At 41.3% G+C, this 72,089-nt stretch overlaps 2 protein-coding genes and 4 non-coding genes across 8 annotated transcripts; 3 read left to right on the top strand and 3 right to left on the bottom strand.

The window, feature by feature from the left end:
- Positions 1 to 416: 416 nt before the first annotated feature.
- On the bottom strand, positions 417 to 489 carry trnaf-gaa (transfer RNA phenylalanine (anticodon GAA)). The gene has a single exon. It is a non-coding gene; the product is annotated as a tRNA-Phe (tRNA).
- A 31,665-nt stretch (positions 490 to 32,154) lies between these two features.
- Positions 32,155 to 32,236, top strand: trnas-uga (transfer RNA serine (anticodon UGA)). The gene has a single exon. It is a non-coding gene; the product is annotated as a tRNA-Ser (tRNA).
- A 1,016-nt stretch (positions 32,237 to 33,252) lies between these two features.
- Positions 33,253 to 54,984, bottom strand: LOC132892239 (uncharacterized). Its single transcript, XM_060930613.1, has 8 exons — positions 54,710 to 54,984; positions 54,400 to 54,493; positions 47,533 to 48,107; positions 47,359 to 47,427; positions 46,873 to 47,084; positions 42,605 to 42,764; positions 34,078 to 34,184; positions 33,253 to 33,723 (listed from the first exon to the last, which is right to left on the bottom strand). The coding sequence occupies exons 1-8, from the start codon at positions 54,900 to 54,902 to the stop codon at positions 33,634 to 33,636; spliced, it is 1,500 nt and encodes a 499-aa protein (XP_060786596.1). The 5' UTR covers positions 54,903 to 54,984; the 3' UTR covers positions 33,253 to 33,633.
- On the bottom strand, positions 35,513 to 39,893 carry LOC132892255 (uncharacterized). 3 transcript variants are annotated; one of them, XM_060930616.1, is made up of 3 exons: positions 38,559 to 39,893; positions 38,178 to 38,370; positions 35,513 to 36,988 (listed from the first exon to the last, which is right to left on the bottom strand). In XM_060930616.1, exons 1-3 carry the CDS (start codon positions 39,284 to 39,286, stop codon positions 36,959 to 36,961), a joined length of 951 nt encoding a protein of 316 aa, XP_060786599.1. In that variant the 5' UTR covers positions 39,287 to 39,893; the 3' UTR covers positions 35,513 to 36,958. The 3 variants fall into 3 exon arrangements, with proteins under 3 accessions (XP_060786599.1, XP_060786598.1, XP_060786600.1); XM_060930615.1 differs by having other exon boundaries at positions 38,186 to 38,370; XM_060930617.1 differs by having other exon boundaries at positions 38,197 to 38,370.
- Positions 54,985 to 58,118: 3,134 nt separating the features above from the next.
- Positions 58,119 to 58,314, top strand: LOC132897982 (U2 spliceosomal RNA). The gene has a single exon (XR_009656434.1). It is a non-coding gene; the product is annotated as a U2 spliceosomal RNA (small nuclear RNA).
- Positions 58,315 to 59,194: 880 nt separating this feature from the next.
- trnaq-uug (transfer RNA glutamine (anticodon UUG)) lies at positions 59,195 to 59,266 on the top strand. Its single transcript has one exon. It is a non-coding gene; the product is annotated as a tRNA-Gln (tRNA).
- Positions 59,267 to 72,089: the final 12,823 nt, after the last annotated feature.

The following is a 72,089-nucleotide window of genomic DNA, read 5'->3' as shown; positions in this document are numbered from 1 at the left end:
ACCTATTACATAGCTCAGGTTACAGTGGAGGGCTAGTCCTCTGGTAACCGCAAAAATTTGACTCCCCACTCGCCTCTGTATTGCAACATGCCTAGCCAGATGGCAGTAGGTACCATTTTTATGATGGTCTTTGGTATGACCTGATCATGAGTAGAACTCGTGATCGACCAAAAAGAGCATGCAATTGAAACAATCTGGGCATGTTAGCTCAGATGCTGCAAACAAAGGCTTTAGAAGTTCCACTGAGAGTTGAACTCAGATTACTGGTGTCAAAGGTCAGAGTGCTAACCATGACACCATGGAACCAAGATATAGCTGTCAAATTGTTTTCAGCACCAAATTACTGGCATATACTGACATTGCCCTGGCAAAAAGTTCAAACACAGCCTTTAATATACATAAGCCACACTTCTCAATGCTGAAACCCAGGATTGAACCAGGGACCTTTAGATCTTCAGTCTAACGCTCTCCCTACTGAGCTATTTCAGCAAGCCCATTGTCAGCATCTCATGGTGCCATCCAATCAGTCGGATACAGCATTTGGCCCTTTTCAAATATTTGCAGCAAGCAGAATTTTTGTTTTTGAGATCACATTACATCACATAACAGGCATTTTATACAAGTGCAAAAGTCAGGTACAAGAAGTGCTGAACTTCTAGGAAACAACTTGTAAGCACTTACATTCAAGCTATACTAAATGTGCTATGATTCGGGTAACAGCCAGAGAAACATTGCAGTGCTCACAGGAGACACAAAATTCAACTACACAGACGAGATTGCCTCAAAGACAAGCACTTCTGAATCTCTGAAAAATCAGTGCTCTTCTTTGAATTAAACTAATTGTGCTTCATTTTGAAAGTAACTTTAATCAACTGTAAAATGTATCTTTAGTTGCTTGAATCATTCAAAACCACTCTAAAAATAGCACTTACCAAAGGATTCAGGCAGGTAGTAGCCACTGTTAGGGTATCACTTGTGACAAAAAGACAGGTAGATGGTCATCTTCTTTGTATCTTCTTCTCTCTTATTCACCACTAAATAATATAATCATTAGCTGACTGCTGTTCGAGAAAGTCTGCAGTGAGAATTCACCAGTTGATCACTATTTCATTCTGAGGGGTCTGACTCAAGTGTTTTTCATTTAAAGTGCACAGGAACTGATCAGAACTTGAGCTCATTCACAGCCCAACCCACAAAATCTAACATGATAATGGGAGGTCCATCAGTCCATGTGAAAGGACCAGGTGAGTTAAACATTGATGGGCAGTTATCACTCTAATAACAATAATGAAAATAATAGGTCTTTATTGCATAAGATAAAAACACATATCTTACGTTACAATTTTTAAACTTCAATGAAAATAAAATTGGGGGCAGCACGGTGGTGTAGTGGTTAGCGCTGTCGCCTCACAGCAAGAAGGTCCGGGTTTGAGCCCCGTGTTTGGCGAGGGCCTTTCTGTGACAGAGTTTGCATGTTCTCCCCGTGTCCGCGTGGGTTTCCTCCGGGTGCTCCGGTTTCCCCCACAGTCCAAAGACATGCAGGTTAGGTTAACTGGTGACTCTAAATTGACCGTGAGTGTGAATGGTTGTCTGTGTCTATGTGTCAGCCCTGTGATGACCTGGCGACTTGTCCAGGGTGTACCCTGCCTTTCGCCCGTAGTCAGCTGGGATAGGCTCCAGCTTGCCTGCGACCTTGTAGAAGGATAAAGCGGCTAGAGATAATGAGATGAGATGAGAAAATAAAATTGAGGTCTTAGTCTTTTGGCCCAGTGCTGCTTGTGATACACATGGAGACTTAGGGCCCCTTGAACCATATGTCAAAGACACTGCAAAAAACCTTGGTTTAACTTTAGACTATAATTTTAAATTGGAGAAACAAATAAATACAGTTTTAAAATCTAGTTTTTTCCAGTTAAGGCTTTTATCCATGGTTAAGCCCTTCTTATCCCTCAAAAACTTTGAGATGGCTATTCATGCCTTTGTCTCTTCCCGCCTAGGCTACTGCAATGCCCTATATGTGGACATTAGCTGTTCCTCCTTATTCCATCTTCAACGAGTTCAGAATGCTGCAGCCCGCCTTCTAACCAGAACACGAAGGTGGGAGCATGTTACACCTGTGCTTGCAGCCCTTCACTGGCTCCCTGTCCGTTATAGAATCTCATCTCATCATCATCTCATCATCTCTAGCCGCTTTATCCTTCTACAGGGTCGCAGGCAAGCTGGAGCCTATCCCAGCTGACTACGGGCGAAAGGCGGGGTACACCCTGGACAAGTCGCCAGGTCATCACAGGGCTGACACATAGACACAGACAACCATTCACACTCACACCTACGGTCAATTTAGAGTCACCAGTTAACCTAACCTGCATGTCTTTGGACTGTGGGGGAAACCGGAGCACCCGGAGGAAACCCACGCGGACACGGGGAGAACATGCAAACTCCACACAGAAAGGCCCTCGCCGGCCCCGGGGCTCGAACCCAGGACCTTCTTGCTGTGAGGCGACAGCGCTAACCACTACACCACCGTGCCGCCCCGTTATAGAATAAATTTTAAAATTCTTTTGTTTTTAAATCTTTACATGGTCTGGCTCCACTTTATATATCAGATCTTCTTAAGATTCAGACAACATCTCGGGCATGTAGGTCAGCCAACTAACTCTGTCTTGTTGTTCCTTGTTCTAGGCTAAAAAGCAGAGGTGACCGGGCTTTTGCAGTGATTGCACCTAAGCTCTGGAACGAACTCCCACTGCATATACACCTGGCTCCTTCCTTAGCTGTTTTTAAATCTCATCTAAAAACCCATTTTTATGCCCTGGCATTCAATACAGCATGATTGTCTTATTTATTTATCTGTATGTATGTGTACATTGTTATGCTCACTTTTTGTTGTCTTTTCTGTTGTCTACCAAGTCGTACTACTTTGCCTGTCCAGCACTTTGGTCAGCTGTTGTTGTTGTTGTTTTTAAAGTGCTTTATAAATAAATGTGACTTGACTTGACATGACTTGACAATGAAAATATAAAACTAAAACGGGCAGAAAAATACAGAATAATAAAAAGTACAAAACCTAAGTACAAACTAATTCATAAATACAAAAGTACAAGTAATATAATACTACATGAGATCAATAATAATAATAATAATAATAATAATAATAATAAATACAACTTCTAATGAAAAACTAATTGGAAAGGAGATATTCAAAAACAGGGTTCATGATGACTGATTTTTTTTTTTTTATTAAGACATGGTCAATTCCCAGGATGAGCCAAAGAATGCAAAAAGAATCCAGTATTAAGTTGAAGGAACTTGGAATTTCGTTTGAAATTGTGATTTATGTCCTGGACCTTCCATTGTTCCACTTTTGGATCGTTGCTGAAAGGATTGCTCTTGGAATCTGCATTCCCTGAAAGGGGTCCTCTGTTGATTCAAAGTGTAGAATCAGTGTGCTCTTCATTCTCATCTGGACGCTTGACATCACAAGATGGTGTTGCCCACCTTTCGACTAGCTATGTCCTGCAGCTTGTGTTTAGTGACATCGAGAGTGTGTTGGTTCACATTGCTAAATTTTGTATGCCAAGGCAGGTATACTCAGCCCAAATATCTGGATTCCCCGAAAAGTGACATTTGTGAGAAAAAGATGAGCATTAACACTCTCCCTAAACATAGCTTGCTGTTTGAGATCACAACATGGCATTTGAGTAACCATGATGGGAAGCTTGGTCATGGGGACTGGTGTTTGAGCAAAAGGGCCCTTGTTTCCAGAAGGATGCCATGAAAGAAAAGCAATTATCACACTGAAATTGAGAATCATATCTCTGGACTGATCTGCCCAATTGCCTATTGCTCTGTGTTCAATCAAGGTACACACTCTCAATGTCTTCAGAGAGCCAATTGACGTCTGCGAGCACTGGTGTCATTACAAAGCAGTACTGACATAGAAAGTTCATGTTAAAACTACAACCCCAATTCCAAAAAAGTTGGGACAAAGAACAAATTGTAAATAAAAACAGAATGCAATAATTTACAAATCTCAAAAACTGATATTATATTCACAATAGAACATAGACAACATATCAAATGTCGAAAGTGAGACATTTTGAAATTTCATGCCAAATATTGGCTCATTTGAAATTTCATGACAGCAACACATCTCAAAAAAGTTGGGACAGGGGCAATAATGGCCCTTTTCCACTACCCTTTTTCAGCTCACTTCAGCTCACTTCAGCCCGACACGGCTAGCATTTCGACTACCAAAAACCAGCACGACTCAGCTCGCTTCAGCCCTGCTTAGCCCCTAAAACTCGCACCGTTTTGGAGTGGGGCTGAAGCGAGCCAAGCCGTGCCGAGTGAGGTTGGGGGCGTGAGCAGACACTCCCCTGTGCACTGACTGGTGAGGAGGAGTGTCCTCACATGCCCACACACGCCCCGCGAGCACGCTGGGATCTGTAAACACCGTAAACCCGGAAGGAGAAGAATTACGAATTACGAGAATTTCTGAAGCCTTATGCGCCTCGCCTCATCTATACGCTCTTGCCAGTGTCTGTTGGCGTTGTCGGTGACAACAAGCCACAGCACCAAGACCAGCAACACTAACGACTCCATGTCCTCCATGTTTATTGTTTACTATTCGGGTCGTGAGACTACCGCTTAAAAGATCACTGATGTCACTGTTTGCGCTGCTTAACGACATCACCTGACGTCCACCCACTTTCGCTAACTCCACCCAATGTGTCCACCCACTTCCAGCCAGCACGGTTCAGCGCGGTTGTAGTCGAAATGCAACTCCAACAGCCCCGCTCAGCCCGACTCAGCACGGCACGGCTCAGCCCAACTCAGCCGCGTTTGTAGTGGAAAAGCGGCATAAGAGGCTGGAAAAGTTAAAGGTACAAAAAAGGAACAGCTGGAGGACCAAATTGCAACTCATTAGGTCAATTGTCAATAGGTCATTAACATGACTGAGTATAAAAAGAGCATCTTGGAGTGGCAGTGGCTCTCAGAAGTAAAGATGGGAAGAGGATCACCAATCCCCCTAATTCTGCGCCGACAAATAGTGGAGCAATATCAGAAAGGAGTTCGACAGTGTAAAATTGCAAAGAGTTTGAACATATCATCATCTACAGTGCATAATATCATCAAAAGATTCAGAGAATCTGGAAGAATCTCTGTGCGTAAGGGTCAAGGCCGGAAAACCATACTGGGTGCCCGTGATCTTCGGGCCCTTAGACGGCACTGCATCACATACAGGCATGCTTCTGTATTGGAAATCACAAAATGGGCTCAGGAATATTTCCAGAGAACATTATCTGTGAACACAATTCACTGTGCCATCTGCCGTTGCCAGCTAAAACTCTATAGTTCAAAGAAGAAGCCGTATCTAAACATGATCCAGAAGTGCAGACGTCTTCTCTGGGACAAGGCTCATTTAAAATGGACTGTGGCGAAGTGGAAAACTGTTCTGTGGTCAGACGAATCAAAATTTGAAGTTCTTTATGGAAATCAGGGACGCCGTGTCATTCGGACTAAAGAGAAGGACGACCCAAATTGTTATCAGTGCTCAGTTCAGAAGCCTGCATCTCTGATGGTATGGGGTTGCATTAGTGCGTGTGGCATGGGCAGCTTACACATCTGGAAAGACACCATCAATGCTGAAAGGTATATCCAGGTTCTAGAGCAACATATGCTCCCATCCAGATGACGTCTCTTTCAGGGAAGACCTTGCATTTTCCAACATGACAATGCCAAACCACATACTTCATCAATTACAGCATCATGGCTGCGTAGAAGAAGGGTCCGGGTACTGAACTGGCCAGCCTGCAGTCCAGATCTTTCACCCATAGAAAACATTTGGTGCATCATAAAATGGAAGATGCGACAAAAAAGACCTAAGACAGTTGAGCAACTAGAATCCTACATTAGACAAGAATGGGTTAACATTCCTATCCCTAAACTTGAGCAACTTGTCTCCTCAGTCCCCAGACGTTTACAGACTGTTGTAAAGAGAAAAGGAGATGTCTCACAGTGGTAAACATGGCCTTGTCCCAACTTTTTTGAGATGTGTTGTTGTCATGAAATTTAAAATCACCTAATTTTTCTCTTTAAATGATACATTTTCTCAGTTTAAACATTTGGTATGTCATCTATGTTCTATTCTGAATAAAATATGGAATTTTGAAACTTCCACATCATTCCATTCTGTTTTTATTTACAATTTGTACTTTGTCCCAACTTTTTTGGAATCAGGGTTGTATTAAAATGTTATAATCATGCTATCTTTTATCACCCAAATGAGGATGGGTTCCCTTTTGAGTCTGGTTCCTCTCGAGGTTTCTTCCTCATGTTTGTCTGAGGGAGTTTTTCATTGCCACCATTGCCACAGGATTCCTCATTGAGGATAGACTAGGGATAAAATTAAGTCACTAAAATTCTGTAAAGCTGCTTTGCAACAATGTCTATTGTTAAACACGCTATACAAGTAAACTTGACTTGACTAGAGAGTATGTAGGTTCTCATTGTGGAAATTGGTATGCTAAGATATATCTCTAAGAGGCAGAGTAATCTCGAAATCGCAGAGTCTATGAAAAGGGGGATTATTTGAAAGATGTCCAAGCAAAACCACCCTCTGTTACAGAAGATCAACTTCTTTAGAACTAGGCAGCCAAGTGAAAACCATGTAGCCAGCAGTCCAGGGTTCCTTTATTTTTTTTTCCAACAGGTCAACGATTTAAGATAAAACTTTAAATCATGTGTTCACGTGCTGCTGGAATTTCATTATATCCTTCAAAGGTTTGACTTTTTCATGTCTGCAGGATCCTGCTCCAAGTTTGGGATGGTTGCATGAGATGTGTGGAGGAAAGCAGGTTCATGTTACTTTTGTGTTCTTTCAGCATTGAAGAGTGTAATTTGTGTTTGTCAAAGCCTCTGACCGAGGAAATGTTTATTTTTTTGCCAGGGCGGTGTTGGTATATGGCAGTAATTTGGTGGTGAAAACAATCCTTTAGCTGTGTCATGGTGTAATGGCTAGCACTCTAAACTTTGACTAGTGATCTGAGTTCAAATCTCAGTGGAACTTCTGAAGCCTTTGTTTGAGACTTCTGTATGAGCATGCACAGACTGTCTCAACTGTGTGCTTGTTCTGGTCAAGCAAGCTGTCACATCCCAAACCCTTTGCTTCCATCAATGTGCTAGTCTTCCGAAAATTAGCTTAATGGTTAGAGCACTGGTCTTACCAACCAGGGATTGTGAGTTCAAGCCTCACTGAGGTAAGGGGTGTTTTGAATGTCTAAAGGTGATCCAGACAAAAGAAAGGATATCGAGAACACTGACACCAGAAGATGAGTAAGTGCTACTCATGATTTCTCATCGCCTAAAGACCACTGGAAAATAGCCAGAATGTACAGCCCACTCTATGATTGACACACCACATTATTTAAAATGTGTGTCCATTTTTTGTGAGGCAAATAGTAAACAGAAGCTAACTGCAGCTAGGAACTAAAGTTGTGAGTGACGTTACAGCAGTTGCTTTCTTTCTTCAGTCAGTGCGTTTACATGCACATAGAGAGAATCAAATTTCTGCCATTGCTCGACTGAAATTGAAGTTCAAAATGCCATGTATACACCTTAATTCGGCTGAAATTGAACCGAACTTGATTTCTCGTAATCAAGCTACACGACCTAGATTATGCGATTTCTGCCGAGCTACTTAGTGCATGTACAGTATACCCTATTGAGCTACGTTATCCTGTTCTACAGGGTCGCAGGCAAGCTGGAGCCTATCCCAGCTGACTACAGGCGAAAGGCGGGGTACACCCTGGACAAGTCGCCAGGTCACCACAGGGCTGACACATAAACACAGACAACCATTCACACTCACAGTCAATTTAGAGTCACCAGTTAACCTAACCTGAATGTCTTTGGACTGCGGGGGAAACCGGAGCAAACCCGCACGGAGAACATGCAAACTCCGCACAGAAAGGCCCTCGCCAGCCACGGGGCTCGAACCCAGGACCTTCTTGCTGTGAGGTGACAGCGCTAACCACTACACCACCGTGCCACCCTATTTCTATAGTTATTACTCATTTTCAGAGGGGAATAGGATATATTTAGGTGTGAAAAGTACTCTGCATTATTCAATTTATGGTATCGATTTTTCTTTTTTTTTTTTACTTTTTTGCCTGCAGGTGACAGTGTGGTGCTGACATTACACAGTGCAGCAGAATGCAGCGTGTACACGCTTTGGGGAAAACCCTGCCTAGTCGTAGAGTAGACAATCTGAGCGCACCATTGCTCACATCCAGTGAATGTGGATAGAATATATATATATATATATATATATATATATATATATATATATATATATATATATATATGTGTGTGTGTGTGTGTGTGTGTGTGTGTGTGTGTCAGTCCACCAGATTTTCTACCAGATGCTCAGATTATGGATTTAGAGTTATACCTGCTGCATTACACTACCAAGCCTCTGTATGCAGGAAATACAAACCAAAGTGAAATTGGACCAAGGGAAGTGACTGTAAATCTAACATGACATCATGTGCATGCAATCCAAAATGGTCCATTTTCCAGGCAGAAAGCCTTCAAAATGTCCTTGATGTACATGATGTTTCAGCTGCATCTCAAGTGTATTTTTGGACCAGAATGACACTACTTTTACTATGGATTTGCAAAACAGCTATAGACCCCTTGCACTGATGTCACATTTACATTAGCAACCATTGCTACCCTATACCTGGGGACAAGTGAACTTTGTTAACATACTGTTCACATACTAAAGACAAGCGAAGATGTCCAGGATCCATTGCTGTTGTCAGAAGAAAATTACAGCTAAAAAAAGCTTTACTACTGGATTACTTGAACAATCTTAGTCAGAAAGACATGAAGCATAGATATATACAGAAATTAGAGTTTATTAGTGATTACGAGCCATACAAAATTCCAAAAAACAACTGGAGTGATGGTGCAGATTTGTGGTCATGTGTGAGCATTAGCTACATGTTGGAATATATCTTTTTTCCATGAGGAGTCCCAAAATGGAAGAACATCCATCCATTATCCGTAACCACTTATCCTGTTCAGGGTCGCAGGCAAGCTGGAGCCTATCCCAGTTGACTATGGGCAAGAGGCAGGGTACACCCTGGACAAGTCACCAGATCATCACAGGGCTGACACACAGAGACAAACAACCATTCACACTCAGTCAATTTAGAGCCACCAATTAACCTAACCACATGTCTTAACCAGACATGGGTTAACATGGGAAACCAGAGCACCCAGAGGAAACCCACACAGACAGGAGGATAACATACAAACTCCACACAGAAAGGCCCCTGTCAGCTGCTGGGCTCAAACCCAGAACCTTCTTGCTGTGAGGCGACAATGCTAACCACTACACAACCATACCACCCCATGGAAGAAGAGTTGTTTATAATAATTTAAAAAAAAAACTTTTTTTTTCCCAACATCAGCTTTTGGGAACAGAGTGCTGCGAAAGCTAAAGCATTTACCCTCAAAGGACTCTGACCTGAACTGTGGGCTAGATGGTCTTCCTGGCCCTCCATGTCTCAACAACCCCAAGGGCATCTAGTTACGCAGCTATTTGCACTCTATCATTTATACATCGATACTTATCTCATCTCATTATCTCTAGCTGCTTTATCCTGTTCTACAGGGTCGGAGGCAAGCTGGAGCCTTCGATACTTATTATTGTTAAAACAATATCTGAAGTATTATTTGTAAAATAACAAAATATCTTGCTCTAGACTTTCAAACAATATTGTAAGATTTTATTTTAATTGTATCTATGGTACAATAATTACAAACACTAACATAATCAGCACATTCCAGCTGTAGTTATAGTCATATAGTAACTATAATCACCCTTGTAATAATAATTTCAAAAATGCTTAATGTTCAGTTCCCTCTTCATTTATTCTCTATTAAAAAGGCACAACTGAGTCACACAGGTTGATAAGTGTGTAATGGACAATAACAATTTTATCCAAAATAGTTTTTCCTGCCTTATTCAATTTATTTCCATTTCACATGCATGCAGCTGTTGTAAAGTTCAGTGCATTTGTGTAGAACTCTCATAGGTTCATTACTACACTCTGGCTCCATGGTGACATTTTGCACAGGACTGGGTTCCTCTGATAACAGAAACAAAGCTTCAGCGCTCTGCTCTTAATCTTTTCTGTTCTTTCAGGATATATCGTGCATGTCGCTCCTTGTTGGGATTTTTACTGAGCTATGTCCGAGTTGTTCAAAACTAATCTGGGTTTTCTGTGTTGAATAAGGAAGCTGCTTCACCTGTAAGAAAATCAAACACTTTCATGAAGAAGCTAACTCAAATGTGAGCAGAAAAATGAAAACAAGATTCTTAAGAAAACTCTTCCATGCTCACTTCCGACTTTCTATTTTATTTTAAATACAATTGCAAATTTCTCTGGAGTTTTCAGGCTTAGCTCCTCTCGTCATTCTCTTTAACCACTCATTTATTTGTTGTTCTTGGAGCATTTTATTCTCTTTGTTAACATTTTTCTTGATAGCGGGGAGACGGTAAAACCTTTTATCTATTTCTCTATTTGAACAACCAAAAACAGCGCAAAAATGAACCATATTGAAAACAGATTAAGCCTTGCTTACATGAAAGACAGTGTCTGTTTGACCCCCAGGTGTAATTATCATGTGATACATGACATCATGCAGCAAGGGGTCTATAGGTAATTTAATTTGATACCTCGCTGATTAATTGGCACCATGCCAAATTCATTTTGGCACTGCGCCAATTATGTCAGAATATTAGTTGCTGATACTCTGTTTTTAACATGGGACCAACTTTAACTTGTACAAAATGTTACCAACGAAGCTATAACTGTTGTTGATACAGGATAGTCAGTCATAAAATGTGTTTTTATTCTTTCTAACCTCTGAACATGCAGTGTTGAAAACATGGAGACCAGGACTCAGAATCAGTCAGTACATGTACGGTGAATGGATGCCGTCAAGTGTTGGCTCATTTTCAATTCTGGACAGTAACTACACGGTAGTCATTTAAAACGAGTCCCTGTCTCAAGTCCTCTAGAATCAGCCTCAGTCCAACACAGTCGTAGATAATGTTAAAAGTGGTAAATGTATCCTGTAGGGGCGCTATTGAGGTGATTATTTGTTGATAGTTACTGGATCAGCCAGCGAAAACGGTGCAAAATGTCATGCGCTTTTCAACGCCATTTCTACACATTCTGTAAACACAGCATCTGGTACAAAAATCCCATGGCATGACACACATGCACACACATATACATATGCTGGCCATTATCTGATCTTATTCATTTTGAGTTTTAGTCTTTTAATGGCACTCTGTGGCAGTGGGGTTGTGATCGAGCTTGTGTATCGGACTTTTCTAATAAACTAACACACAAACTAATGTTAAGTTAGAGAAGTTATTATATTTCTTAAACCCTTAGCCAAATGGTTCATTTCTACCCACATTAACATTTCTGAAAACATGAACACTTTTGTTTTCCTTTTCTGTTTGTTTGCTGTTTGTACTTTAACACATTGTGGCAGCGGGGGCGTGGCCAAGCATTAGTTTGTAAATGGAGGACAGGTTCGGGGAAGGTGAGTGACCAAGTCATTACACCTGTTGTCAATTAATGTGTGTGTATGTGTTTGTTGCAGTGATGGTGGAGAATAAAAGGAGGGAAAGAGCAGAGAAGAGGTCTCTCCCGACCAGAACATGTGTGTGTGTGTGGCTGTGTGTGAGCAGCAAGTGAGTGAAGCTGAAAAGCAGCAAAGTAAGGGAAAATAAAGTGTGTGAGAACTTCCGACCCTGCCTGCCGTGCTTCTGTACTCCCCCCACATCAGGGATGTATTACAGTGGTGCCGAAACCCGGGATGTACGGAAGGGAACCACCACATGGAGTCCTCCCCATTTAAGGAGCTCATCCATGCCCTTGCTACCGCCAAGCAGAACCAGCATCAAGCGCTGACTGCTCTCCAGAAGGAGCAAGAGCAAGGCTTTGAAGCCTTGATGCTGGCCCAGCAGGAAGATTGCCAGGTGTTCTGGCATCTGTTCGCATCAGCAGGAGCTTCAGCCACCACCACAGCGGACCTTCCTCACATCACCCTCGGGAAGATGGGCCTGCATTATGATCCAGAAGCCTTCATTGCTCTCTTTGACCAAAAGGCCAAACTCACACCACCTATGCAGCAGCGTACCTCAATGACATCGTTATTTATAGCAATGATTGGCTGTGGCACCTGGAACACCTTAGGGTCATCCTAGAGTCGCTGAGGCATGCGGGTCTCACAGCTAACCCGAAAAAGTGTGCAACTGGGTGGGTGGAAGTTTGATATCTGGGTTTCCACTTGGGTCATGGGTAGGTGTATCCCCAAATTAACAAGGCTGTAGCAATTGCAGCCTGCCCGAGGCTCAAGACCAAAGAGGGGGTGAGACAGTTCCTGGGGATGGCTGGCTACTATCATAGGTTCATACCTAATTATTTGGATACAACCAGCCCGCTAACTGATCCCACTAAAAAGGGAACACCAGATCTGGTCCAGTGGATGGAGCAGTGCCAACAGGCTTTCAGTAAAAGCTGCACTGTGTGGGGGGGGGCACTCTTACATTCCCCTGACTTCTCTCTCCCATTTATTTTACAGACAGATGCATTGGACAGAGGGCTGGGGGCCATTTTGTCCCAGAAGGTGGAGGGCGAGGAGCATCCTGTGCTGTACATCAGCCACAAGCTCTCGATCCGTGAGAGCAAGTACAGCACCATCAAAAAGGAGTGTCTGGCCATCAAGTGGGTGGCCCTCGCCCTCTGATACTACCTGCTGGAGTCCCCTTTCACCCTCTGTTTGAACTGCCTGCCCCTCCAGTGGCTCCACCGCATGAAGGTTACCAATGCACGGCTCACCCATTGCTATCTCACCCTCCAGCCATTTAAGTTCAAGGTGGTCCACAAGCCGAAGGCGCAGATGGTGGTAGCAGACTTCCTGTCCCGTCAGGGGGGGAGTCTGCTGCAGGTCAGATGGCTCCCCAGCCTGAGTCAGGCGGTGGGGGTATGTGGCAGCTGGGGCATGGTCACGCATTAGTTTGTGAATGGAGGGCGGGGTTGGGGAAGGTGAGTGGCCAAGTCATTACACCTGTTGTCAGTTAATGTGTGTGTGTGTGTGTGTGTGTTTGTTGCAGTGAGCATAAAAGGAGGGGAGAACAGAGAAGAGGTCTCTCCCGACCAGAACACGTGTGTGTGCATGTGTGACTGTGTATAAGCAGCGAGTGAGTAAAGGTGAAAAGCAGCAAAGGAAAGGAAAATAAAGTGTGTAAGAACTTCAGGTCCCACCTGCCGTGATTCTGTACTCCACCTACATCAGGGACTTGTTACAAGGAGCTTTAGTCAAGATGGAGGGAATTATGAACAGTTCTAAATACCAGTCAATTTTGGCCCAAAACCTTCAGGTGTCTGCTAGAAAGATGAAGAGGAATTTCATTTTTCAGCATGACAATGACCCCAAAATAGTTTTGGAATGGCCCAACCAGAGTCCAGACCTAAATCCAATTGAAAATTGACAAAAGACAAACACATACCTTGAAAAGTGAAAATATGCACATATAAAATCAATCTATGACCAATACTATATTACAGCTGCAAAGCATGGACCCTTACATCAAAGATCAAGAATAGGGTGCAGGTGGTGGAAATGAAAGTTCTACAAATGATCAAGGATGGACCAAAACTTGACAAAATGAGGAATAAAAAAAAAATGGACAAGAAGTGGGGATGGAGAGTGTCCTGACTTATGTGGAGCATGCCCAACTCAGATGGTTTGGACCAACAGATACCAAAGAAATGGTTCATCTGGAAACCTACAACTAAAAGACCCATCAGACAGCCAAGGAAGTGATGGATCCAAAACATTACTGAGTCCCTCACAGTATGATCGATATCCATGGACTCCGTAATAGAAGCCAAATTATTTTAAGATTAAGATAAATTGAAAAAACTTATCTGCTGACAAGTGTTAGGCCTACCAGGAGTTGGGTGAGAGGTGCATTACTGACTCCATCAGAAGAAGAAAGATTGCCCCACTAAGGAACAGGAAGTGGTTGTAGTATAGGCCTGCAAGAATGCCCCAGAATATAACTGGCCCAAAAAAACAACAAAATGGACCGATACTCAAATGCTTTACAGAACAATCTGTGAGAAGATACAGAGTGATGGAATCTGATCAAAAATGGTGGTCGTATTTCTTTCATCCATTTGTCTACTTCACTGATTGACCTGACCATACTAAAAGCACATTGGGAAAACTCTGTGGAAAGCCACAAAAACATCAACAGATGCATAACTCCCAGTAATACAGAGTGCATATAGTCTGTGCTGGTACCCAAGACCAAATCATAGCTCTTTAGTCTGCTGAGACAGATAGGGCCTTTCACCCCATGCACAATGCTTTTGGAATCAAAGGCCATCTTAGCATTATCTACAAAGTCCTTGTGGGTATGAGGAGGGCCTTTTGGATCTACTGCCTGAAAATGAAAGGTATGGACTTGACCTTTCTCTCCAGTTTTTACTTTTTGACCAGGATGTTCACATTTTAGACCCAAACTGTCCATTGAATTGAACAGAATCAAGTACTAATGCTTTTTTCCTGGCAAATCACATGTTCCAGCAACAGGAAACGCTTTACACATGAAAGGTTCTTGAGCTCCTGCAAACTGAACAGAAAGTCCATCTCTTTCAATTTTGTTCAGTGTCACATAGTGGTTCAAGGAATGTCAACACTCATGGCTTTGAATCCCCAAACCAAAGACTTTCAAATATAATTTTTTCTTGTTTTATGCGTTGAACAAAGCTTAGCTCATTTATGACACAAGAAAAAGACCAAATAGAAAACTTCGAAGAGTTGATAATGGGTATGCCATCTGTGTTCCTAGTTAAAGAAATGTTTCTGGGATCACCGTTCTGATAGACTTCAACATATATTTCCTCATCAATACTGTCATGACACTTTTTCGGTCTATTAAACCTGAACTTTGTTTTTTCCTCAAACCTTCCTTAGCAAACAATTACTTCAGCTGTGTTTCAATAGGAACCTCAATGAAATAGGAAGTTGAGCCTCCATCAACCCATTTGTTTCACAGGATTAACAGAGGGTGTCTGTATTGTCAACAGACATGAAGCATGCACTCCACTACTTGTGCAAAAGTAGATTAGAGGAATCATCAAAAATTGCTTTCATTTCTGAAGACATTCAGTCTGGAGATCAGAGGGCCAGTGCAGAGTGATTAGTGTGAGCTAATCAGGCTTTTGCTGTTATTTTGTGTCTGTTTGCAAAAGTCATTATGAGAAGAAGGCTCTCTGCAACAGAAATTGGCACATTTCGGTAAAGTGGATGATCCCCAGTGTTTGTAGAGTCTTTGAATCCTGTTCCTTCCTTTAAGTTCAGCTCTACACTGTCCTCAAATGATGGGTAATCATCAAATATCAGTTTAGCATCTAACGTTCCCGCCTCATCAATTTCAGGTCAGCGATCAACAGATGTATTGATGTGAAAAGACTGTTCACTCTCTGATTCTACATTAACTAGTAAGTCAGCTAACCTGCCAGTATGAGAACCATAATTAGTACTGTGGAGAGTGAACATGTGGCAGCAACAGTGAGTTTGGAGTGGGGCAGCCATTTCTATTTCATCCAGAACTTGTTTCCTGCCATGGACTTTCGAGCCTCAGGAAGCACAGGAAAACAAAGTAAAGTCAACATGTGCCTCCTCAAGGGACCACAATAGATAAATATTTTCTATTCAACAAGGCCTTGTGTTTATTGAACTTGAGAGCCTGTTAGCTGCTATCTTGTGCTGTTCATTCTTCTTCTTCAGATGTCAAACAGACCTCTGAGGAACAATCAGTAGGAGGAACAGACAGCTGCCTGAGAAAGCTGACTGCTAACATCAGTGTACTGGATCAAGTGCTATTTTATAATCTGTTAAATAATGAGGGTGGAAACCATCGTGTTAAATTATGAATCAGAATCTCAAACTATTTCTTTATATTATCACTGAACATTGTGTTACATCGTCATAGGAAGTGTAATGTTTTTTAAAGTTTGTTTTCCATTGATTGTTCAAAGAAAGCATTACCAAAGAAGATGGCTGTAGATATCATCTCATCTCATTATCTCTAGCCGCTTTATCCTGTTCTACAGGGTCGCAGGCAAGCTGGAGCCTATCCCAGCTGATTACAGGCAAAAGGTGGGGTACACCCTGGACAAGTCGCCAGGTAATCACAGGGCTGACACATAGACAACCATTCACACTCAATTTAGAGTCACCAGTTAACCTGACCTGCATATCTTTGGGGGAAACCGGAGCACCTGGAGGAAACCCACATGGACAACATGCAAACTCCGCACAGAAAGGCCCTCGCCAGCCACAGGCCTCAAACCCCAACCTTCTTGCTGTGAGGCGACAGCGCTAACCACTACACCACCATGCCACCCCATGGCTGTAGATATTCAAAGCAAATAAATATCAAAGTTTGGGAACTCATGCAGAAAACTGTATTTGAATGAAACAGGTAAACAGCTCCCCCTCCTGAGGGAAAAAAAAAAGCAGTCTGCACTTTTTGTACAGTGTGTTTGAGTTTTGTGTCACTGTGGGCTCCATGGCACAGTAGTATATTGCAGAGTCTGATACTGCAGCAGGAAAGATCTCCACATCTACTTTCTTTTCCTTTTTACGAAGTCTGATAGACAGTCTTTGGTCAGGTTTAGTGACATCATTTGAAGATACAAAAGTCAGCAACAGAAATTCTGGTCCTGATTGAAGTTTTTGTCGATACCAGTGGAGATATCTAGCCGAGTCATCATATGTGCAGGTCAGTGTGGTTTTGCTGCCCTCAGCTGAAGATATAATGGTTTGGTCTGATTTAATGCTGCTGTCAACAGCACCTGCAGTAAAGACATTGCAACAACATCAACATTTCTATTTTCATTATTTAAGGACATTTTTTTAAACCAACTAAATCATGTTTAGGTATCAATACAAATCTCCAGGATCCACCTAAAGCTTGTGTAAAATATAAATAACTTACCAGAGGTTTTAACAACTATGAAAACAAAGAAGAGTAACATGATTGTGATGAGAGTCTCTTTTGCAGTCGATATAAATGGCAGTAACTCTGCGTAACTGTCTAAACTGTATCTCACCACATCTCGCTCCACCTACTTTTACACTCGTATCAATTCTGGCATTAATCTCTCAGTTTATAGTCTTATACATTCTGCCCTCTTTTAATTAGAAATGACAAAGATGGTGTAGTAATCAATTATTTAAATCAAATCACAGAAATATTGAATGTAGATAATACAATATATCATCTGTGATAATTCCACATGTTGCTGAATGTTCTGATAATATTATACAGTTCTCTAGTATAAGGACCTTCTGTAGTTTGTGATATTAGCAGACTGTGATAATTTTTGCTCTGTGGAATATTACAGGCTCATTAATGCTACACACATATTGAAATAATAAGCAGTTAATTAATTTACATATATAATGACTTTAGTTTCACTTTATTTATCTAATATGTTCCATTGCATGTCAATGGAATTGCATGAAATTTCTGAAGGCATGACATGTATCAATCACAAAGAAAAAAAAAGGCAGTTGAGGTGATCTGCTGCATAATAGAATTTAACTCCCACAATTTAACTGTTCTCCCCATGTCTGTGTGGGTTTCCTCTGGGTTCTTTGGTTTCCCCCACAGTCCAAAGACATGTTAGGCTAATTGGTGGCTCTAAATTGACTGTAGGTGCGAATGTGAGTGTGAATGGTTGCTTGTCTCTGTGTCAGCCCTGCGATAACCTAGCGACTTGTCCAGGGTGTACCCTGCCTCTTGCCCGTAGTCAACTGGGATAGGCTCCAGCTTGCCTGCGACTCTGTAGGACAGGATAAGCGGCTACAGATAATGGATGGATGGATGGAATTTAACTGTTTGGCTAAACTTGATTTTAATGAGCCTATTCCACTGTATATCAAGCTAACTGCATCAACTTTCCTCAGGTGTTTCCTGTATTAGTCAACTGGGTTGTGATTAAATACTTGCTTAGAGTTTGATCAGACAGCAGACGACTTAAACTGTTTGTTATTAAATTTAAGTGATACATAGAATTACAGAACAGTAATATTCTATTTAACACACAGTAGAATGCTGTTCAGTAACAGACTATCAACAGCAAAGACACAGTTTACTTGTTGAATATTATTTAAAATGCTGATGAGAATTTTCATCACCATTCCTGTCTTGCAGTGATTCAAGTTTTCCTGCTTCCAACACACCTGCAGCCTCATTTATTAAACTTGTGTACACACAGTTTTGTGCATAAACACTGTATACATTCCACACAATGTGCTTTATCAAGTTGTTCTTGTGTGAAGATGATCATGTTTATGCAGGAACCTCTAGTGGTAGAAAAATACAATTACAGGCAAACTGATTAAAAGGAGCTCATCCCATTTACTGTCAATCATATCAGTGTAATTGTCATAATCCAGTATGACAGCAATTTCAGAAATGTTGGGAAGCTGTGTAAAATGTCAATCATGAAAACCCTATGGACCCTTTTCACGTGACGTCACGACAAACGCGGCCGTCATTTTGGACGTGTACTACCAGTAGTTTACCACAGCCAACATTGAGGAACGGCAGCAAAGAAAGTTTTTACTTTCAGCAAGACTTCCATCATGCCACTATATTGTTGTGCACCTGGATGTAGTAACCATCAACAAACAAGGCAAGGTTTATCATTTTATCGGATCCCGACGGAGAAGATGGATAGCGGCCATTAACAGATTGGCAGCCCTCGGCATACCAGCGCTTGTGTAGTGACCACTTTGTTGTAGGTAAGATGAATAAAATTAGCCAGAAAAGGCATTACATTGCTGTTAACATTCTGTGGCGGCGAGTGTGTAACCAAATAGGCTAAAATAACCCATTGTAACCTCTTTGTTCTTCTGTAGTAGCTATTGTTGACTAGCTAATGTCAACAACATAGTAGCTGGTATGTTGCTGTAGCAATGTTTACGGTCAGTCATTTGGATGACTGTTAAAACCTTTCAGTCTCAAGTTTTTCCTTTACTGTATTTACTAGTTTACTGTAATTATGATCCGGCAGCTATTTACACCGGATCCAGTATAAATAGCTGCCGGAGCCGACGTCCGAGGTTCCGGAGCGCACTCCGGCTTGCTCTCCCTCAAATTAAGCAGCGCGCGCCGGCTTGCTCCCGGAGTGCTCCGGCCGAGGTCACGGAGCACACTCCGGCCGAGGTTGCCCTCAAATTAAGCAGCGCGCTCGGGCTTGCTCCAGAGCAAGCCGGAGTGCGCTCCGTAACCTCGGACGTTGGCGTGTATGTGTATGGCGATGGGTTTTTAACGACATAGGTATACAGATCATGTGGGCCGAAGTCAGGTAAAGACGAGGGCTTCGTGTACTTCCGTACGTCAGTGAACAATCCTGGTGGAAGCAGGTAAACGTTGTTCTCTAAGCCTGCTAACCTCAATTTTTGCAAATATCTCTCCCTCTGCTCGCCCTGTAAATGCCCTACGTCGCTGGATAGTGAAGGTGTTTTCTGCATCTCGCTCCTTTTTCTTTTATGTTTTTCGTTTGTCGCCTTCCTCGCATTCAAACTGATTCGAGCCGAAGTCCACTACATGTCCAAAATGGCGGTCACGTTTACGAAGGTCACGTGACTGAAAAGGGTCTATAGACCCCTTGCGCATGACGTCACACATCACGTGATAATTACACCTGGGGGTCAAACAGACACTGTCTTTCATGTAAGCAAGGTTTAATCTTCTTCCATATGGTTTATTTTGTGCTGTTTTTGGTTGTTTAAATCATTCAAATCGAGACGTAGATAAAAGATATTACTGTCTCCCTGCGATAAAGAAAAATGTTAACAAAGAGAAGCAAATGCTTCAAGAACAATGAAGAAATGAGTGGTTAAAGAGAATACGACGAGAGGAGCGAAGCCTGAAAACTCCAGGGAAATTTGTGATTGTATTTAAAATATATTTTAAAAAAAACCAGAAGTTGGAAGTGGGGCGGCACAGTGGTGTAGTGGTTAGCGATGTCGCCTCACAGCAAGAAGGTCTGGGTTCGAGCCCTGTGGCCGGCGAGGGCCTTTCTGTGCGGAGTTTGCATGTTGTCCGTGTGGGGGTGCTCCGGTTTCCCCCACAGTCCAAAGACATGCAGGTTAGGTTAACTGGTGACTCTAAATTGACCGTAGGTGTGAATGGTTGTCTGTGTCTATGTGTCAGCCCTGTGATGACCTGGCGACTTGTCCAGGGTGTACCCTGCCTTTCGCCCGTAGTCAGCTGGGATAGGCTCCAGCTTGCCTGCGACCCTGTAGGACAGGATAAAGTGGCTAGAGATAATGAGATGAGATGAAGTTGGAAGTGAGTATGGAAGAGTTTGCTTAAGAATCTTGTTTTATTTTTTTTTTCTCCTTGCATTCGAGTTTGATTTTCTTGCAGGTGAAGCAGCTTCCTGATTCGACACAGAAAACCTAGATTGGTTTCAAACAACTCGGACTTAACTTGGTAAAAAAAAAAAACTCTCCTATGGTCTGACTGATGGAAATTTATCTGATGACATGGACATTACATTCTCCGGGCAAAAGAGGAGAAGGACCATCTGGCTTGTTATCGATGCACAGTTCAAAAGCCATCATCTATGATGGTATAGAATGCATTATTGTACATGGCATAAGTAGCTTGCACACCTGGGAAGGCACCATTAATGCTGAATTATATCTCATCTCATCTCATTATCTCTAGCCGCTTTATCAGGGTCGCAGGCAAGCTGGAGCCTATATAGGTTTTGAAGTAACACACTGCCTTCCAGATGACATTTTTTCAGAGTAGGCCTTGCTTATTTCACCAAGACAATACCAAAATTCATTCTGCACATGTTGCAACAGCATGGCTTCATAGTAAAAAAAGAAAAAAAAGTGCAGGTGCTAAACTGGCCTGCCTGTCGGCCATTGGAAATGTGTGACACACTATGAAATGCAAAATATGACAGTGGAGACCCTAGACTGTTGAGCATTTGACATCATATATCAAGCAAGTATGGTCAATAATTCCATCCACCCATTATCACTTACCTTGTGTAGGGTCACAGGCAAACTGGAGTCTATCCTAGCTGACTATGGGCAAGAGGCAGGGTACACCCTGGACAAGTTGCCAGGTCATCACAGGACTGACACATAACTATTCACACCTACAGTCAATTTAGAGCCACCAATTAGCCTAACCTGCATGTCTTTGGACTGTGGGGGAAACCAAAGCACCCAGAGGAAACCCACACAGACACAGGGCAAACATACAAACTCCACACAGAAAGGCCTCCATCAGCCACTGGGCTCGAAACCAGAACCTCCTTGCTGTGAGGCAACAGTGCTAACCACTAAACCACCGTGTAAATAATTTCATGTTCAAAACTTCAACAATTAGTGTCCTCAGTTCTTATTGAGTGGTGTTGATAGAAAAGGTAAAAATGGGCAATATGCCCTTGTCCAATACTTTTTATCGGGACATATTGCAGGTATCAAATTCACAATGAGTGTACATTTACAAACAACAATAAAGTGTATCAGTTTGTACATTAAATATATTATTTTATTATATTTAATTGAATACAGATTAAAAAAGATTTGCAAATCACAGCATTCTGTTTTTACTGAAGTTTTTCACAGCATCTTTTTTTTTTTTAAATCAGAGTTGTATGATTTAACAGTAGGAATTACCTGATTTCTGCAGCATCTTGCTGCATAGAAGCCACTCTAACCTAGTATTGCCAAATTGATTCGCTGAATATTTTTAGAAGGAAAGAATGAGACATGAAGTTCCTTTGTTCCATAATGAGTTGTAACAACAAAAAGCATTTTTAACCACTTACCCTCATGTTTATAATCAACAGGTAATGGATTTTTGAATAATTATGATGAATAATAATTGATACTGATCAAATGGGCAGTATGGTGGTGTAGTGGTTAGCACTGTTGCCTCACAGTAATAAGGGTCTGGGTTTGAACCTAGTGGCCAGTGGGGCCCTTTCTGTGCGGAGTTTGCATGTTCTGTCTGTGTGGGTTTCCTCTGGGTGCTCCAGTTTCCCCCACAGTTCAAAGACATGCAGGTTAGGCTAACTGGTGGCTATAAATTGACTGTGATTGTGAATGGTTGTCTCAATGTGTCAGCCCTGTGATGATCTGGTGACTTGTCCAGGGTGTACCCCATAATTAGCTGGGATAGGCTCTAGCTTGCCTGTGACCCTGCACAGATTAAGTGGTTACGGATAATGGATGATACTGATCGAGAAATAGAAAAGAGTCATTTTAATTTCATTCATTTGTCATAAATGGTCGGATGGTTGCTATTATATAATAAATTGTCTGCTGAGCTCATCTCATTGTGAAATGTTCTGTATGGTTGTCAGTGTTGCTCCATAACAACTTGTACAATATTATTTACCTTCCCTAGATTATACTACATCTCTTAGCATAGACACTTCTGAATGTTCCAAAATATCAATATTTCTCCAAACAAGTTGTACAATATTATGTCTTTTCTCCAGAATATATGACAATTCTTAATTTGTTTTTGTACATATAAATGGATGAAAATTGATTGGAATAAATCATGGGGTAAACTGGGCAACAGAGTAGTTGACAATGAATTTAAAACAGTCTGCAGCAGTAACACCTGACACACTCCCTCTTTATTTTTATTTTTTGTTTCTTCAGCTGCATCTGTTACCACAAATGTTGTTTGTATCTGTGGTTAACTGATAACAAGTTGGTAAAGGAAGTATCTTCGATATATTCCATTTAACTTCATGTGTACTATTGTTTAGGTTTTTGTACAGCCTCTCATTGAGTCTGTATTACTGTGCTACTACTAGTCTAAGAGCGCAGTGATAGAGTGCAGAATCTGAGATCTGTAGATCTTTAATAGTAAGTTCAGTCGAGTCTGAGGATGTTTCTGAATTGAATCGTGAGCCAGAAGGGTTGTAGTCATCAGAACTTCGTGACTTTGCGCCTTTAAGCAGTAAAAACTGTGGTGCGCTGTTAGGATATTGTTTGTACCAGTAAAGCCGAATGTAATCACTGCTTGACTGATATGAACATTTCAGAGTAACAGTGTCTGTTTCTTTCCCCACAATGTTGGTATCTTTGTCCATCGGCCCAATTTTATCTGCAAAGCTGCCTGTTTGCAAAGAAGAATAGAAAGAAATTAATCTGTGAAATATTTCTGTAAACAAAATATTGACTTACAAAATTAAGAATTTAATAGATTAATACAAAAATGAGTATTAGTTGGTATAATTAATGAGCTGATGAAAGTGAATTACCTGTTGCCACAGTGAGAATCAGTGGGATGTATCTCACTGTGTACAGTAAGTTGTATAGTTGAGCCATTTCTGAACACAGCTCTGTGAGGATTCTGTATAATAGTGCTGTATGTGCTGAAGCTGAGGTTGAAACAAGGTTTACACATGAGGGGACATGTGTCTCTAGAAGGCCACACCCAGGAAGTGCAGCTGTTGTAGCAGAACGTTACACAGATCATCACTTCACAGCATCAGTGACAGTGAACTGAGTCACCAGTCCAACACAGAACAAGTCCTGCTGCTGATCAACCCAAAACATGCTTTTTTCCCCATAGCAATTGTAGTTCATGATGATTTTACCCATGAAATTGATGGATAATCATGATTTGACTCTTAAACAGCATTATTAAAAACAAACAAACAAAAACAGCACACATCCAGAACTGAATATCTCTGCCTACATAGGGGAGAGCGGGGTAAGATGAGCCAGAGGGTAAGATGAGCCACCCCCTGTTTCTAAGAAACAGTAAACAAATGTGATCATGTGACCACATTCAAAGGGGGGGCGGGACCATTTACTTACACTTGTGGAGAGGAGCACCACATGTCAAACTAGGTGAGGGAGATATTTATAAAAATGTGTTTTTGTGCTTTCTAAGTCAATTCCATGTTTGTCCACAGTGAAGATGATTTAGAGAAGACAAAAGTAGAATAATATTTAGACACATTAGGGTTAAGTTAGTGGCTTTCTAAGCTATGATATGAATGCTAATAAAAATAATTTTGATTAGCCTAATCCCCTTTATTAGCATTTTTCTACAAAATGGTGGCCACGGGGTAAGACGAGCCATTAGATGTGGGGCAAGTTGAGCCACTGGCTCAACTTACCCCATTGGTGGCTGAGCTTACCCAATATGGATGACACTTAAGTTTTCACATTTACTGGTCATATATGACAACAACATTATATATATATATATATATATATATATATATATATATATATATATATATATATATATATATGACATCAGATGAGGAAGACCAGTTGTTAGATGTGGGGGATTATGTTGTGGCAAAATTCACGGGGAAGAAGAAAGTGCATTTTTCTTCATTGGCCAGATAATCAAATTGGATGTCTTCGAAAAAGAGGCAAGATTTGTCAAAAGAAGCCGGTCATGCCATGGCTCTGCAAGAAAGCCGACCTTTGTCTTCAAAGAGAAAGATAAGGCTGTCCTGTCAAGACAGGATATTGTGAAAAAATTGCCCCACCCCTTTACTGTTGGGGGGACAGCACGGAGGGAGAGGCAAATGGTGTTCCCTTGCAATTTGAACGCTTGGAACATTGAATAATGATGAAATGATTGATGGAATGATTGCTGCATGTTTTAGCAATGTTTTAACCTACTGAAAGAAATAAGATTTTTTGGCACTGTTCTACTGTTTTAGTAATTTCTATAATATAGTATATCTCTCATTCCCTCTCTAACCATCCCTCTTTCTATCTATCTATGCATATCTCTCTCTCTCTATCCATCTATCTATCCCTCCCTATCCCATCTCGTTCTATCACCTCTCTCTTCATCTCCCCTTCTCTATGCAACGGCCCTATCCCCCACTTGATTGACTTGACTTGATTCACTGATTGCATTTCTAATAATAAAAGTCGTTTACTTTGTTAACCTAACATGTTTTGTGTTGGCTCAATTTACCCCACACAGTGGCTCATCTTACCCCGTGCATGGGGTAAGTTGAGCCACTTGACATTTTTTTTTCAAGAGGTAATATCACTCTAACCATAAGAGCTTATCAATTATGTTTTGCTCAGATAGTAACAGTACACTTTGAAATTTGGTATGGTGTGTAGACTGGAAGCAAAAATGGCTTTAACATGTAGTTATGATGAAAAATGTAAAAAGTGGCTCATCTTACCCCGCTCTCCCCTACATCCCTTTATCTTTACTAAGTGCACAGTGGATCTGGAAACTTTTCCTGAACATGCTGAGTGAGAGGCAGGAATTATCTTCATTTTATTTCAGAGTTTTTGGAACATCTCAAAAGAAGACTTTTTTTGTAGTAACTTCAGACACAAGCACTTCTATCAGTTTCTCTGAAATTAATCTTTAAGAAAGCCCATTTCTCTACCAAATTGGAAACACAGTGTGGGACAAGGTTTACACACAATGGGTTTGTAAAATGTCTATTTTTCAAAACCAGACAAAAATATCTTTGGCAGATCTCCTATGTAGAGGAAACACTGATACGCTCAAACACAATTTCAGCACATACAGTGGTGCTTGAAAGTTTGTGAACCCTTTAGAATTTTCTATATTTCTGCATAAATATGACCTAAAACATCATCAGATTTTCACACAAGTCCTAAAAGTAGATAAAGAGAACCCAGTTAAACAAATGAGACAAAAATATTATACTTGGTCATTTATTTATTGAGGAAAATGATCCAATATTACATATCTGTGAGTGGCAAAAGTATGTGAACCTTTGCTTTCAGTATCTGGTGTGACCCCCTTGTGCAGCAATAACTGCAACTAAACCTTTCCGGTAACTGTTGATCAGTCCTGCACACCGGCTTGGAGGGATTTTAGCCCATTCCTACGTACAGAACAGCTTCAACTCTGGGATGTTGGTGGGTTAACTCACATGAACTGCTCACTTTAGGTCCTTCCATAACATTTCAATTGGAACCCTTTGGTGACTGACCCCTTGAAAATGGTTCCTCCAGGAACCATGACGTTTCAGTTGTCAAGACAACGGAAAAACTAAAATACAAATACAAATACAAGAGCATTTTGTTTTGTGCACAAGAGCATTGTGACGTATCTTTCTGTTTTTGTATTTTAGTTTTTCCGTTGTCTTGACAACTGAAACGTCATCGTTCCTGGAGGAACCATTTTCAAGGGGTCAGTCACCAAAGGGTTAAGGTCAGGACTTTGACTTGGCCATTCCAAAACGTTAACTTTATTCTTCTTTAACCATTCTTTGGTAGAACGACTTGTGTGCTTAGGGTCGTTGTCTTGCTGCATGACCCACCTTCTCTTGAGATTCAGTTCATGGACAGATGTCCTGACATTTTCCTTTAGAATTTGCTGGTATAATTTAGAATTAATTGTTCCATCAATGATGGCAAGCCATCCTGGCCCAGATGCAGCAAAACAGGCCCAAACCATGATACTACCACCACCATGTTTCAGAGATGGGATAAGGTTCTTATGCTGGAATGCAGTGTTTTCCTTTCTCCAAACAGAACACTTCTCATTTAAACCAAAAAGTTCTATTTTGGTGTCATCCATCCACAAAACATTTTTCCAATAGCCTTCTGGCTTGTCCATGTGATCTTTAGCAAACTGCAGATGAGCTGCAATGTTCTTTTTGGAGAGCAGTGGCTTTCTCCTTGCAACCCTGCCATGCACACCATTGTTGTTCAGTGTTTTCCTGATGGTGGACTCATGAACATTAATATTAGCCAATGTGAGAGAGGCCTTCAGTTGCTTAGAAGTTACCCTGGGGTCCTTTGTTACCTCGCCGACTATTACATGCCTTGCTCTTGGAGTGATCTTTGTTGGTTGACCACTCCTGGGGAGGGTAACAGTGGTCTTGAATTTCCTCCATTTGTACACAATCTGTCTGACTGTGGATTGGTGGAGTCCAAACTCTTTAGAGATGGTTTTGTAACCTTTTCCAGCCTGATGAGCATCAACAACACTTTTTCTGAGGTCCTCAGAAATCTCCTTTGTTCATGCCATGATACACTTCCACAAACATGTGTTGTGAAGATCAGACTTTGATAGATCCCTGTTCTTTAAATAAAACAGGGTGCCCACTCACACCTGATTGTCATCCCATTGATTGAAAACACCTGACTCTAATTTCACCTTCAAATTAACCGCTAATCCTAGAGGTTCACATACTTTTGCCACTCACAGATATGTAATATTGGATCATTTTCCTCAATAAATAAATGACCAAGTATAATATTTTTGTCTCATTTGTTTAACTGGGTTCTCTTTATCTACTTTTAGGACTTGTGTGAAAATCTGATAATGTTTTAGGTCATATTTATGAAGAAATATAGAAAATTCTAAAGGGTTCACAAACTTTCAAGCACCACTGTAATTATTGTGCAACAGCCCGAAATAATATTTTAACAGGTAATATGATGTTCATTTAAAATATTTTCTACAAAATATTTGTTATTGAATCAAATAATTGGATTTTATTTGATCATTAGCATTTTTAAGATGTCATTAGTGAGGATTACTATTTAGGTCTAATCCAGAATAAACTTTAGCAATTCATAATACGTAGGTACACAAATTAACATCACAGACAAGCTGATGAAGGAGGGAATGTAAACGCTAATGCTAAAGCTAACACGGCTGCTCAGCGGTGGACCCACAGTGACTTCCGCATACACAGATACTGTAAGAGCTGATAATGCAGTGTAGTGTTGAATAGACTCTGGCTTGTGCTGGTAAAACAATAGGAAACTAATGCTACCAAATTTTAACGTTGCATAAAAGAGAAAAAAAATGGAGGTAGCACAAATGTTCATAAAAGTTTATTAAGAATGGCCTATATTTTATTTAGCTTCTTTTTTAATAAAAGGAATATTTTACTTTATAGGCTATTATGTTTTATTCCAATCTTTACAAATGGGAGGAAATGATTATTCTTGGTTATTAAGAAAATGAAACCAAAGGTGTTTTTTTTAACAAAAGGAATATTTAATCTGATACAGAATAAGAAAATAAATGTTGTATTTTTTTCTTCCTTTTTTTTTTCAAAAATATCTTCAGAATATTGAATCGTGAACCCAGTATTTCGAATCGAATCAAATCATGAACTGGTGAATCGTTTTGCTAAATATTTATTCTTTTTGTATTATGTAGTTATTTATGTATTTTTATTTATTCACATTTATTTTTTCATTCATTACTGACAGACTGAATGAATGTGAATCACATGAGATGCCCTTAATACAGTTGTGGTGAGAAGTTTACATACAGTTACATGAATGTCATATTTGATATGAATGTCATGGCAATATTTGGGCTTTAAGTAATTTCTTTGAACTGTTCTTTTTATGTGGCAGAATGATTGTATAGCATACATCTTTAATTATAAAAAACACTAGAATTTGGTGCACAAGTTTTAATTTTATTTGGGTTTTCTGAAATCAACACAGGGTCAAAATTATACATACAGGGTCAAAAATTTACATGCACTCACTTAGGCCAAGTTTACATTTGACCGTATCTGTCTCGTTTTCTTCGCGGATGCACTGTCCGTTTACATTAAAACGCCGGGAAACGGGAATCCGCCAGCGTCCACGTATTCAATCCAGATCGTGTCAGCTCCGGTGCTGTGTAAACATTGAGATACACGGATACGCTGTGCTGAGCTCTAGCTGGCGTCATCATTGGACAACGTCACTGTGACATCCACCTTCCTGATTCGCTGGCGTTGGTCATGTGACGCGACTGCTGAAAAACAGCGTGGACTTCCGCCTTGTATCACCTTTCATTAAAGAGTATAAAAGTATGAAAATACTGCAAATACTGATGCAAATACTGCCCATTGTGTAGTTATGATTGTCTTTAGGCTTGCCATCCTTCCACTTGCGAGTGGTAAGTGATCTGCGCTGGGATCACACACACAGCGGCTCAGTCCCAAATCACAGCTTGTGCACTTCACTCGCGCGCTGTGTGAGCTGCGCAGGGCCGGAGTGCGCACCCTCCAGAGGGCACTCGCTGTTCAGGGCGGAGTGATTTGGAGCGCAGGATGCCTGCGGAGCCGAGCGTATCCGTGTATTGGCGTTGCTATGTGCACGCGAATCGTGTATTGGTGTTGCTGTGTGCACACTAATCGTTTTAAAAACGTTAATCTGATGATCCGCTGATACGGTCTAATGTAAACATGGGCTTAGATTATTAATTCAGAGGTGCTAAAACTTCCAAAATGTCTCTTATCTTGCCAAGGCCGAGGTCTCTTAACTTTATGTTAGTGATCATGATTGACTACAGCTGGTAGCTTCTCTGTGCCTTCATAAAAAGGGTTTGTTTACAGTACTCATTGGATTGACCAATACACAGTAAAATGGAAAAGTCCAAGGAGCTCAGTGCAGATCTGAGAAAGAGGATTGTAGATATACACAACTCCGGAATGTCCCTTGGAGCCATTTCTAAACAACTGCAAATTCTAAGATCAGTTCAAACAATTGTATTCACGTTATTGTGAGGTGTAGTCACTTTGCCAAGCCACTTTGCTTCAAGAAAACCCAAACTGTCACCCTCAGCTGAAAGGAAATTGCTTTGGATGGTCAGGAACAACCTGCGAACCATCATGGTGATGAATCACTGTCTACAGGTCAGATCACCATGGACTAAGAGGCTGCTATCCAAGAAATAACCCCCTGCTCCAAAATAAACATTTTCAAGATTAACTAAAGTTTGAAGCGGACCACATGGACAAAGAAAAAAGCCTTCTGGAGGATAGCTGTATGGTCAGATGAGACAAAGATTGAGTTGTTATATGTGATAACTTAGGCAGCATAGGCTTCGTAGACTCGTTCACGTCCAACCTGAGGATTTTGCCTTCCTGAAGCAGCGGTCTCAAAAGTAGCCGGTCACCGGCGGCAAATCGCCGTCTGTGGCTTGTTATGCCGCCGGCTATTGTCAGTCGAGTCACAAAATTTAATATTAAATATTTCTGACAGCAAAAAAAGTTGTGAACGTAAATTACATCCACTATGTCATGTATGTCCGTTGCCGCGTCAACTGTGTTTACATCCTCGACACGAGTGCAGCCATTACTGCCGCCTGTGTTGCCAGATTGTGTTTACATCCTCGACACGAGTGCAGCCATTACTGCCGCCTGTGTTGCCAGATTGTGTTTACATCCTCGACACGAGTGCAGCCATTACTGCCGCCTGTGTTGCCAGATTGTGTTTATATCCTCGACATGAGTGCAGCCATTACTGCCACCTGTGTTGCCAGATTGTGTTTATATCCTCGACATGAGTGCAGCCATTACTGCCGCCTGTGTTGCCAGATTGTGTTTATATCCTCGACATGAGTGCAGCCATTACTGCCACCTGTGTTGCCAGATTGTGTTTATATCCTCGACATGAGTGCAGCCATTACTGCCACCTGTGTTGCCAGATTGGGTGGTTTTAAGTGCATTTTGGCAGGTTTTGAACATATTTTGGGCTGTAAAACGTCAGCAGTATCTGGCAACATATTTTTTTACTTAATACAAGAAATTAATGGATGCCAACGTTTTTGCCAAAATGGTATTTTATTTTCCATTGTTTAGGCAGCTTCAGCATCATACTGTGAGATTCTGTTCAAATTGTTTTTTTCTTCTATGAAGCCTGAGCCATTTATTTTATTAGTTTATAATTATTGTTTAATTTAGTCTTCAGGAGAGACTGCCTGCACACAGTATTAGTATTAATAGTTTTTTTTTCTTACATGAAAGCTGAGGCATTTATATTATATTTTAAGGTAACTTCATGTTGTGCTGTGAGGTTCTATGCACTTTAACTTTTGAACCAACAGGTGCATTTGGATAAGTAAAGCCTATTTTTCTGCATTTTTGTAGTCCTGCTAATCTTTTATATTGGTAAAGTTGTTTATAGGACCATTTCTCAGTGTCTGTTTTTTTAATCAATAGTTTTTCAGTAATAACTTAATATTTAACATGTCACTCAATTTTAAACAACCCCCGCGCCTCCCCCATGGCTTGCCCCTATAGTCTCCAAAATTTCTGTGGGAAACACTGGTGTGCGTAACAACGCTAATCAAGCTTAAGCTAGACGACCCGCCTCAAATACCCGTCCCGGGTAAATGTTATCCCAATTTTAGATGGCCTGTTCCAAACCATCCCGCCCCATGAAAAATTCGTGCTTGCATCTATCTATCTATCTATCTATCCCTGCATGCTTTGCGTGCATTATGTCTGCCGCTGGCAGACATTTTACCATTTTGCACCCTGCTGTAAATTATTTGTACCCTGCTATTCTCCCAAACTTTGAAGCCCCTGCTGAAGCGTATGCGTTTTGAAACAAAGTGCACCGAAGCATCTCCTAACATTTGTCCACGCTGTCCCGAGGCCCCATGTGTAGTCGTGGCCACGTGGTTAAAGCGATGTCCTCGACGTCCACTCGACGTCTCCCACGCTGCTTTGAATGTGCTGCCGACTCCATCTGAAATTGGGTTTGCCGATGGGCAGCCGAAGCCTTGTTCTGTGGCGGCTTTTACCCGAGCTTGTCCGGCAAAAGAGGGAGCGGTTCCAAGTCCAGGTATCTGTCCTGAACGGAAAGGGCTTCTCTCCCGGACAGGTCGAGTCAAAGCACTGTCGTAAAACGTTTGCCGGAAAGTCCGTGTTTTCTGCAAACTTGTAAAAGCACTGCCCAGAGTATTGCAATAGTGAGCCAAGTGCATGGCCCACGCGTGAGAGCAGCATGAGACCTCAGCATGTTCCATGCCGGATTCGCACCAGGTGTGGCAAGTCAGGGTGGCCAAGTGGTCTAAGGTGCTGTGTTAAGGTCTTAGTCTCCTCTGGAGATCGGTGTTCGAAGCCCACTTCTGACATTTGTTGCAGCGGGTTGTGGAGTGGCCTGTGCTTGGGGCAAGCAACAAACAGAGGCTTTGTGAAAGTAAGCGCTCTAAACGGCTATCTTTTTTTTTTTTGTCGCACACGAATTCCCGCGCCTCCGGTAGTCATGGCCAAGTGGTGAAGGCGACGGACTTGAAATCCGTTGGGGTTTCCCCGCGCAGGTTTGAATCCTGCTGGCTACGTGCGGCGTGACATTTGAGGCCCGTCAAGTGCTACCCGTCTCGGTCCGGCTGGCGGTGGATCGGTTTCGACAGGGCCCCTGTGCTCTCGGTGTGCAGCAGGGCGGCGGCCTTCTTTTGATCACCACGCATAGGTATTTGAGCAGTGACCCAAGCGCATTGCCAACTCACGTGGTCAGCACAAGACCTGCGTGCGGTCAACGATGCGTCTGGCCGAGTGGTTCGGCTAGCGGTTACCGGTGGAGAAGCGTTCTCCTATCTTGATCCTGAGGTCTGTTAAGTCCTGCTTACTGATGTTCGGGATGGTGTACTGATACCACGCTGAAATCCAGTTTTGCATCTTAAGCTACTGAAACGGATGCCTTGATGATTCCCTACGCAATTTAGCATGCTTACGAGTAAGTTTGAGATCCTCTTTGCCATACGATGGGTGTAAACTGGTCATTGCAGTCCATTCTAGGGTTTCATTTTACAACACTGGCTTTATTTAGCAGCGCTGCCCTTAGATGGTCGTACATCCTGTGCTCTTGGTGTGCAACAGGGCGGCGGCCTTCTTTTGATCACCGCGCATAGGTATTTGAGCAGTGAAACAAAATATGTTCATCTTTTACGAACAAACTATAACTCTAGAAAACTCTTTAATGGTCTTTCTAGTTTCATCATACAATTTCTTAATATTAGTATGCTGATAATGCCGATGCTGAGTGTTTTAAATATTTCCTCAATTGCACTTTTTTTTCTTAACAAACCCCTGTCGTCTTTTCAAAGTCAAAGCTCGAATCCCCGGAGCTACATGCGCTGCATTCGGACAGGTAATAATTTTACATACTAACTACGTATTTACAACGTAGTGGTTTGGTAGATGTTACATAGTGTTTTTACATAGTTACTACATAAAATTCTGGACTACCAACAATGTTTTTACTACGTCGTAAAGTTACATAGTTACAGGCTTGCTCATTGGGGATAGATTAGGGATAAAATTAGCTCATGTTTTAAGTCATTCAAATTCTGTCAAGCTGCTTTGCGACAATGTTTATTGTTAAAAGCGCTATACAAATAAACTTGACTTGACATACCCACCACCTTCCCACTACACAATGGATACTTTCACACTCATATGGGCACGTTCTCACCACCTTACATTTTCACATCCTTTCTACTACCTTACAAAACCCGAGTAATATTATGCAGAAAACATGGAAGAAGCAACAATATTTTGCATAGTCGGTGCATTTATTTCAACAACAACAACAAAAAAATAGCATAAAATGGCACAAAAACCTACAAAGACTGACTGCAATATTTACACACATGCCAACCATTATTTTTGTTCTGGCTCTAGAAAATATTTAATGGTGAACCAGTATTCAATAACAGAAATTCTAGCAGTGAAAGAGCTAACAGCTGTCTCTGGTTTCCGAATCAGATGAATGGTGGGTTGGTACAGTAGTTGTCTCCTGAGTTGTTGCAGCCACAGCAGCGCGAGCCTGCAAATATAATTATAATCAATGATAAATTGGGAAATCCTTGTTTACCATTATATGGTCAGATTAAGTGATGTACGTACACACAAAATATTTCCAAAAGGTACAGATAATTTTCTACACTGAACGTGAGAAAATACTCTCTTATCCAATCAATATTGAAGATCCTGAAGACTTATTACCCCATTTGCATTTTGCAATATCACAGAAAAATAGTAATGTTGAACTCGGAAGAGATTTCCATTATAATATCACAAAAGTAAAGAACCATCATGAGCATGTCATGTATTTTATTACATAATAATATACCAGTCAAGCATCATGTCACTGGAATCGAGACCCCAGCCAAATACTAACCTGAAAGAGGTATCCACCCCTCTTGCTTGGGGCATGCTTCAGTGTCTCCGCCACTTGCAGCTCAATGTTGTGGTCTTTACAGGTTGGGTGGATCTTTCTGCACGCTTCTGTTAGTATATATAAAAAAACACCTTGATTACAACCAGTCCCAATTAATTAAGGTATTCTAAGTGTTTAAATTGTCTATATAATTATTTGTGTAATGTTTAATGAATTTATATATGCAGAATTCAGGTTTATTCTGCAGGTAAACTTAGTCAAGAATTTCTTAAATGTCTGCAATTTTGATTCATGCAGTCATTTTTAAACTGTTGCTAATCTTATCATCAGCATCAGACCTAGGACCATGCAGGGTCAAGTGGCCACTGGCCAGAGTTAGAGAACAGCTTCCCTTATAATGAAAAGTATACATCAGCCAATGCTAACCATCATCCTCATCTTTGTTATCCATCATTTCCCCAAATTGTTCAAACTTTCAATCTTTTAAACCAGCTTATCAAAATAACTTTATTCACTGAAACTCCTACCAACCATACATTTGTACATACAAGTTAGAGCATAATATAAGTGAGCCTCCATGACAGAGTGGTAGATTCACACCCGAGTCTGGGGATCGTTTCATCCTTCATCTCATTATCCCAGGAGTAGAGATGAAAGTGGAGCAAAGAAAAAAACCCTGAACTTTTGAAAGTCAAACTAAGATATGGGGGGGGCAACGTCCCCCGAAATTATTTTAATAACAAACGCAAAACCCTGCATTTGAGTGCATTTCAGTACTTATTTTTCACTAAAACAAGTTATAACTTTTTTAAGCCTTTTTCTTTCATGTACATTAATGATTAGCATGTCAAAAATATCACATTTAATTCCCCTAGTTAATGAGTAATTTTCAGGAGTGCATTTAGAAAATGCGGTGATTTTCCTGGCTACACAGTTCATTACCTTGAAAAAAAAAAAATCAGACAGTTGAAGGTAAACTCAGCAAAATCCCAAAACAGTACTGTTAAAAAGTAAAGGTCTGTTAGAGTTTCTAAAGCTTTCAGGTTTCAATGTTGGGGACACTGATAAATGCAGGGATTAAAGCAAAAAAAAGTCATCTGACTGGGGCGGCACGGTGGTGTAGTGGTTAGCGCTGTCGCCTCACAGCAAGAAGGTCCTGGGGCCGGCGAGGGCCTTTCTGTGTGGAGTTTGCATGTTCTCCCCGTGTCCGCGTGGGTTTCCTCCGGGTGCTCCGGTTTCCCCCACAGTCCAAAGACATGCAGGTTAGGTTAACTGGTGACTCTAAATTGACCGTAGGTGTGAATGTGAGTGTGAATGGTTGTTTGTGTCTATGTGTCAGCCCTGTGATGACCTGGCGACTTGTCCAGGGCGTACCCCGCCTTTTGCCCATAGTCAGCTGGGATAGGCTCCAGCTTGCCTGCGACCCTGTAGAAGGATAAAGCGGCTAGAGATAATGAGATGAGAACAGTGTAACATAACAATAACAACATAATAGACTTTTAACAATTTTAAAAGTCAACTTCTTTGGCCTTTCAGTGGTGAATCCAAAGTCATCTAACTTCAGGACACCTGCTGCACGTTTCTGAGTGCTTTTGGACTTGGACTTTCCTGTAGAGGAGGTGGAGGAGGAATTTCCTGTAGAGGAGGTAGAGGTGGAGGGAGTTGTGCTTTTGGAGGAGGATTTTCCTGTGGAGGAGGCAGAGGTGGAGGGAGTTGTGCTTTTGGAGGAGGATTTTCCTGTGGAGGGAGTTGTTGCATGTGTGCTTTTGGAGGAGGATTTTCCTGCAGATAAGGAGGTGGAAGTGGAGGGAGTCCCTGCTGCAGAACTTTTGTAGGAGGATTTTCCTGTAGAGGACGTGGTAGATGAGGAGGTAGAGGTCGAGAGAGTTTTTTCAGGAGTGCTTTTAGAGGAGGTTGTGGATTGTCTGGAAGCAGAGATGGATGGATGAGATGTGGTAGCTTATTTCACCTTTACCCTAACTGCTGAAAGGACCTTCACAGCGTCCTTGATTTTTTGTTCTTTGTCATCATTTGTTTTTTTTTTCTTGTCCTCAAGATGAACTTTATAGTGTTCAAACGATGACAGACAAGACCTCCGCAAATCAGCACTGATTTTCATTGTGGAAGGTGTTTGCTCAACTGCCTTCAGGTGACCTTTAATGATGGCAAAGCCTTCATATGTTTCTGTGTTTAGCTGCACCCTGTCCTTTTCAATGATGTCATCCATGTCATTGAAAGATCCCTCCACAACGGGGCCAGTAAACACAGAAAGCAGTGCCTTCAACAATTTGCCCAAGACTGGAAATTTAGTGGAGCCTTCTGGTGTCTTCAGTAAGAAGATAAGACTCCACCAGTCAGCATCAATACGTGCAGCACCATCATCAAAACCTTTGGCCTCGTGTGCCAGGTCAGGGTCTGTCTGGTAAGCCCTTACCTCTTCATCCAGCTGGCCCAGCTCATCAGTGGTTATGACATTTGGCAAGGCCTTGGCCAAAATGCTAAACACACTGAGAACATGTTGATCTTGGACCAATGAAGGACAGTGCGCAGATAAAGAGGAAATGACTGTTCTTCAACGGCAGGTTTTTCATCAAGAACACAGCTGCCTTGGTGTAGCCTTCTCTTAGTGCCTTGTAGAGCTCCTGCACCCATGGTTTCTTGTCCAGCCTCGCCTTGTTGACTGCAAAATGGCTGAATTTGCCAACACACAAGAGCTTGTCTGGCTATTGCAGGTCTCTGTTGTGTAAATCCAGGTTCAACAAGCTATCCACATCCAAGGGGATGGTATCAGGCTTCATGAATTTTGAGAGAACATCCCTCACCAGCAGCACCATTTCCAAGTGCAGAATGTGAAGCATGGGCTTTTCATGCTGTAGCTTCTTCAGGAAGACCTGAAAAGAAGGAAGGATACCTACAAAGCATATTAAAAACTGATTAGAATTCTATACATTCTAGAATCTTTTTGGACATACACAGCCTGGCCAAAAAAAAAGTCGCAACCAATAAAAAGGTCGCACACACTAATGTTGTTGAACCACCTTTAGCTTTGATTACAGCGCACATTTGGTGTTGCAATCTTTCAATAAACTTCTGCAATGTGTGGATTTATTTCCCTCTAGCGTTGCACTAAGGTTTCACCAAGATCTTGCATTGATGATGGTAGAGTTTGAATGCTGTGCAAAGCCTTCTCCAGCACATCCCAAAAATTCTCAAGGAGGTTGAAGTCTGGACTCTGTGGTGGCCAATCCATGTGTAAAAATTATGTCTTGTGGTCCCTGAACCACTCTGGTGCAATGACTTGCTTCTCATTTATTAAACAACCATGCCAAAAGGCACATCCTGTGGTCATGTCAAAGATGTTAAGTCTGTTTGAGAAGGGTCAAATCATGGGCATCAGCAATCACTGAAACGTTTGGTGTCAGGTCAAGGTTCATCTACAATACGTGCTCAAAGAATGAGCACAGCTGACCTCCTGAATATAGTGAATGAACAGATAATTCCATCAATGTTTTTTTCTTTCCTGATGGCACTGGCATATTCCAAGATGACAATACCAGGATTTATCGGGCTCAAATTTTGAAAGCATGGTTCAGGGAGCATGAGACATCCTTTTTTACACATGGATTGGCCACCACAGAGTCCAGACCTCAACCTCAGTGAGAATCTTTGGGATATGTTGGAGAAGGCTTTACACAGCGTTCAGACTGTACCATCATCAATACAAAATCTTGGTGAAAACCTAATGCAACACTGCAAGGAAATAAATCCAGACATTGCAGAAGTTTATTGAAACAATACAACACCAAATGTGCTGTATAATCAAAGCTAAAGGCGGTCCAACAACATATTAGTGTGTGTGACCTTTTTTGGGTGGCGACTTTTTTTTTGGCCATGCTGTGTATATTGCAACTTAACAGCAATTTAAAGAAATAGGCCTAATGTTTTCAGTTAGTTATAAGTACTCAAGCTCCTTAAATTCATATTTTATTGATCAATTAGAAAATACGCATAAGGCATACAAACTATGTGTGATGCTGCTACTGTTCAGTTATGTTCTGCAAAAATATGAATGAATGAATGAATGATAAAATAATAATGACCACCATACCTCTTCTGTACATGTCAATTGTGGTTGTGAGCTTGTTGAACTCGATGAAAAGCACACAGATCCTTTTCTTGCGGTCATTATTTGCATCAGTTTGGCCTTTCACAAGCTGTTGCTGTAGTACAACCATCCTAGCCTTTTCATCTGACGTCACTCCATGTTTTTGCTGCACCTGGTTGAGTAGCCATCTATAAAATAAATACATGAATAAATTCATACATAGGCCAACATACATAAATACATACAGTGTAAAGAAATAAAAATGAATACCTGCATAAGTAAATACATAGGTAGATTTTTTTTTAACTTTTACTTAGTTCATAAAAAACAGTAACAGGAAATATTGAAAGGAAAGACTATAGTACTACCATCTCACCTGTATTTGTGCTGATCATTGGGTGAAAGGAAGCTGTAGTAGTGTGCAATCAGTGGATCCACAAGCTCCCTTACCCTGTTGCACACATCTAGCATTTGCAGAAACCTTCTGCTGATGGGGCGGATCAGGCTCTTTTTCTTCATATGTAGAAGGGATTGCAACTCTCCAAACAGTTCCTTCTGCTTAGGGAACTTTTCAATGTCATAGACATCCATGCAAAATTCCTCCACATAATTCTGAAAAGACCCCAAAAGGGCCTTGGCAGCATTTGACACCATGTGAACTGTGTCTCCACTGATATCAAGTAGAGATGGATTGAGCTGCCTAATTTGGGTCTCCACTCCAGACCGCTTGCCTCGCATGACGCTGCAGTTGTCCAGCAAAACCGATGTGACTTGATCCCAGGTCAAGTTATATGACCGGAGGATATCGTGCAGTGCATTGGTGAGGCTGGAAGCATCTGCGATGTTTACTATCCTAGACCCAAAGTGCTGTGTGACCACCTTCCTCATTTCCTCGTCAAAAAAGCGAACAAGCACATTTAACATTTTATCCATGTTAGCATTAGTTGCCTCATCTGCGTTCAGGGAAAACATTTTTGTTTGCAGCTTCATTGAGAACACATTTTTGAAATGCGGTGCAATGCCATGAGTGCTCAAGTAAGAGGCGTGTGCATTTGACAAGGACAGCCTGGATAGCACGCTCCTGTCTTCCGAAACTGCTCGCATCAGGTTGACCAGAGGCTGGGATATGGTCAATGGCAGATCATGTTGTGCTATAAAGGAACAGATGCGTATTTCTGGGTGCAGACACGATCAGCCATGGATGGGTTGACCTCACTGCTGTTAATAGTTGCACCAGGCAAAGCAGATGTGTGTTTCAGACTTCTTACAGACGTCTTGTGGCTAGCTTCTAGCTGATGGCGTGAAAGCACCTTCTTGCCATTGCTCCCGTATATAATCTTCTTGTGGCAAACCACACAAAAACAAACGCCAGGGATCTTTAATTTTCTGCACCATGAACTGAATGGCTTGCCATTATCCCCAGTTTCATTCAACCAGGCCCACCTCCACTTATTTTTCACTCCTTTATCGATTTCAGACACATCGGTGCCTTCCTTCAGTAGAAGGGCGTCCATGCTGCCGAAACCGAAAGTAAATGCGACCTGCTATTGTGATGCTCGGCTTGAATTTTATAACCTACAGACAGTTGTTCGGATAATCTCATCTCATCTCATTATCTCTAGCCGCTTTATCCTTCTACAGGGTCGCAGGCAAGCTGGAGCCTATCCCAGCTGACTACGGGCAAAAGGCGGGGTACACCCTGGACAAGTCGCCAGGCCATCACAGGGCTGACACAGACACAGACAACCATTCACACTCACATTCACACCTACGCTCAATTTAGAGTCACCAGTTAACCTAACCTGCATGTCTTTGGACTGTGGGGGAAACCGGAGCACCCGGAGGAAACCCACGTGGACACGGGGAGAACATGCAAACTCCGCACAGAAAGGCCCTCGCCGGCCACGGGGCTCAAACCCGGACCTTCTTGCTGTGAGGCGACAGTGCTAACCACTACACCACCGTGCCACCCCGGCTCAAACATAAAGGAATTAAAACAAACACTGCTGTTAATTTAATCTGTTACATCACATCAGTGTTATAGCTAAATCCATACACCAAACACCCGTCACAACCCGCCCTCCCCCTTCTCTGATAAGCACCGATCTCCCATTTGAGTTCAGTTGACGGAAAATAAGTTGACATAAATTATCCAGACAGTTCAGGTGACGGAAATCCGTCACAGCGACGGAAAACTTTAATCCATGTAAATGAGGCTCAATCTTTTAGTAGAGTTGTGCGTTTGCATAAGCTAAAGTGAACTAAAAACTTCCAATTCATATTTATGCGAGTTGAAGCCAATTGTTTACATTAGTTCGTATCAGTGATGTGCGTGAACGAGTTCAAAAGAACGCGTTCACTGAACACGCTCATTTTTTCATGAACTTTGAACTGAACGCAACACGTTTTAATAAAGAACTTGAACGTGAATTTGTTCACATTATGTGTCATGAACGGCAGACATCACTGTAAATGAACGTTGGAATTTGTTTTCCCTTGATAACTCGAGTGGCATTTGTTTTCTCTTTTGAAACGCAACGAGAGAAAGTCTCCCCCCTCCTGTATTCTTGCAGCCGGTGCCGCTCAAATCATGTATCACACCAGACAGAAATGGCTTTGACATTGTGTGCGCAATGCATTGCGGGGAACGTAGTGTCCGGCCGAGAATAGTTGAACAACATACTGGCTTCCGCACTACGTTACCCATGATGAATTGCAGCAGGGTGGGGTAGGCGTAGCAGGCAACGATGAGAGCGAGGAGGAGAATGGGCTGGAGTGAGAGAAGGAGTGTGTGAGAGACCAATGACGAGAGTGAGAGAAAGCGCTGCAATTTAAAAAAAATGGCTAGTGGAAGTGATGGCACGGAGAGCACAGACACTGATTATGAACATTTAAGACAATTTTACACACTGTCACACCAAGACCCCGACGGCAAAAACCTTACCTTTCTGTGTAAGATATGTCCACCTGCTCAGAAAAAACAAATAAAGGACTTCAACAACTTCGTTCTCGAATTTGAAACGACACATCGAGTTGAAGCACCCATCCAGCGTTAATGCATATATGCACGTCCTCGAGGGTCAAAAGGGAGGAAAGGCAAAGAAGACACCCTCCCCCTGCCAACCCCCCCAAACGCAAATTACACTGCCAGCTGCCTTCAAGAGGTCCGTGATCTCCCAGGAGCAGGTAGATAAACTGATTATCGACTACATTGTGGAACGTATAGTGATTTTCTAGTTCGTGGTCTGAAAAATGTTATTTTCATATCTCACCAAAAAGTAAAATGAACTGAACTTTGAACTAGTTCAGAATTAAAATTGTGAACTTTTAACGTGAACTGTTCACTTTGAGCATGTATGAACTGAACTTGAATTAGTTCAGAAAAGGTGTGAACTGGCACAACACTGGTTCGTATTGTCTGTAAATTTAACACACACCAGTGAATACCAAATTTCTCATGTAAATCAGGGGCGTCGGATGTGTGTGTGTGTCACACACTGACTGGCAGCCTGAGTGCATTATGTAACAAAAAAATAATTACCATTGCTAGTTTTAGGCAGCTTAGAAACCGTCTCTTCCATTATTGGTGTTTCTCCCACGTTTTCTTGATGTGTTCTAGAAACGGCGCTAAAACTTAGCTTCAAAGCCACAAAATGCAACTTTGATGGGGGGAAAAAAAAAAAAATTATATATAAATTGCTTACCTCTTCACGTCGAAAGAAGGAGGAAAGTTTTGCTTGTTTTGACATGGCGAATTATTAACACAAGAGAAAATACTCGTAATTCTCGTAAAAAAGACTGCAGCTACACTGGCAGCTTGAACATGCCTTCTAGTGCGATTGTGTTGCGCAGAACGGTGTCAGTCCTGTGCGCCTTAGCTCGTGCACCTGAAGGCGTGCCTTGGGCACGCGTGCGCCTAACGAGCTCCGGCACACACGCCGTTAAGAAAGAACACCTGTCTTTAATCAATGAACTGTGGTTGGGCTATTTAAGGACTGCACCCACGCAAGGACGATGCGAAGTATTATGCCGCGTCTAGGAACGCGAAAAATCCGAAAAATAAATTTCTCCATTCGGAAAACCAGAGATTTTCAAGAGTTTTGTCAAATATCTGGATTTCCGGGTATTTCGTCATTTGCGGAAAAAACCCGGAGGAATTTTCATGAAAATCTAAAAATCTGGAATTCCGGGAAAATCCGGAACACTTTCATGACTACAGGAGGTCTCTTGGGCTGCATGAGCCTTAGTTGCTAAAAGGTGGGCAAAAATCCCAATTCACCACCACTTAGAATGCAAAAACTAACCAATATTGCTTGAGTGCTGTTCACCAGTTTAATTTCACACTTTTGGGTCTTTAGGCCTGAATTAATGTAATGTAAATATTATTTCCTGAGAATAAATGATTTCTGTGCATATACATACTATATATAACTCTGTTGAGTGGCAGGGCCTCAAATGACCGCTTCTTCTTCCTTCCTTTCATGTTGAACTGAGACCACAGTTGGAAAGTTCCCAACTTTTTCATCATCCTTCGGATGGTGTCTCCCACATCATGCCCACCGACAGCACTCAATAAAGTCACCTGCAAACAAAAACGAAATTCCTTCAGGACATTTTCTTAAGAAAATATATGCAGACTAAATGTTTTTATTTCATTAAAATCATATGAAAATTTGTTGATATAATAAATATACAGTGGTGCTTGAAAGTTTGTGAACCCTTTAGAATTTTCTATATTTCTGCATAAATATGACCTAAAACATCATCAGATTTTCACACAAGTCCTAAAAGTAGATAAAGAGAACCCAGTTAAACAAATGAGACAAAAATATTATACTTGGTCATTTATTTATTGAGGAAAATGATCCAATATTACATATCTGTGAGTGGCAAAAGTATGTGAACCTTTGCTTTCAGTATCTGGTGTGACCCCCTTGTGCAGCAATAACTGCAACTAAACGTTTCCGGTAACTGTTGATCAGTCCTGCACACCGGCTTGGAGGAATTTTAGTCCATTCCTCCGTACAGAACAGCTTCAACTCTGGGATGTTGGTGGGTTTCCTCACATGAACTGCTCGCTTCAGTTCCTTCCACAACATTTCGATTGGATTAAGGTCAGGACTTTGACTTGGCCATTCCAAAACATGAACTTTATTCTTCTTTAACCATTCTTTGGTAGAACGACTTGTGTGCTTAGGGTCGTTGTCTTGCTGCATGACCCACCTTCTCTTGAGATTCAGTTCATGGACAGATGTCCTGACATTTTCCTTTAGAATTTGCTGGTATAATTCAGAATTCATTGTTCCATCAATGATGGCAAGCCATCCTGGCCCAGATGCAGCAAAACAGGCCTAAACCATGATACTACCACCACCATGTTTCACAGATGGGATAAGGTTCTTATGCTGGAATGCAGTCTTTTCCTTTCTCCTAACATAACGCTTCTCATTTAAACCAAAAAGTTCTATTTTGGTCTCATCCGTCCACAAAAATTTTTCCAATAGCCTTCTGGCTTGTCCACGTGATCTTTAGCAAACTGCAGACGAGCAGCAATGTTCTTTTTGGAGAGCAGTGGCTTTCTCCTTGCAACCCTGCCATGCACACCATTGTTGTTCAGTGTTCTCCTGATGGTGGACTCATGAACATTAATATTAGCCAATGTGAGAGAGGCCTTCAATTGCTTAGAAGTCACCCTGGGGTCCTTTGTGACATCGCCGACTATTACACGCCTTGCTCTTGGAGTGATCTTTGTTGGTCGACCACTCCTGGGGAGGGTAACAATGGTCTTGAATTTCCTCCATTTGTACACAATCTGTCTGACTGTGGATTGGTGGAGTCCAAACTCTTTACAGATGGTTTTGTAACTTTTTCCAGCCTGATGAGCATCAACAACACGTTTTCTGAAGTCCTCAGAAATCTCCTTTGTTTGTGCCATGATACACTTCCACAAACATGTGTTGTGAAGGTCAGACTTTGATAGATCCCTGTTCTTTAAATAAAACAGGGTGCCCACTCACACCTGATTGTCATCCCATTGATTGAAAACACCTGACTAATTTCATCCTTCAAAATAACTGCTAATCCTAGAGGTTCACATACTTTTGCCACTCACAGAAATGTAATACTGGATCATTTTCCTCAATAAATAAAATGACCAAGTATAATATTTTTGTCTCATTTGTTTAACTGGGTTCTCTTTATCTACTTTTAGGACTTGTGTGAAAATCTGATGATGTTTTAGGTCATATTTATGCAGAAATATAGAAAATTCTAAAGGTTTCACAAACTTTCAAGCACCACTGTATATGTTATTTACCAGCTGGGAGGTCCGTATTGTGAAATACCGTGACCGAGGTCTTGAAAGTACTGACCGACGTCACAGTATTTCACCATACGGACTGACCTTAAGCTGGTAAATAATTTTTTTTTCTTTACCAAATTCTAACAGAAAACGAGCGCGCCCGAAAGGGAAAACAGAGCCGAGCCGCCATTTTGAATCCTCATTCACGGCTGTAATGCAAATTACCTCCTCCTCAAGATACAAGTGCACTTCCATGGCAGGAAAAAAACCTACATTTTGCTGCCTATGTAGTCCCCCCCATGTACAACCCCAATTCCAAAAAAGTTGGGACAAAGTACAAATTGTAAATAAAAACGGAATGCAATAATTTATAAATCTCAAAAACTGATATTGTACAGTGTTCACAATAGAACATAGACAACATATCAAATGTCGAAAGTGAGACATTTTGAAATTTCATGCCAAATATTGGCTCATTTGAAATTTCATGACAGCAACACATCTCAAAAAAGTTGGGACAGGGGCAATAAGAGGCTGGAAAAGTTAAAGGTACAAAAAAGGAACAGCTGGAGGACCAAATTGCAACTGTGCTGACAAATAGTGGAGCAATATCAGAAAGGAGTTCAACAGTGTAAAATTGCAAAGAGTTTGAACATATCATCATCATCATCATCATCATCTACAGTGCATAATATCATCAAAAGATTCAGAGAATCTGGAAGAATCTCTGTGCGTAAGGGTCAAGGCCGGAAAACCATACTGGGTGCCTGTGATCTTCGAGCCCTTAGACGGCACTGCATCACATACAGGCATGCTTCTGTACTGGAAATCACAAAATGGGCTCAGGAATATTTCCAGAGAACATTATCTGTGAACACAATTCACTGTGCCATCTGCCGTTGCCAGCTAAAACTCTATAGTTCAAAGAAGAAGCCGTATCTAAACACGATCCAGAAGCGCAGACGTCTTCTCTGGGCCAAGGCTCATTTAAAATGGACTGTGGCGAAGTGGAAAACTGTTCTGTGGTCAGACGAATCAAAATTTGAAGTTCTTTATGGAAATCAGGGACGCCGTGTCATTCGGACTAAAGAGGAGAAGGACGAACCAAGTTGTTATCAGCGCTCAGTTCAGAAGCCTGCATCTCTGATGGTATGGGGTTGCATTAGTGCATGTGGCATGGACAGCTTACACATCTGGAAAGACACCATCAATGCTGAAAGGTATATCCAGGTTCTAGAGCAACATATGCTCCCATCTAGACGACGTCTCTTTCAGGGAAGACCTTGCATTTTCCAACATGACAATACCAAACCACATACTGCATCAAGGCTGTGTAGAAGAAGGGTTCAGGTACTGAACTGGCCAGCCTGCAGTCCAGATCTTTCACCCATAGAAAACATTTGGCCCATCATAAAATGGAAGATATGACAAAAAAGACCCAAGACAGTTGAGCAACTAGAATCCTACATTAGACAAGAATGGGTTAACATTCCTATCCCTAAACTTGAGCAACTTGTCTCCTCAGTCCCCAGACGTTTACAGACTGTTGTAAAGAGAAAAGGGGATGTCTCAGTGGTAAACATGGCCTTGTCCCAACTTTTTTGAGATGTGTTGCTGTCATGAAATTTAAAAATCACCTAATTTTTCTCTTTAAATGATACATTTTCTCAGTTTAAACATTTGATATGTCATCTATGTTCTATTCTGAATAAAATATGGAATTTTGAAACTTCCACATCATTGCATTCCGTTTTCATTTACAATTTGTACTTTGTCCCAACTTTTTTGGAATCGGGGTTGTATACAAAAATGAGTCATTCAGGATTCAGCCATGTTTTTGCTCAGCGTTAGCAAGTTAGAGGATTTTAGCTTTCTCCTGAAATGTTTTCTTTTATTTCTTCTTCCTCAGGGTAGTAAAACTCGCTTTCGCTGTGAAGACTGTCGTTATCACTATCTGCTGTAAAATTAATGATATTCTCCTGAGAAATGCTGGCAAAGGTTTATAAGATTTTTGATAATCTTATAGATAAATCTTATTAAAAAAAAGATAAATGTTGACAAAAAATTCTATTATGTTTGCTGTTGTTGTGAACGAGCAAGGTCCGTAACCGGGGTCCGTAACTTGGCCGTATCGTAGGATACGGACCCTATCAGAGCACAGGATTTAATGGGAACCGCACCGCGAAAAAAACAATATTGGTTATGTTTCATACTAATAGTTCCCTACCATATTTGCTACATTTGCTTTCATACAGTATAGTTAGAAGAACAGAGTTGAGGGTTATAATCACATATGGTGGATAGGCCAATGCAGCAGTGATTTTTACTGATGTAACAAAGTGGCCTGTACTCTTTCATTGGCATCTCATCAATATAAATATATAATTACCAATTTCTTCCTTAGAGCTGGATTTGCCAGCTTTTCACAGAACCTGTCTAACTCTTCAGTTGATGTTAGAGGATCCTCCAACATGTCTTCAATAACCTCAACATCAGGCCCTGCTGCTGAACCTTCTGCCAGGATTTGTTTCAAAAGTTTCATCTGAAGCTTCTGATTCTGCACAATTTCATCTAGGCGCTTCAGAACCTTTCTCTGATAATCTATAAAAACACATAAAAAGGAAATGGTTCGTGTCATTGGCCACATAAAAACAAGTGAGCATTATGCATTTATGAATTAAAGACAAATTTAAAAAATGGTTGGATTTTATGATATAATATTACTTACTGATGTGTGGTACTTTTAGTACTGGATGTCACTACACATTCAGACTGACAGATCACAAATGTAAGTCATTTATTCAAGTAGTGTTTCTATCTTTTCATAAAATGTGTACACTAGCATGTCTCTTTTGTAAGTAAGAACAGAACTCACTGTCCGATCTGGTATTTTGCCGTGGATCTGTACTCCTCGGCCTGAACAGGTCTTCAAGGTCCTCTGTATCTGAGACAAATTTGCAAACCAATTAATATCTTGCAGAACAAATGGAATTAATTAAGCTAATGGTAAGATTTTACTGTTTGTTTTTAATGAATGTAATATGCAAACCTTGGAGATGAATGATAAACCTGGCTCTGGGGGTTTTCAACAGAGTACGGGCTGTAGCAGGCAGCCCAGGATGACCTTTCTTTTGCAGGTATTTCAGGAGACTGTCAACAGCATTACGTTTCACATCAAATTGATTGACCCATTTTGACAGTCCATCGGAAAAGGAAATGTTGTCATCACTTTCTTCACCGTCATATTCATTTTCAGAACTTGATAATATGAGGTGTTCATGTTCATCTATCAAATTCCAGCTTGCACTATTGTCCTCCAACTCAACATCCACACTTGAATTCTTGTCCTCTGAGTCAGCATCGCAAATGGAGTCATTTTTGTCCATTTTGACAATACCAGTGTTTATGCCACTAAATTCACTTGTATTCACATTTAACGGTTGTTCTCCAGAGTCCAAAAGTGGTTGTTCTAGTACATCCTCAACACTGGAATCTTCACCACGGTCAGAAGAAAAGGACGGCACTTCACATTTGTTTTTCTTCTTCAGAGCATAGTTTGCCGGTGCCCATTTCCTCTTGCATTCGCGTTGACGCTTAATACTTGCCTCATCCATTTTATGTTTTCTATAAAACAAGAAGCATGCACATATTTGTTATATTTTATTAGTACCAATTAAGTAACAATCAGGGTTTCACTATGATTTTGGGTACCAGTAGAATAAAATGCTTAACCAAAGTTTAAATTAATATAAGAGGGATGAAATAAACTTCATTAAAATAACAGAGGTACAAATCACAAAGTGGGGATGGGAAGAAGGCAAGGCTAAAATAGGCAAACACACTAACCCACCATTGTCTCTCTTTAACAAGCTTCACTTCTATACATATGAGAAAAAAATGCTCAACAAATAACCTTCTAAATCAGTAAATGGGGCTATCAACGTGTCTGACCAAAACCTAGTGACAGGCACATTTAACAGACAACAACGCACTAAAATTCGTTAAAATAAACATTTAACGATAACATTTGCATCTAATATATCTTCAGACTTAATCAGTGACAACAACAGCAAGGGGAACATTCTTATAGACCATAGTTAGAGGGGACTGGTTAGGAAAGCCGGCAAACTTCAAAGGGATAACACTCTGTTATGGTTTAGGCTTGATCACGTGACCCTGAGAGTGCACACTAGTTTATACTAGTGCATCTCAAAAAATTAGAATATTGTGAAAAATTTCAATATTTTCCATCAGTTATTTAAGAAAGTGAAAATGTTATATATTATAGCCTCATTACACATAAACTAAAATGTTTCAAGCATTTTTCTATTTTAATCAGTATGGCATACAGTACAAAATGATGCCCTCCACAAGGAGGGTAAGCCACAAAAGGTCATTGCTGAAAAGGGTGGTTGGAAAAGGTGCACAAGCAACAGGGATGGCCGCAGTCTTGAGAGGATTGTCAAGAAAAGTTGATTCAAGAACTTGGGAGAGCTTCACAAGGAGTGGACTGAGGCTGGTGTCAGTGTATCAAGACCCATCACGAACAGACATCTTCAAGAAAGGGGATACAACTTTCACATTCCTAATATCAAGCTACTCCTGAGCCAGAGACAATGTCAGAAGAGTCTTATCTGGGCTAAGGAGAGAAAGAAATGGACTGTTGCTCAGTGGTCCAAAGTCCTCTTTTCAGATGAAAGTACATTTTGCATTTAATTTGGAAATCACGGTTCTAGAGTCTGGAGGAAGAGTGGAGAGGCACAGAATCCAAGGTGTTTGAAGCCCAGTGTGAAGTTTCCGCAGTCTGATGATTTGGGGTGCCATGTCATCTGCTGTTGTTGGTCCACTGTATTTTATCAAGTCCAAAGTCAACACAGCCATCTACCAGGAGATTTTAGAGCACTTCATGCTTCCATCTGCTGACAAGCTTTTTGGAGATGCTGATTTCCTTTTCCAGCAGGACTTAGCACCTACCCACAGTGCCAAAACTACTACCAAATGGTTTGCTGACCATGATATTACTGTGTTTGATTGGTCAGCCAACTTGCCTGACCAGAACCCCATAGAGAATCTATGGGTATTGTCAAGAGGAAGATGAGAAACACCAGACCCAAAAATACAGATACGCTGAAGGCCACTATCAAAGCAACCTGGGCTTCAATAACATCTCAGCAGTGCCACAGACTGATCACCTCCATGCCACACCGCATTGATACAGTAATTCATGGTAAAGGAGCCCCAACCAAGTATTGAGTGTATAAATGAATATACTTTTCAGAAGTTGGACATTTCTGTATTGTAAATCCTTTTTTTGATTGGTCTTAGGGAATATTCTAATAATTTGAGATACTGGATTTCTGATCTTCATGAGCTATAAGCCATAATCATCAAAATTAAAACAAAACGGCTTTAAATATTTCACTTTACATGTAATGAATATAGAATATATGAAAGTTTACCTTTTTGAATTAAATTATGAAAAAAATGAACTTTTTCATGGTATTCTAATTTTTTGAGATGCACCAGTAGACCGATAGAACTGAGCGAGTAGTATTTCAAGCGAGCGATATTTTCCTAGATTTCTTTACTTTAGCAATACTTTATTCAAGTTTCCAGAAATGCCAGCCCAAAATTGTGTGGTTTTTGGTTGTGGTTCTTGCAGAAGAACCAAAGGAATCGGCATTTTTAAGCTGCCATTGGCGAGCGATGAAGCTCATAAGAAATGGCGAGAGGAATGGGTTGGTGAGCTACAGAAGACAAGAGAAGTAGACCAAGATTTTAGAGAACAGATCAAAAGGGATACAGTCTACACCTGTGAGAAGCATTTTGCGACTGAAGACGTCAAAATATATAAGTATTCAGTTATTGTTTGTTATTGATCAGTGAGTCTCTGAGCACCGGTTTGAGACCATACAACGCTAAGCTTTAGTTGAGCTTCCCTTTGCTTTAATTTCTTCTTTATTTTGAACTATGTTTTCTCAAAATATTCCTTTGTCTTAATTGTTTTTTTCTTTTGCTTTTTTGTAGTTCACTCCGAAAAACTAACAAAAAAGAAACCCATATTTGGCGCTGTGCCTAAGCTGAAAATGCCTAAGAGAAGCCATGAAACCTCTAACAAGCCTCTATTAACTATGTCTGGTCTGGTATTTTTTCCCCGCAATCATTACAAAGTATTTCTGTCGATTGAACCTGCCAAACAAGACAGACCAATGCATTAAAGCATGGCCATAACAAAACAAACGAAAGATGTTCAAACAAAGCTTCTGATCTAAAACTACATGAAAACGAGAGTTTGGGTGCAAATGTTAAAAAAAAAAACAATAAAAACTTGATCTTAGGCATGAACTTGTATTTTTGGTTGATATCTAGATAACAAGAGATCAAGTTCAAGCTTAGTTGAGTTTAGTCTGGGCAGTCGCGTGGCTCAACTTTCACGCAAATTGACACTCGCATCAACTGAGGTCGTAAAGTGCTCCTCTAGTTCTTCATTTTCCAATAAAATATCTTAGATAGCATCAAAATCATCCCCAAACAAGAAGTCGTCGCCAGATCCGTCCGCCATGTTTGTTGTTGCCGGTGTCACGGTCTGAATTTACCATCAGTCTGAATTTACCAGGTAAATTTATACTGTAGGAGCCACGGTCTGAATTTACCACAGTATAAATTTAACAACTTGGTATAATTGGGCCTAGTCTGAATTTACCAGCCTAATATGAGATTTATGTTCATGTTCATACTTGAATTATTTACACTATCTTGATGAATATTGATTTGTTTAAGTAAGACTCCATGATTATAATGATTTAGTTATTCTCTCAAATTTACCAACTTGGTATAATTAGACTGCTGTCATTGGGCCTAGTCAGAATTTACCAGCCCAATAGAGGGCTGCCGCGTGACGTCACCGTACCGCGTGATTTTGTTAGGGCGCTATATTGGAAGACCAAGTACATACAGTACATACATACTCACTAGTGTTGCACCGATACCATTTTTTTGGCCCCGATACCGATACCTGGCTGTGCAGTACCGGCCGATACCGATACCATTCCGTTTGAAATGTGTGTGTGTGTGTATATATATATATATATATATGAAGAGCTGCATACTTGGATGTAAAATCATTGCTATCATGGCTTTGTCAGGCTGCTGCTTACCTTTGTGAAACAGGAAAAAGACTAATACAAAGTGAATCCAGTAGAAACTCTGGGGTCGTTCACATGTTTCGTCTTCAAATGTTTTATCAGGTTCGAGGTATTGAAACTGGCCGATTTAACTCCACCTCTCGAAACTTTCAGGCCGCAAATCTTGCATGTAGCCATTGTACTCGCCGGAGTTTCTATGCTGAAATATATCCAGACCGCCGACATTTTCTTCTCGTGGTTTGTTTTTCCTCCGCATGAAAAAGCTGCCCCTGTATTGGTTAAGAGCGGCTATTGGCCGGCTCTCATTGGTCTGGAGCAGGTCAATAGCAATAGCTGCTTGGCGTGCTTGGCAGGCATGCACAGTGATCATGTGTGATCACACAACACAGAGTGTAGTGAGTGTCGGGAGAGAGAAGGCTGCGTTCAAGTGTCATACTAGCATCGGTAAATGGTATCGGCGCCCTATTTCTTGCTACTCGCCAATACCGATACCACCATTTTAGTGCCAGATCGGGGCCCCGCCCGATACTGGTATCGGTATCGGTGCAACACTAATACTCACAATACAAAAACTACGAGCGAGAGTGAAGTGATATTACAGCTGTTGTGAAGTGACATGATGGCTGATAATTCTGGTTATGCGAGTACATTACCAGCTGCAGAAAGGGCACGGTATGTGGAGAAATTGGCTGTAATAGATGGGTTTGACCCATATGATAAGACTTGGGGCAAGGGAGAATGGAAACATAAGGAGGACCTGACACCAATTCTGCCATCTCTTTGCTACCCAGACATTGTAAACTATTGCAATCTGTATTCATGCTGTTATGGATTTTTTTATTTCATAATTTATTTTTAATTTACTACTTATTTTTTATTTATATATCTTTGAATTATTTGGACATGGGGAAAAACTGAGTGATTCCACGCTTATGGGTACTGAAATGTGAACTAAGCTGTAATATCACTTCACTCTCGCTCGTAGTGGGATACTGAAATTAACTAAGTGGGGGCGGCACGGTGGTGTAGTGGTTAGCGCTGTCGCCTCACAGCAAGAAGGTCCGGGTTCGAGCCCCGTGGCCGGCGAGGGCCTTTCTGTGTGGAGTTTGCATGTTCTCCCCGTGTCCGCGTGGGTTTCCTCCAGGTGCTCCGGTTTCCCCCACAGTCCGAAGACATGCAGGTGAGGTTAACTGGTGACTCTAAATTGACCGTAGGTGTGAATGTGAATGGTTGTCTGTGTCTATGTGTCAGCCCTGTGATGACCTGGCGACTTGTCCAGGGTGTACCCCGCCTTTCACCCGTAGTCAGCTGGGATAGGCTCCAGCTTGCCTGCGACCCTGTAGAACAGGATAAAGCGGCTAGAGATAATGAGATGAATGAGATGAAGTTCATGTCCCCATTTCAGTACCCATAAGCATGGAATCACTCATATTTAAAATCCAAAGAGGGATGGAGGGAGGAAAATTAAAACAAAAGAAAGAAATGAAACATAACATAAATGTGATAAAATTAAGGATGTTTTTATTCAGTAAACATTTTAAAAAAATGTTCTACAACACTCTAGCCTAGTGACTTACCAGTAACAAAATGGTCTGAACATATTCTGTACTGTTGTAGATTTGAAGTATTCAGATCCGCTCTGCATAAAGCAGCTAAATCCTCTCTCTGTCTCCTGGCAGAAAGCTCCTTGGTTTGCTCCCCTTGTGTCTCAATCACAGCTGGTATTCTGTAGAAAGACTTCTTTTCACCTTTCCCATCAGCTTTGTTAGAACCCTAACACAGCACAAAAGTTTACCATTGTAGGTTTTTGATGAATCAAGTGCCTCGTGGGTTCACATACCGCACGCTGCCGTTATTTCCCCCAATCACGAGTTTGTTGGTCTTCCAATATGGCGCAGGGTTTGTTTACTTCCGGTTTCGGGTGACGTCAGTGCAAAGGGTCTATAGGATAGGAGATTTATGATCATACTTGATCCACAAATAAATTATTTTCACTTTATCTTGATGAATGAATGACCCGTGTTTTAGTTCCAGTTTATGCACTAAGTGGGCTGATCAGGACCAGCCAGCAATGATCAACTTTATCTTCATGAATATTGATTTAAGTATATATGAAAGAACGAAGTCAGAATGTAAAGTGTTTTGAACAACTTTATTAACTTCATTTACTAATAAAATTCAATCCAAACCATTCTTGTCTACTGATAATCAAATCTCACAATTCGCGTTCTATTTGTCCACAAATGTGTTGAAATGCTCGGTACAAAATCGCAGCAAGAAATGGTAAATTTAGACTTCCCGGAAGTTGACCGGGGGAAAAAAATCGGTCTGCGCATGCGCATGGTAAATTTATACCAGCGCAAGATCAGACCGTGACACCGGGTTAAAGTGTGCACTTTCGTGATGACGTCACGGTACAGTTCAACCTCAAATACGAAACAATAGGACGGTCCTTTGAAGTTTGCCGGGTTTCCTAACCATCCCCTCTATTAACTATCATCAAAATCAAATCATCAAAAGCAGCTTAAGTTGTTGGATAAACTGACGTTAGCTTTGGCTAGTAGCACTAGCTGCTAGCTTACATAAAACAAAGCCAGAACCCAGGTGGAAAGATGGACAGATCTAACGTTACGTTACCTTTTATGACTTTGGACACATCAGTTTAACTGAAGGGAATTCGAGGTTAGTCTCAGGGTTGACAGGTTTGGCTTATGCAACAGAGGAAAACAAACAAAACAAAAAACGACTGAGAAGAGCAGCTCTAATCCTACCTGTCCATCTTTCCACCTGGGTTCTGGCTTTGTTTTGGGTCTGGAAACACAGATGGCACAAAATCAGGACTACTGGAGTCCAATGACATCTCACCTGTAAAACACAAACACATTTGTTTTGCCGAGCAAGCTAATGGGCAAAGCTAATAAAACTTTAGCTGCACAGCAAGCGAGCAGCTAGTGCTACTAGCCAAAGCTAACGGCAGTTTATCCAACAACTTAAGCTGCTTTTGATGATTATTCTGCACCATGCAGGTCATCACTAATGTAAACAAGGCTTCCAGTGAAATCAGCAGATAGAGAACTTTACCTGATATAAAGTGGGCGCTACAGACACGAGCATTTTTGATTCTGTCCTCATTCCAGTCCACACGTTTAATCGCCTGCAGCCACAGCCGCCGTCTGTTGCTCTGAAATGGGTGCGATCCTTTAGGAATCCTATGAAACTTTAGTCCGCCGGTGGAATAGCGATTCGTACAACCGTTTACACAGCAACCGGACATGTTGATGCTGAGAACAGAATATATCCGCGTTTAAATGATTGATAAGTGGGCCAGTCTGTCCCACAATCAGTTGGGAAGCTTACTGCTTGTTACCAGGGTGCGCGCGCAACTGTTTGATCACGTGACGCTGAAAAAAGGGTCTATTACCAAACACCTTCCCTTCGCACCAATAAAAACAACTGGGAGGCCGGAAGTCCCGCCTTCAACGGGTTTTGAAAGACTGACGCGATCCGGAACCGCAAAGCATGATAGGTGGGGTGGGGGCGGGGTCACGGGATGGGGGCGGGGATTGGGTTTGGAAAGAAAGTGGGGGATGTTGATGGTTTGAGCGGCCCGAAGGGAAATGAAACTGTCCATGTTCATTCAGTGAATTTGAGCATGTTTTGAATAATTTTGCTTGCTTCAAGCTTTCTGCTGTGTTCATACATGTCAACCTTTGGTCAATCAAACCTGTATAACCAACCTCCAAAATCCGTATTTCCCTTATAAAATCCGTATAAGATGCAAATTAAAATAATTTACCTAAAATTTGAATGATAATTAACAATGATATATCCCAGTTACTTTTTATTCAATATTAATAACAATAAATCTTCAGAATGAATACAAAGCTCCAATGTTTGACAAAAACACAAAGTGTTATCAGCGTAGTTACGGAAGAAATACTTCGTTGTTTGGAGACAGGTTTCACCGAGCGGCTATTATGCACGAGACTTCATATTAGCCACAAAGTCAGGAAAATCTGTTCGTAAAATTACGTTATTATGACCAAATACAATGAAAAGTATTTTTCCAGTCTCACCTGTGAAAGGTAATCCCATGTGATCTCGTTTGGACGGTAAACCTGTTGGTACAGTTAAACGCAGCACATGAATGAGGCATCTTTATTCTCGGCTACTGTCTAGACGCTATACCAGAGACGGCTGAAGAATCTCCACTTTGCCACATCCAATATGGTGGCGAGGATGACGTATGATTCTACGCAGAAGGCGTCGTCTATGTTTATATGTCTATGACTTCACGGTTGGCGGGATTCTTGCAATGCGGTGTGCGCATGATCAAAAGTGGAACGAAGTCTCGCTACCACAAGATAACGCGCGATTTCATAAGACTCTTTACTTGCTGTCTGTGGTGTACAGTACGTTTGTAAATGCTATGCGTTCTTTTATCATCGTGGGAATTGATTATAGCTCTAAATAAATATTGAAGTTTTTTTTTAAAGAATCCGTATAACTTTATTTATACGCCCGTATACTACATTTATTGAATCAAATCCGTATAAAATATGGACATTCCGTATAGGTTGACATGTATGTGTGTTTACTCTTTTATACCCCTCCCCCCCGGTCGCTGAAGGGGGGTTAAACCCCTCCCCTGGTCGCTGAAGTGGGGTGGGGGGTTAAACCCCTTATCTCACCCGGATCCGCCCCTACGGGCCACAAACATCAACATTCTCAATCACACATCACAGGAAGAGAAACAGGCTCAAATCACTTGTTGGCAATCACAGGTCATGTGAATGTCCTCCCCTTCAGTTAAAGTTTTGCGTGGACCAAACATGATTTTGGATTTTAAAAAAAAATCCCACTAATAGTTATATTAGAGGGTTACAATGCAGATAAACTGATAAGACAAACTGCAAAATCATGACTCTACAAACTTTTATTTCACTGAAATGGCCTCATTCAGCGCTATTTTAAAATTAAATAAACCACGATCAATTCATCAATAGACCAAGATCACATTGTTAATATTATTCATAGAGACATACAACAAAATGTACGAAAGCAAATTATTAATACAGCAATCGTCAAATGGGAAATACACACAACATGTAGACTATAGGACATACGTCACTGGATGGTCGCCAGATAACATGTCCGTTACATATTACCACTACGTTGTATTAGGACGTGCCTACTGCGTAACTACAACATATTTCCCTGACATTACCAAACCACTACGTCGTATGTACGTGTGTGTTTGCTGGGTGCATCATAGTTGCAGTTTGTAAAAGCTGTCTCAGCTGACTTTACACACGAGCGAGAGTTAGAATTTTAGACTGGATGCTATGAAAAATGTTGGTGATGGTGATGATGATAATAATGATGATGATGGTGATGGGTCTCTGCTTATTTACATATACGATTTTCTTTCAGCTAACCAACAGCCAGTTATTTTCTCTTATGGATGAAACGAAGCCCAAAGATTCCAGCCTGCAGAAATTGTCTAAAAATACAGCCAGATGGCTGATCACTGGAGTTCATTCTGTCTCAACATACTGTATTACATGCATTCTTCATTTTGATAACCGTGTAATAAGGACCTGAGACCTTCATGCAAAACATGCACAATTCTAAAAAAAAAATATGTTCATCTTTTACAAACAAACTATAACTCTAGAAAACTCTTTAATGGTCTTTCTAGTTTCCAGAGGCGATTCTAGAGTCTGTTGTGGCCCCAAGCAAAAATTTCCAGTGGGCCCTTCTGACCAGTGTTCATCACCAATATGTTATAAATAATCTGACACCAGTGAAAAATGTATGAAACCAAAGTTTTTTAAATTCCAAATGTGAAAATACATTGGTAAAGAACAATAAAAACAATAAAAAACAAAATAAATAAGCCCTCGGGCCCTGACTCTCAGGGGGCCCCTGGGCCAGGGGGCCCCAAGCAGTTGCCTGCCTTGCCTGTTCACAAGCTGCGTGTCTACTAGTTTCAGAACACAATTTCTTAATATTAGTATGTTGATAATGCCAATACTGAGTGTTTTAAATATTTCCTCAATTGCACTTTTTTTTTAACAAAACCTCTATCGTCTTTTCAAAGTTAAAGCTCGAATCCCCAGAGCTACATGCGCTGCATTCGGACGAGGAGTCCGTTCCTAGGAGGTTCTAATCCCACTGGGGTTTTATCCCGGGGTTTCGTACCGGGCAGCGGATTCATTGTATTATATTCAGTTTTCAATATAATATTATTTTTTCAATTTTTTTTTTGTATTCTTGTCTCAGCAATGGTGAAATCGAATTTGTAAATAAAATCAGTGCCCTGACTCTACTCATCAGGAGCTATTCTCCTTCTGTGTATGTTTTGTAACTATAACGGTAAAGAAATAAAACAGGAGTCTGGCTATGATATAAGAAAATTCTACAACCCAGAAACAGATGGAGCTCCGCTTTTAGGCAGTGCCTCAATCTATATATTACACAGTAAGTTGTTGCTTTTTGGTCTTTTGTTTAAGATCAAGTGTACAGTAGTGTTTGTTTTTATCACTTTAATATCTGATATGTTCTTTAACTGAAAATATTATATTAAATAGGTTTTTAGACCAGAGAGCTGGAGTTGGGGTTTGCTTCTTCTGCTCCACCCATCAACCGGGTATTATAGTATCTCCAGGAATAGTGCCTTATTCTAAATACAAAGAAACAGCTTTCTTATTTGATGTATTCTTTAAATAAAGATGATTAATGAGTTTTCTAAAGTAGTGAGTGGGAATAGAGCTTTTTCTATTCTATCTGTTCACATGGCATTGGAGTAGATCTAGGAATTGTCTTGTTAAAAAAATAAGTAAAGAAAAAAGTTCTTTCTTTCTTTGCTGGGTCGACCTTTTCCCCATTGAATTCCCCATGAATCCCACTTCTGATATTTGTTATTGTGGGTTATTAACGGGCCATGGGTTCTCTGCTCATGGTCTGTGTTTAGTGAATGCTTGTAAGGAGTTTTGCCAGCACATGACTGAAAATGGAAGCTTCAGCTAGCATGCCTTTGCAAAAATAAGCTTGAAAAACTTTTGGAATAGAATGCTTAGAGAGTATTTGGAGTCCTACTGCAATAAATAAAATTAGATCAGAATTAAATTCTTAGCCTGTAAAAAATTGCATGCTTGAAATATTCAGATTTTTAAATTCTATTGAGATACATTTTTATTTATTTTTTTCAGTTTGTTGTGAATATCTGCCACATATTACAATATCAGTAGGTATTTTATATTTTTAGATGTACAAATATAAAGTTTTAGTTCGTGGAACGACATGTGACCTTTGACATGGATTATCATGTGGTTACAATGTCAACTGCCTGTTGACATTGACTGATGAACTAAAAACTAGAAATTAATACAAACAACAACGAATGATTAACCATGTAGCCAGCAGTCCAGGGTTCCTTTAACTTTTTTTTCCAACAGGTTGACGATTTAAGGTAAAACCTTCAATCATGTGTTCATGTGCAGCTGGAATTTCATTATATCATTCAAAGGTTTGATAGTGAAAGCAACCCTTTAGTTGTGTCTTGGTTCCATGGTGTAATGGTTAGCACCCTGGACTTTGACTCCAGTGATCTGAGTTCAAATCTCAGTGGAACCTCTGAAGCCTTTGTTTGTGGCTTCTGAATTCAAATGCCCAGACTATCTCAACTGTATGCTCCTTTTGGTCAAGCAAGCTATCACGTCCCAAACCCTTTGTTTCTGTTAAAGTGCCAGTCTTCTGAAAATTATATTACCCCTGGGAATTATACCTGATAAAACTAGACATGTTTACCCTTTGGTGACTGACCCCTTGAAAATGGTTCCTCCAGGAACGATGACGTTTCAGTTGTCAAGACAACGGAAAAACTAAAATACAAAAACAGAAAGATACGTCACAATGCTCTTGTACACAAAACAAAATGCTCTTGTATTTTAGTTTTTCCGTTGTCTTGACAACTGAAATGTCATCGTTCCTGGAGGAACCATTTTCAAGGGGTCAGTCACCAAAGGGTTAATAGTTTACTATCTAAATTGTATTTTAATGGGAGACCGGGAACATGTTCTGTTTATTTGGTAAAGTTTGGCTCTTTGAGTCCGCCATTACATGAACGCGTTCCTGGTAAGTTACTGTTTATTCAAAGAAGTGACATCATATGAGAAATGCTTAAAAGTCCGTTGGCATTTCTGGCTTCGTCTGTTTTGCAAATTGTAGCACGTTTTTAACGATTTTTTTTTTTATTTATTCCGCAACAAAACTAAAACCAAAGCATACCTCCTAAGGGGTGTGTCCTTCAAGGCTGTTCAAGTGTAGCCATTAAAAAAAGCAGAATTTTGATCCATTGTAGCCCAAAGTTGCAGGACACTTGCGGAATGAATGGGTTTGATTTGTACTGACAAAGAGAGGTAACTGCAAGCCAACAGGATGGTTTGGTGTCTGCTCCATACATTCTGAAAAAGATACATTTGTGAGGCAGATTCACATAAAAGGATTTGAGCGATGTCTGGTACATGGAGCAGTTCCTACGATCTGGAAACAAAAGTCAGACGTGCCATCCCAAAGAGCTGACCGCGCAGTAAGTGTCAAGCTTGCATTTAGCCTTTCGCTCTTGGTGAGGATAAGCAGGGTGGTGGTCTTCTTTTGGTCACTGCACATACGTATTTGAACAGTGACCCAAGTGCATTGCCAACTCATGTGGTCAGCATAAGACCTGCGTATGGTCAACGATGCATCTCACTTTGGTGCCCGGCTGTCGGTCTGGCCAAGCAGACTAAGGAGCAGTGTTCGGCTCATGGTTTCCAGTGGAGATGCATTCTTCAATCTTGATCCTGATGTTTGTTGAGTCCTGTTGACTGATGTTTGGGATGGTGTGCTGATACCATGCTGAACTCCAGTTTTGCATCTTAAGGTACTGAAGCAGATGCCTTGATGTTCCCCTACATAATTTAGAATGCTTACGGGGAAGTTTGAGATTCTCTTTGCCATACGATGAGTGAAAACTGGTCATTGCAGTCCATTCTAGGGTTCATTTTACAAGACTAGCTTTATTTAGCAGCACTGTCCACAGACGGTTGGCAGGTCGAGTCAAAGCACTGTTGTAAAATGTTTGCAGAGGTTGCTTGTAAAAGCACTGCCAATACAGAGTATTGCAATAGTTAGCCAAAGCCCATGGCCCACGCGTGAGGTCAACACACCATGCCACCCCAAAATGTAGCTCCCTCCAGTCTCTTGCTGCAGCTGACATCAATTTTACTTTGGCATTTTTTTAACTGACTCCTCTATTACTGACACTGTCTGATGTGCTAGGGGACAGTAGGGGCTCCGAGTGTGCCTCCCTCATGGCTGTTTTAGTCCTTAAGTCATCTTCAGTGCTTAAAGAAGCCCACCCAAAAAACTTTGTCAGCTTAGACTATGCCATTGTTTGTTTCACGCAGAGATAATTCCACAAAAACACCAGACCGATTAAGACACACTGTGATTGGTCAAAAGCTTGGAGCTTATTTGGGCATTATGTGTTGTCGATTTTTATTGGTCACAAGCCTCTGCTCATTGTTTACACTCTGGCTTCCTGCCGTCTCTTCACTGGGGTTGGATTTTGGCAAACGGAAGGATTTGTGGAGGGAGTTCTAGAAAAGATGAAATATGATAATGATGGCAAATACATTCATCACAGTGATGACTGCTAGTAATTTTCACTTCGTCATTGATGGATTATTTTCATCAGTCACAAGCGTGACGAGTGCCAGTGGGAACCCTGGTTGCACTACATTTAAATCCACTTGGCCAACATTGAGGGAATATTGCTCCAGCAGGTACAACAGTCTTTCAATCATCATTAAATCTACCTTGCTAACAGTGAGTGAAAGTGCCGACAAAGTGGATTTCAAGGTGGGAAAACATTGTCAGCACTGTTGTCCCAATGAATTTAGGAGGCAAACATATATATTTACAACACACGTGAAAGTGCAAAATATAAAATAGTAAATGTGAAACATGATACATTTGAACAATGCTCCATGTGAAAATGCAGTGCCATGCTCACAGTTTGAGGCTGATCAAACCAAGCATCACCAATTAATGTCTGCTTCCTCTTTTGGATTGGCATCTCATGGAAATCAATTTCTCATGACTGTGTCTTTGTTCGAGATATCCAATATTCCTTTGCAATTTATCATTACAGACGTGTGAAGTTTATTCCAAGCAAGTTTCAAAGAAATCTGATGAACTCTGGAAAAGGAGGTCAAAAAAGATTGTAAAAAATATGTGAAAAATACACAAAATCCAAAATGGATGACGTCACTCAACCCAATGATAAAAATTTCCAGAATGATGATAGACATGCTCGTACCAAATTTTATGGATATGAAAGTAACTGTGTCCTGACCATGAAGACCCATGCATCTGATTTCATGTCACATCTCAAGCAAATTGATGGTCTGCCATTATGTCCTCATTTGAGATACGGCTCATTTAAAAACAAAAACAGGCTCATTTTTGCAAAAAACAGTGTATCCCCTACCATTATATTGGGCAGTATCAGGGCCGTCGACAGGGGGGGACAACCGGGTATTTTGTCCCAGGCCCAGGCATGAGGGGGGGCCCAGAACTGGTCCCTCATGAAGATGCCATTAATCATTAACCATGCAGCACAAAGTTAAAAAGCCAGCATCTGTGATGGTATGGGGTGTGTTAGTTCACATGGCATGTGTAACTTGCACATCTGTGAAGGCACCATTAATGCTGAAGGGTACATACAGGTTTTGGAAAAACATATACTGCCATAGATGATGCCTTTTTCAGGGATGTATCTGCTTATTCCAACAACACAATGCCAAGCCAATTTCTGCACGTTACAACAGTGTGGCTTTGTAGTAAGAGTGCGAGTGCTAAACCGGCCTACCTCTCTCCTAGACCCCTTGTGTGTGATGTCATACATCACATGATAATTTTTCCTGGGGGATAACCAGACATCGTCTTTTCTCTAAGCAAGGCTTGAGCTGTCTTAAATATGGTTCACTTTTGTGCTGTTTTTGGTTATTCCAATCATTCAAATAGAGAAAAAGATAAAAGATATTACCATCTCCCTGGAACTTTGTCTCTAACTTCTGATTGTGGCTTAGGAACTTGACCCGGGCATTTCTTTAGAAAGGAAATATCACTGATCTAGGCGTAGGAGATTTTTTTCACAGTTGTTGGAAGAACCCAGTATGCCTTTTTAGGCATAACTAGTGAATCCCTTTGTTTCACTCCAGCTTCGATAGCCCACAACAACAATGCTATGTGAGAACAGCTCTCTCCAAAGCCTGCCATATAGTCACAGCATATGACCATAATCTTGCCATTTTCTTCACTGACAATCCACGGAGTTAAAGGTTTTCCGGTCATTCTTTGCGAGTGGTTAACCTATAATAGAATACAGATTGTATTCAGTCACATGACTTTTGCTTGTGAGTTTACTTCTGGTGGATGAAGCAGTGGTCAGACAAACCATTTTGGCTGCCATTATCTGAAGAGCTTGTGAAACCGTATCTGACTATTTTTGCAGTTTAGAGGCCAGTGTACAGTCAAAATACTTTCAAAAAGTTGCTCTTTGCAATGGGATAGATCCTTACATGCTAGTAAAGAAGGATTTTTCTGATTATTTGAAAAATTATCCATCAGTTGAGTTCCCCACCTGACGGCTACACCGATTTCTTTGAAATAGTATCGGGTGTCCTACAAGGAAATACATTGGCACACTATCTGTTTGCAATAGTACTGGGCTACTGTATGCAGCAGGCAATAGACGGCAGGGAAGAACAGCTGGGATTCAAACTGGACAGAAGGCGAAGTCGCCGACATCATCCATCAGTCATCACAGACACCGACTTTGCAATGACATAGCGCTTATTGTTGAAGAAACTGAACAAGCCAGTGAGATGCTGAGACATGTAGAAGTAGAATGCGCCAAGGTTGGCCTGCAACTTAATGCAAAAAAGACAGAAATCATGCAATTCAACCAGGGCGAAGAAAGGATATACGCCAGAAATGGAATGAAGATCAAGGTAGTCAACAACTTCAAATACCTTGGAGGCTGGATGCACAGCTCAAGCAAGGACTTCGAGATAAGAAAGGCTTTAGCATGGTCAGCATGCCATAAGATGTTCCAGGTATGGACCTCAAACTTGAAAAGAAATCTAAAAGAACATCTTTTTCTCGTGACAGTAGAATCTGTGCTATTGTATGGTAGTGAAACTTGGACCATCAACAAAAATATGCAAAAGAGACGAGATGGATGTTACACCAGGATGCTCCGTATGGCACTCAACATATCATGGAAGGCAAAGCTAACAAATGAACAGTTATATGGAAGCCTACCACCAGTATCATCTAAAGTAGCATACAGGAGGCTGAAGTTAGCTTGACATTGTGTTAGACACCTGGAGGAAGTGGCATCAAAACTAGTCTTGTGGCAACCAGTGACTGGGAAACAGAACGTGGGCAGACAGGCCGTATCCTACATAGATGAATTGATGAATGACACAAATCTGGGATGTGTTAAGGAACTACAGACGGCCATGATGGACAGGGAGGGAACGTGCAGACTTGAAGCGAGTGGAAGCTCGGCCAAAGTAAGAAGAAGAAGTAAGTGAGTTCCCCAACATCTCAAACTACTTGGTGCTGCAGACATCGTTCTACACAGACAAACAGATGAAAACCTGGAAGAGCATGGAGGCGGACAACTTTTTATATGTGGCTAGGTTAAAGATCTGGGGATCAGGACACTACAAGATAAATCCTGGATTGTTTTTGCCCAGGTAAGTAGGCATTTTTGGGCTTTTTGTATGCATCTTTGCAATGACTGCTAGGACACTACAAGAATTAGTATCAGGTATAAACAAACCTCAGCCATTCGATTCTCAATCCTCCCTGCTCTTCTCTTCCAGCAAACTATCTGTTTGTTTGTTTTTTTAATTAAAACAGGGAAAATGCAGTGAGAAGGTACATTCCAATCAGGGGCGATTTCTCAGAGACAACAAGGGAAGCCGAGCTTCCCCTAAAATTCTCTCCCCAAACTGCGGCATCTATGACATTGAATTCTCATTAAAACAATAACTTGCATAACATAATATATGCCCAAGATTGTATTTACGTTCATAACTATCCTGTAACTTATTTGAGTGATGTCTGACGAACTTGCAGTTCGTTACGAGAATCACCTTTGCTGCCAGGCTGTAACCAGCGTTGCCAGATACTGCTGACGTTTTCCAGCCAAAATATGTTCAAAACCCGCCAAAATGCACTTAAAACCGCCCAATCTGGCAACACTGGCTGTAACCTTTCTTATTTCAATGGGCTCTATGCGCTGGCAGCCGGGTATCCGTTGCAGTCTATGAGAGGGCTCTGAACAGCCAATTTCAGCTAGTTGTTATTGGTTAAAATCGACAAAATCGTCACTTCCAGGGAAGCCGGGCTTCTCTGGGACTAACGAGACAGTGGGAGGGGCAAGAAGCTGGGCTGATGAAGGATTATTGGAGGTAGTGTTGAAAGGCTACGTTCACACTGCAGGCTGAAGTGACTCAAATCCGATCTTTTCGCCCATATGTGACCTGTATCCGATCTTTTATTGACAATATGAATGACACAGATCCGATTTTTTCAAATCCGACCCAGGCCGTTTGGATATGTGGTCCTAATTCCGATTCCTATCCGCTCTTTTCATATGCGACTTCAGTCTGAACCGCCAGGTCGCATTCATCCGACTTACACGTCATCAACAAGCCACAAACGTCACTATTCTGCACTGAAGTAGGCGGCGGGTCTCTCAAAAAAAGTTACAACAACATGGCGCATAATCACGGGCGCAGATAGAGGGTGGGACGAGGGTGGGACAGATTTAAATTCACTTCGTTCGGTCCCCCCCACTTTGCATAAGGCAAACCTCACGGAAAAATCAAAAGACTAATTACCATTCGGTTTATTGAGGTGCACGGCAGTGTAGTTGCAACAACTCACATAAAACAAAACAAAGACTGATATTCGGTTGGTTGAGCTGCGCAGACTGCACAGGTTGCGAGCTCGAGCTTGGTTGCTATAGTAACCCACAACAAGTTTGACAGGCATATCGGGGTTGGGGTTGGTTTGCTGGCAGCTTTGTCCCCCCCAGTTTTTTGTCCCCCCCAGTTCAAAAAACGTATCTGCGCCCCTGCGCATGACATCAATGCGAGGGACGCTTCGGGCTGTGAAGGTTCTGAATCTTCTCAATGGAAGGACACAGAGGTTAGGGAGCTGATTTCCATTTGGGGGGCTACAGCTATTCAAGCTAGATTGGATGAGTCATACCGCAACCGGGCGGTTTTACTTCCGTAAACACTGGCCATGCTCACTGCGTGTGACGTCGTCGTATCCTGCAATGCGCATGCGGAACACTTTTAGGTCGCTTTTCGTTCATACTGAGGATCACATACAAGTCGCATATATTTGTTAATGTGAACGACCTCACAAAAAAATTGGATTTCACAAAAAAATCGGAATTGAGCATTAAGCCTTGCAGTGTGAACGTAGCAGAGGAGGGCGGGCTCTGTACTTCGGCATCGGCGAGGAACACGGTAAGCGCATGATCAGTCAGTCTCTAGCGGATGTCGAGAAAGTGTAGTCGTGTGCCAAAGTGCTGTCCGAATTTCTTTTCATATAAACGTTTCTTCTCATTGATGTCTCTGTACATTACTCTGTAAATAAATGTAAATATTACTCGTTGTGCTCCGTTAACTTTCATCCATTCTATCAGTTTGATCATTCGTGAATTCACTCGTTTATTTCATTTGTAGTTCAATCTGGTTGTAGGCTAGCTTGAGCCTTATTGGGATCTGCAGTGCTAGCTGCTAACAGAAATTGGTGAAGTCTCTGGAAAGCACAACCAGCTGGTATGACAGGGTCACAGACCATTTTCTGGAAAAGGAGCGGAGGGCAGAATTTGTGTATAAATAGTGTTCATCATATAATGTTCATGAATCTGAAGTGTGTATATTGTTCAGTAATGTTAAGAGAATGGTGGGCTCTGTGTTATAGGTTATACCTGGGTATGATATTCAAGGTTCTGTGTGTTGCATAGCCTACCTGGTTATGAATTTCCAGACTGTGTTGCAGAAGATGTTCAAGGATGTGTTGCACAGCTGGGTGTTGTGTTAAAGACTCTGTGTTGCATATCAGGGTATGATGTTCAAGGATCTTCGTTGAATAGCCAGTGATTTTTGGATGTTTGATATTTTTGATTAAGGATATGAGGCACTAGCCTGGCAAGCCAGACTATTTACTTTACTTTACTTTACTTTATTTTTCAGGACAGTGCACATTAATGAACATATATACATACATGTAAATGTGCCAGATTTTAGCACAAGTGCTAATTTCCATCTGTTGTCCAACATAGGCAGGTTAGATGTATGTTAAACACAAACAGAGTAGTAATAAGAACAAATAGTAAGAGTATATAAAAGCAATGGAAAGGTAGTAATAAAAGCAGAAACTAAAAGAACAGAGACACAGGGAATAAGCAAACATATACAGACCAGAGACAAAAGAAATTAGCAGATATACACACTTATATAAATACATATACAGACCAGAGACAATAAAAATTAGCAGACATGCACACTTAATAAGAAGGGGGGGGGGGGGGGGGAGAGAAAAAAAAGAGAAAGAGAGGACAACAATCAAAGGTGTGTACATATTTGTTGATCTCTGATCCACATTTTGACCTGACACTTAAAAGTGGGAAAAGAGGGACACTCTCTAATTTGCACAGGTATGGAGTTCCATAAGGCACTACCTTTTATAGATAATGCAGTCTGACTAAAAGCCGTTTTCCTAAATGGAACCACCACGTCTTTATTGACCGCTGCTCGTGTCGTCCGTGTTTGACGGTATTTAAAGAATTCCTGCAGGCAGGGTGATGCCAAGCCATGCAGAATTTTATATAATAAGCAAATGTAAGACAGTTTACAGAAATTATCAAAGCTCAGCAGATTATACTTCACTAGAATATTGCAATGATGGTATGATATAGGTTTCTTATCTAAAATTTTCAATGCCTTTTTATATAGAATCTCGACTGGCCTAAGTGTAGTGGAACCCACCATGGTCCAGCTAGTAATACAGTAGCTTAAATGAGAAAAAATCATTGCATGTAAAAACGTTAGGGCAGCTGTATCTGACATGGCACCTCTAATGTGCTTGAAGTTATAAAGATTAACTTTAATTTTTTTGGTTATCATTTTTATATGTTTTTTAAAAGAAAAATTTGAATCTAAAATAACACCTAAATATTTAAAATCTGTGACCACTTCTAACTTTTCATTACCTATAGTGACCCCAGGCAAAGAGAGCGTAGGGGATGATTGCTTGGACAAATACAGGCAAACAGTTTTTTTTGTATTTAGAACCAAACATGATCTGTTGAGCCATTGTTGTATGTGTGAGAGTGCTATAGAAAGTACACATGCTGCTTCCTCAGGATTTTTAGCTTTTGTAAATATGACTGTGTCATCTGCATAAAGCTGTATGTCAACATTTGGACAGTGTGCAGGCAAGTCATTAATATAAAGAGAAAATAAAATAGGCCCCAGTATGGACCCTTGGGGGACCCCTACTGGACAACTCATGAAGGTGGACCTGACACCATCCACCATAGTACATTGTTGTCTATGAACCAGATATGACCGAAACCAATGGCCCTTTTCCACTACCCTTTTTCAGCTCACTTCAGCTCGCTTCAGCTCACTTCAGCCCGACACGGCTCGCGTTTCGACTACCAAAAACCAGCACGACTCAGCTCGTTTCAGCTCTGCTTAGCCCCTAAAACTCGCACCGTTTTGGGGTAGGGCTGAAGCGAGCCAAACCGTGCTGACTGAGGCTGGGGGCGTGAGCAGACACTCCCCTGTGCACTGATTGGTGAGGAGGAGTGTCCTCACATGCCCACACACGCCCTGCGAGCGCGCTGGGATCTGTAAACACCGCAAACCCGGAAGGAGAATAATTACGAATTACGAGAATTTCTGAAGCCTTATGCACCTCGCCTCATCTATACGCTCTTGCCAGTATCTGTTGGCGTTGTCAAGCCACAGCACCAAGACCAGCAACACTAACGACTCCATGTCCTCCATGTTTATTGTTTACTATTCGGGTCGTGAGACTACCACTTAAAAGATCACTGAATCAGTGACATACAGAGCATCGTGGACGAGTTCGCGGAGCGCAAGGCTCGTCGTATGCCCTTCAAATAATGCGCGCAGTAGGCTATTGATGTTTTATTATGAGCCATGTACAGTATGTCGCCTAATGTTTTTTTGTTTCTGAGTTACATGTTCGTTTGAAGGACTTAATGTACAAAATAACATAGTTGCACCCCGTAGTGTTGAAATTGGTAAACACAGTGCATTCAGTGAGGTTTGCACCGCCCTCCTTTTATTTCTGACTCTTCCTGTCACTGTTGCAACCTCTGAGCGCTCATTCGTATGCCCTTCAAATAATGTGCGCAGTATAGGCTATTGATGTTTTATTATGAGCCATGTACAGTATCCTAATGTTTTTTGTTTCTGAGTTACATGTTCGTTTGAAGGACTTGATGTACTAAATAACATAGTTGCACCCGGTAGTGTTGAAATTGGTAAACACCGCAGTTGCGGACATTTTGTAGCCTAAAATGATGTTATGATAAGCTTTAATAAAGGGTCCGGTCATTTGCCCCGCCCCCGGCCCGGCTCTGACTTGTTCCGCCACTGTCACTGATGTCACTGTTTGCGCTGCTTAACGACATCACATGACGTCCACCCACTTTCGCTAACTCCACCCAATGTGTCCACCCACTTCCAGCCAGCACGGTTCAGCGCGGTTGTAGTCGAAATGCAACTCCAACAGCCCCGCTCAGCTCGACTCAGCTCGACTCAGCACGGCACGGCTCAGCCGCGTTTGTAGTGGAAAAGCGGCACAAGTTATGGATTGAGATGAAAAATTAAAATGGTTGAGTTTTGATAGTAGTAAGTTATGATTAACAGTGTCAAAGGCTCTTTTCAAATCCAAGAAAACAGCACCAACACAGCCGTTTCTATCCAGATAACATTTGTTCTTTTCCATGAACATGGCCAATGCAGTCTCAGTAGAATGCTGTGGATGAAACCCAAATTGCATAGGGTGTAAAGGTGTTTGACTTTTATTAAGATAGTCAATCATTTGCTTTAAGACCCATTTTTCAATAATTTTAGAGATGACAGGTAAGATGCTAATCGGTCTGTAGTTATTCATATCAGCTTTGTCACCGGCTTTAAATATCGGAGTCACTGTAGACAGTTTCCATGCCATAGGGACAATGGAACTTTTAAAGGATAGATTAAACAGATGTGTGAGTGGGGGTGCAAGAGTCTCTTTATGTAATTTCAGAAAATTAGTATCAAGTCCGTAAATATCCTTGGCTTTAGAATTATTCAAGGCAGTTATGATCTTGATAGTATCTTGTTCTGTCATTTCTTGGATTTGAAATTTATTTTCATTGATGTTGGTGTCATCAAACAACTGCTCAGGGTCCCCAGAGGAAGTGAATTGCTTTACCAGGTCTTCTATTGATTTAATAAAAAAGGAATTAAGCTCTTGACACAGAACTTCAGGGTCACTTACTGGCTGGTTACCGATTGTTAACTCCAGGCCTTTAGTTTCCAATGTATGGTATTTCCCTGTCAGTTTATTAATGTTTTGCCATATTTTTTTCCCATTACCTCTGGCACTGTCAATGACCTGAATAAAAAAATTTGCCTTGGCTTTACGTAGTTCAGATGTTACCTTATTCCTGGCTCTAGTGAAATTAAGTCTGTCTATGTTGAGTCTAGATTTAATGGATTTCTTCAGCAGCTGGTCCCTTTGTTTTATTAGATTTAGGCATTCAGGGTTTAGCCAAGGAAGGAAGTTGGTATTCCTCCTTCCTGGGCGCCCCCTCCTGGAGAACAAAAGAACAACCTCTTTAAGTTTTGAGAGAAATAAGTCACTGCCAGTATTCGTATCTTCGCAGCCCATGAGGTCACTCCAGTCAGTATCTTTCAGAGCTTTATCCACATTGTCATGTTGGTTATTAGGGATGATCATGTTATTGGTTTGTTTCCTCTGTGAGAAACATTTATCAGAGTGATTGAGTTTTCTGGAGAAGAAAATTGCGTTGTGATCTGAAATGCCTGTTAACAGGTTATGAGTATTTGTGATTCTTTCCGGTTTGTTAGTGAAAAATAAGTCAATTGTAGATTGCGTACGACTTGTGATCCGCGTAGGTTGTTTTATTATCTGAGTGAGGTTGAAATAGTCAGTTATTAATTTAAGTTTTTTTCTGTCGTGTTTGTGATCCCAATTAATGTTGAAATCGCCAAAGAGGAGTATTTCTCTTTTATGATTGCATGCCGCAAGAAGTGTTTTCAGTTGATCATAGAATTCTGGACCAGCAGTAGGCTTGCGATAGACACAGATAGCTGTCAGTGACATCTCTCGAGAGAGGCAAATATCTACACCAATACCTTCAAGTTTAACATCAAGGGGAAATTTAATCTCACTGCATTTTAACTTATTCTTTACATACATGAGAACTCCCCCTCCCCGCCCCTGTCCTCTATCCTTTCTAAAAGTTGTGTATTCAGGTAATGACACAGCTGCTTCTGGTGAAGCGCTGGTGAGCCACGTTTCAGTCAAACCAATAAAATCAACATTAGAATTACATAATAACTGTTCAATCTGTTCGCGTTTTGGAACCAGGCTGCGAACATTTAGATAGCCCCCAAATAGCCCCCCCTTTTTAAAATCTGGGTCCCATACAGTCCTAGCCTGGTTCAGTGTCCTGAAAAGTTTAAATTGTTTATGCTTTCGGAACACTGGATTACGAGTCTTACATGTCATTGCGGGTAAAAGCTGTTCATCTGTATGGGATGGTGTGTTGACCTCCTGCCGCGTCCTCGATTCCGAAATCCGGCCAGTTGAGTAGTCAGCCGGGTCGGGCCCAACTGGAACTTCCGCCTCCTCTGAGTCGGCACAGACGGACGGCAGCGACGCAGGAGCACAGACAGTGGGCGACCTCTCCCTCCTCAGCCGGCGCTCCTCATCCCCCCGCAACGCCGCGGCCCCTCCAATGGCACTGGAGGCAAGTGTCTCCAGGCTATAGATGGCAGGCACGCATCGCTCTCCCACCGCAGAACCAGCAGAAGTCCATCGAAGCCCTCGCTCCACCGATCCCCCGCCCGAAGCAAAGGTAACTCCGATGGTGCTGGTGTTGATGCGAGGCTGCAGAAGCACTGCTGTTGTGAAAATCCGAGGTTGTAGAAGGCGATGTCCAATCAGCTGGTGTAGTGTAGCTAGTCCCCAAGATGGTGCGGCTGCAGTTGTAGTCAGCCAAACGGAAGACATATGTAAATGTCCTGTAGCCAGGTAATCGTCAAGG

The sequence above is a fragment of the Neoarius graeffei genome, chromosome 1 (genome assembly GCF_027579695.1).
Source record: "Neoarius graeffei isolate fNeoGra1 chromosome 1, fNeoGra1.pri, whole genome shotgun sequence".
Taxonomy (NCBI): domain Eukaryota; kingdom Metazoa; phylum Chordata; class Actinopteri; order Siluriformes; family Ariidae; genus Neoarius; species Neoarius graeffei.
Note: the sequence above shows the minus strand (reverse complement) of the source record. Positions and strands in the feature narration are given on the sequence as shown.

Excerpts from the sequence above, each read along its gene's own strand:
- LOC132892255 (XM_060930615.1), bottom strand. The coding sequence starts at position 39,286 with ATGCGAGCAGTTTCGGAAGACAGGAGCGTGCTATCCAGGCTGTCCTTG. Across the intron at positions 38,371-38,558 it reads AATGATCAGCACAAATACAG|ATGGCTACTCAACCAGGTGC; the intron begins GTGAGATGGTAG and ends TTTATTTTATAG. Across the intron at positions 36,989-38,185 it reads AATTGACATGTACAGAAGAG|GTATCCTTCCTTCTTTTCAG; the intron begins GTATGGTGGTCA and ends TATGCTTTGTAG.
- LOC132892239 (XM_060930613.1), bottom strand. The coding sequence starts at position 54,902 with ATGTCCGGTTGCTGTGTAAACGGTTGTACGAATCGCTATTCCACCGGC. Across the intron at positions 54,494-54,709 it reads TAGCGCCCACTTTATATCAG|GTGAGATGTCATTGGACTCC; the intron begins GTAAAGTTCTCT and ends TGTGTTTTACAG. Across the intron at positions 33,724-34,077 it reads GGGGTGGATACCTCTTTCAG|GCTCGCGCTGCTGTGGCTGC; the intron begins GTTAGTATTTGG and ends TTATATTTGCAG.